This window comes from Spermophilus citellus, assembly GCF_964194105.1.
Source record: "Spermophilus citellus genome assembly, chromosome: 5".
Classification (NCBI taxonomy): Eukaryota; Metazoa; Chordata; class Mammalia; order Rodentia; family Sciuridae; genus Spermophilus; species Spermophilus citellus.
In genome coordinates, this window is record NC_138186.1 from 85821036 (window position 1) to 85878577 (window position 57542).

General features: G+C 35.7%; 2 protein-coding genes across 2 annotated transcripts; both read right to left on the bottom strand.

Annotated features, from left to right (window-relative positions):
• Positions 1-12100: 12100 nt before the first annotated feature.
• COX7A2 (cytochrome c oxidase subunit 7A2) lies at positions 12101-19190 on the bottom strand. The gene is made up of 4 exons (XM_081295838.1): positions 19041-19190; positions 17488-17577; positions 13757-13841; positions 12101-12302 (listed from the first exon to the last, which is right to left on the bottom strand). The coding sequence occupies exons 1-4, from the start codon at positions 19056-19058 to the stop codon at positions 12244-12246; spliced, it is 252 nt and encodes an 83-aa protein (XP_081151964.1). The 5' UTR covers positions 19059-19190; the 3' UTR covers positions 12101-12243.
• Positions 19191-25917: 6727 nt separating this feature from the next.
• TMEM30A (transmembrane protein 30A) lies at positions 25918-56230 on the bottom strand. The gene is made up of 7 exons (XM_081296103.1): positions 55749-56230; positions 43370-43477; positions 39957-40064; positions 36098-36185; positions 34806-34955; positions 31004-31213; positions 25918-28591 (listed from the first exon to the last, which is right to left on the bottom strand). The coding sequence occupies exons 1-7, from the start codon at positions 55983-55985 to the stop codon at positions 28398-28400; spliced, it is 1095 nt and encodes a 364-aa protein (XP_081152229.1). The 5' UTR covers positions 55986-56230; the 3' UTR covers positions 25918-28397.
• Between the last annotated feature and the right edge of the window lie 1312 nt (positions 56231-57542).

Here is a 57542-nt window from a genome sequence, read left to right on the forward strand (position 1 = left end):
CTAAGTAATTTAATGAGATCCTTTTCAAAATAAAACATTAAAAGAGCTAGGGATGTAGTTCAGTAGTACAGCTCTTGCCTAGCATGCATGAAGCCTTGGGTTCCATCTCCGATACCATAAAAAAGTAAAATTAAAATGTGCATATACTCAATAGAATACTAATCAGTTCTTTTTTTAAAAAAAAAAAGAAGGAAATTCTATCATTTTCAACAACATAGATAGATCTGGATGACTTTTATGTAAAATAACAGGCACAGAAATCAAACACCACATGATCTCACATTAAAGTGGAATACGAAAACATTGAACTCATAGAAAATTGATTGGAATGTAAGACTTGCAACTATAAAATTAATAGAAGAAAACATAGAGGGAAAGTTCAGAGGCCGGGCTTGGGGAAATAAAGAGATGTTGATCAAAGGACTCAAAATTTCAGTTATTAAGGAGCAATAAGGTCAAGAGATGTATTATACTCATAGTGACTATAGTCAACATCAACATATTGTCTACTTGAAAATTGCCATGACAGTATATTTCAAATGTTCTTACAACGACAAAAAAATAAGTATGTAAGATAATGCATATGTTAAGTAGATTGATTTAGCCACTCTACAATGTATCTATATATAAAAACAATGTTATATATCATAAATACATGCAATATTAAGTTGTCAAACATTTTTAAACTCCAAAATCATATTCTCATAAAAAACTTTCTCAAACATTAAGAACTCAGCATGTATTCAGAGGATGCTCACAAAATATTCATTCTTTCAACCAATAAATAAAATAGACTAAAGAAGCAGAGGACATACTTTGTTCTCAAGGAGCTTACAGTTGAATGGGTGGGATAAGAAATGCAAAGCATATTTGCTATTACATGTACATGTAAGCAGTGCTAGAGATGTTCACAGAAGTAGATGGCTTCACCAAACAGCATGGTGGCTTTAAAAGACCATCAGAGGGAGGGGGGATAGTAGGGGATAGGAAAGGTAGCAGAATACAACAATTACTAATAGGGCATTATGTAAAATTGTGGATGTGTAACCGACGTGATTTTGCAATCTGCATTTGGGGTAAAATTGGGGGTTCATAACCCACTTCAATCTAATGTATGAAATATGATATGTCAAGAGCTTTGTAATGTTGTGAACAACCAATAAAAAAAAAATTTAAAAAAAGGAAAAAAGTAAAAGACCATCAGATAGCAGCCACTCCAAGGAACAGGAAGATAAAGACAAGAAGAGGAGTAAAGAGTAGATAACCTTTCTTCATGAATGAACTATTACTCATAACCCTAATGATGCAAGTCATCTGGGAACACTTTGTAAATGGTCAGGATTAAAACCCAACCTGGGTGTCAGATCCCAACACTACTTTTTACTACAGGAGATGGGGGAATTGAAAATTCTACTTTGAATTATTTAGCTTTTTAAAACTGTGGATTGTGTTTGTGCTTCTCCCACCCTTCAGCACTTATAGAACATACTGCCCACACAGAATCAAGACCATTTTGTGTGACACTAGTAGTCTGGGGTAATATGTTACATAAGAACAAATGCTTATGAATAAAGGTACCCCAACTATAATGAGGAAGATGTTTATTTAGAACTGTGTCACCAAGTGAATTTTGTCCCTATTGTGCTATTTTACTTTGGCAAGGGGAAAATAAGGTCTTGCTTAATACAACTATTTGTTTCAAATAACAAAATTTATACAAAAAAGAAGTCTATGGCTTCAGACTGTCAAGATTCTGATATTTTATATTTAGATTTATTGAAACATCATTTAAAGATATTCTGTGGTAAGAGGAGAAATGTAGTTTCCTTTTCCTCCATATCCAATACTGCCCCCTTGTGGTAACATGGCTCCTTTGCAGTGCCCCTCCTCCTCCTCCTCCTCCTCCTCCTCCTCCTCCTCCTCCTCCTCCTCCTCCTCCTCCTCCTCCCCCTACTCCTCCTCCTTCTTTTTCTTCATTTCTTTTTCTTCTTCTTTTTTTGTTCTTCTTCTTCTTCAACTGGAAATCTTCTGGCCTCAGCCTCCCCAGTGGCAAGTAGATGGGATTAAAAATATATGCCATCATGTTTTCTGACCTGAGAACTTTCACTATATCATGAAATTGCTATCAAATCCAAATTGATTCGTGAATATTAGTCTTAAGTTGAGATGTTTTAGGTACAGCCCTTCAGGAAAAAAAACCTGATAATTCTGAGTTTTCATCTGATTGAAACAGGGTTCTATCATGTCAAAAGAATAGCTGTTAGCTGGGTGAAGTGATGTACACCTATAATCCCAGCAACTAAGGAGACTGAGGCAGGAGGATCACAAGTTCAAGGGCAGCCTTATCAACTTAGTGAGAACTTTGCAACTTAGCAAAACTCTGTCTCAAAATAAAAAGTCAAAAGGACTGGAGATATAACTCAGTGGTGAATCTCCCCTGGGTTCTGTTGGGTGCAGAGCAGGCTGAACTGTGTTGTCTGCAGGGCAGGCTGAACACATGTTGGCTGCAAGATAGCCCACACACTCAAACCCCCCTCTATCTGGTCCTTTATCACCTGTTTGTGTCAAGTCCCGCTCAAGGCTGAGCACTCAACCCCCCTTGGGCCAACAAGGCAGCTTGCAGACCCAGAGGCCCTATTAGATTTGGGCTATAAAAACTCCCTCCTGCCAGTCCCCTCTCTCTCTTGCTCTTTCTCTCTTGCTCTTTCTCTCTCTCTCTCTCTTGCTCTCTTTATCTTTCTTGTGCGCGCTCTCTGTCTCTCTCTTGCTCTTGCTCTCTCCCTGTTCATCTCTTCTCTTCTTTCTCTCTCTCTCTCTTTCCTTCTTTCTTTTCTCTTTGTTGCACTGCTGCAATAAAGATCTTTTGGTTGCTCCGAGTGTTGTGGTCACTTTCCTTTCAGGTTCTTTCCCCAGTACAAAAATAAAGAGTAACTCTTTTGCAAGAGGTGACAATTTAACTCTTACCTTGTTCTATGAAGATTCCACAATAGCCCAAGTAACCACTGGAGGAAAAATCTGAGGCTCCACACAGATGTGAAAGGTTGTCAACACAGCAGGGAATTACATCTTTTCATGCTTTTGTTCCATCAACTAAACAAAAATGTAGATAGTTATACAAGTATGAATTGAAGCATTGTGTGTTTAAAAATGGTTTATTCTTTCTGTGGCACAAGAGGACTGTATTAGAGAGGTCCTATGGGAACCCAAATTTAGAACAGTGTGCCGCAGTCTGGCTAGGCACAAAATCACGAGCCACTCAAGCAGAAACAAACTTTATTTTTTGAAACTGCCGCCAATGCCCTGTACGCCCCCTGGAAGAATCCCGATCGACCCACTCGGCGTTCTCCCGGAACCCCAGAGGAAATTCCTCCCCCGGAATTCCCTCCTACTGTACTTCCCCAACCAATGGGAACTCTCCAGGAGTCCCGTAGCAGGCCCAGGTGAACAGCAGGAGTCCAATATCCATCCATATGAATGCAAATCTTAACATAATCATATCATCTCAATGGCTAGCTGGCGTCACCTTTCAACCAAAAATGCCATGCATCATATTACTTGGCTGTGGCTCTTAGCAACAGTGATCTTCACCAGAAACCTGGCAACACTCTGGCCTCCAGAGTTGCTGCTTCGGAGACTCACGGAAGAATCATATCTCCAAATTTAACTCCCCGAGAGCAGAAACTTTGTTTTGTTCATTGACCAGCAATCTGATGGCTAGAATCTTGCCAAGATCATAGGAAGGAAGTATTTCAAAGCTTGTTGAATGAACACATGAAGAAAAAGTGTTTCTCCATGCAAGCCAGTTCTTCCTAGGACACAGGGAAGGGAAAGTATGAGAGTGTCTGAATACAGAACCTTGGGCAGAGGAGCCCATGGCCAAGTTGATTTCACAAGGCATTGGTGAAGCAGTTGACAACAGATGAAGAGCAGAGAGATGTGTAAAATCATGCTTCTGGCATATGTGATGTGCCAAGAACGAAAATGAACTGAGAAAGGTAGTTATGTTCCTATACTAGACAGGTGGGGCTCAGAATCATAGTTATTTGGGTATGAACGTAGATATGACTTTGGCTCCCAACCTGGTGAGGCCTTCAGCAGAACCAGCACAACCCAGAATTAACCACCCACATCTCCTGGGCATCTCTTTTCAGTTCTACTATTCTTCTATTCTTGAATTCGAGGACCTTGGATGTTGTGTCCCCTTCTTTAAGGAAAATGTTGCAAATGTAAGTTATAACTATGGGCCCTAAATCATCTCAACTGTCAACTTTCCCTTTTCCTGTGGTTATTAAAGGTAGAAGCATAAGAATAACATCTTCTGCCTATTAATTTATCTCTAAATTAGTTAACTTCTACAATTTACCTATTAATTTCTTTCAGTGGCAGTTATTCTGTTTCTCATGCATGAATAAATTTCAAGACATTAGGTTATTACTAATATTCCTTACTAGAACCTCCTGCCCCCTTACTCTTGTCTAAGATGACAATTCATTCACCTTCCTTAATACTAAAAATCTGCTTAGTCTATTATAGTATTCTCCTCATTAACCATTTTATTTTCATTCCAATCCATCATAAATGCTAAATCTACTGAATTTCTCCAATAATATTTCTTCCTACCACCCATAAATCCCCATCAAAAAAATCAAGAAATGATATAATGGATCTTTGAATGACAGAGTATCATAAATTTCAGATCCTGTTGTCAGAATTTCTTTCTCCTGCCACCCAAACTCTGAACAGAATAATCTGTAGTTCTAGAATAACTTGTTGTTCTCATCTACCAAGATACTTTACATCTTTTTGCTACTCTTAAAAAAGAACCATATTCTTTAATTATATTTAACTTCCACTCACCCTTGATTGGCACATCTGCCACAGTCTGGCTGGGCACAATTCAGGAGCTACTTGTCAAAAGAAACAAACTTTATTTTTAGAACACACACACCACACCACACAGCTCCTCAGGAAAAACCCTCAGAGCCCAACTGCCACCACAGGCTTCCCACAAGCCTCTCAACCTCCCACATTCTTCCTGCTCTTGAGGCCGATTGGCTGGGTCGTGTGGGCGGAGCCAAAAAAGTCCCCCAATGAGCAGCTCCGTAGTCTGAAAGGGCAGGGAAACAGCCCAATGACCATCACGGCAGAGGAGCCAATCAGATAGAAGTTGCTGGGCCCGCTGTGAGCCAATCATCAGCTGGCAGCTGGAAGTTTGCTGGCAGCTGGAAGTTTGCTGGGGCCCCTTCGGCTGTGGCTCTCAACACACATCAAGTGCATATACTATTATAAAGTGGAGGTTTAATCTATAAGAAACTCTTCAGAGCTTTGGCTCTTAATAGAAGAAGCCATCCACTGGTGAGGAGTAGGTCCTGCAAAAACTTGTTCCAATGATGGTTTCCTTCAACTTGTGGATCCTGAGCCAATTAGAGCTTTTTAAAAATTTTTTTTGAACTCAGAATCAGAAATAGCCCTCATTTTCTTTCAGGTATGTTTGTACATATTTTATATATTGAAGTCCACAACATAGATGACCATATTTGGAGATAGGACCTATATGGAGACAATAAAGGTTAAATCACCTCATAAGTATCAGGACCTAATCCAATATTATAGTGTCCTTACAAGAAGAGGAAGACACCTCAGCTTGTTCCCTCTCCATACACCAGTAGAAAAGGCCCTGTGAGGATAAGTGAGGAGGTCACCATCTGCAAACCAGGAAGAGAGCTCTCACCAGGACACAAGTGGTCTTGATCTGGGAATACTAAGCCTCTGGAACTGTGAAGAGATACATTTTGGTTGTTTAAGCCACCCAGTCTATGGTATTTTGTTACAGCAGCCTAGCAGAATAATACATGCTGTGAAGCTACAAAGTCTGAGTTACCAGAAGATACATTTCTGCCATGCTGAAGAAGCAATTTAGAAAGAAGAACTGAGAAATGGAGAGTTCTAAAAACACTTTTGTGCTCCAGTTATTTACACAGAACGAAGAGTGGAATGCTATCAGAATTCTTTTTTCCTTTTTATACCTATGTTATGTATGAATGAATGAGTTTCATAGTCAGGAAATTATTTTTTAAAATATAGGCATACTGGGGCTGGGGCTGTGACTAATGGCAGAGCACTTTCCTAGCATGTGTGAAGCAGGGGACTCAATCCTCAGCATCACATAAAAATAAATGAAATAAAATGATCGTTTTTTAAAAAAATACAGGCATACCTTATTTTACTGCACTTCATAGATACTGCATTTTTACAAATTGAAGTTTTTGTGGCGACCCTGCACCAAGCAAGACTATTAGTGTCATTTTTCCAATAGCATGTGCTTGTTTCCAGTCTCTGTCACATTGTGGTCATTCTCACAATACTTCAAACTTTCTCATTACTATTAAATATATTACGGTGATCTGAAATTAGTGATCTTTGATGTTACTATTTGTAATTGTTTGGGGGGCTTATGAACCTAGCCCATGGGAGATGGAGAACTTAATCTATAAATGTGCATGCTCTTACTGCTATATCACCTTCTTCCCTCTCTGGGGCCTATTTCCTGAAACACAACAATACTGAAGTTAGGCCCATTAATAATCCTACAATGGCTTCTTAAGTGTTCAAGTGAAAGGAAGATTAGCATATATTTCATTCTAAATCAAGAGCTACAAATTATTAAGCTCAGTGAGGAAGGCATGTCAAAAGCCACAACTGGTCAAAAGCTGGGCCTCTTTCCCAAAGTTTAGCCAAGTTGTGAGTGCAAAGGAAAAGTTCTTGAAGGAAATAAAAAGTGCTACTCCAGTGAATTAGAAAGGGAAATGGCCTTACTGCTAATATGGAGAAAGTTTTAGTGACCTGGTTAGAAGATCAAACTAGCCACAACATTTTCTTAAACCAAAACCAAATAAAAAGCAATACCCTCACTCTTTTTATTTTGTGAAGGTGGAGTGAGGGGGAGGAAGCTACAGAAGAAACATTTAAAGCTAGAGGAGGTTGGTTCATGAGGTTTAAGAAAAGTAGCCACCTCCATAACATAAAAGTGCAAGGTGAAGCAGCCAGTGAGAAGAATCCAGAAGTTATAGCTAAGGTCATTGATGACTACGGCTGCAGTACATAACAGGTTTCAGCCCAGGGGGTGGAGTACCCCTGTAATCCCAGCTACTGAGTCGGTTGAGTCAGGAGAATCACAAGTTTGAGGCCAGTCTCAGCAAATTAGCAAGACCCTATGTAGAAACAAACTAACAAACAGAAGAACATAATTTCAATGAAGATGAAACAGCTTTACATTGGAAGACAATGCTATTTAGAACTTTCTTAGCTAGAGAGAAGCCAGTGCTATCTCTTGTTAGGGGTGATTTTAAGCTGATGACTTTTAGCCAAAGCCAATGCTCATTTACCATTCCAAAATTCCTAGGGCTCTTAAGGTTCAAGGCTTCAGTGGAGGAAGTAACTGCAGATGTGGTAAAAACACCAGGAGAACTAGAATTCAAAGTGGAGCCTGAAGGGACGGACTGAATTGCTGCAACATTATGATTATATTTTAGTGGATAAGGCATTGGTTCTTACAAATGAGCAAAGAAATTGGTTACTTGAGATAGAATCTACTTCTAGTAAAGATGCTATGAATGTTGTTGAAATAAGAACAAATGATTTAGAATATTACTTAGTTGAAAATGCAATGGCAGGGTTTACTCAAATTTTGAAAGAAGTTCTATTATGGGTAGGAAACTTTCCAATACCTTCACATGCTACTAAGAGATCTTTCATGAAAAAAAGAGTCAATCACTGCTAAAAACTTCATCACTGTCTAATATTTTTTTTTCTTTTTGGTGCTAGGGATTGAACCCAGGGCCTTGTGCATGCAAGGCAAGCACTCTACCAACTGAGCTATACCCCGAGCCCCATCATTGTCTAATTTTAAGAAATTGCCATAGCCACCCTAGCTTTCAGCAAGTACCAGCCTGATCAGTCAGCAGTCATCAACACTAAGGCAAGATCCAGCAACAAGGTTATGACTCCCTGAAAGCTCAGATGATCATTAGTACTTTTAGCAATGGAGTATTTTTATTCAAGGTATATACATTTTTTAGACATAATGCTACTGTGCACTTAACAGACTACAATATAACACATAACTTCTATATGCACTGGGAAACCAAAACATTCATATGATTTGCTTTCTTGTGATATTCACTTAAATCTGGAAGCCAATCTGATTTAATATTCAGTTAAATCTGGAAGCCAATCTGCAATATCTCTGAGGCATGTCTTTGATAACATGTTTTGTTCTTATTGGTGTTCTGTAGAAGTCAATGTATTTTTCTTTCTCAGCATACTTAATAATCATCTATAGTAGCCCCCCCCAAAAAGTTCTGACCATTAAAAGGCTTGATTTGGAAACCAGTTATCACAAATTTATTATTTCAGCTGAGCTGCATAATGCCTCACTACAATGTAAAATCTGCTAGTTCACTGACACACAGGAACTTAGAACAATGGTACGCTGTAGGGACTCGATATATGCTTACATGAATTACAAATCTTGATATATATAGATACAAGGAAAAGTCCTGGATAGCGGTTTACAAAATGATGCTCTTCACATGGATGCTTAGAAGGGCTCAGAAAGGGAGTTCCAAGCTGAAGCACACGACACTTCCAGCTATGTCATAGCAGGGTTTTGAACTGACAAAACTGTCTATAGCTGTATCCTAATTCTTGTTTCCATAATTTGTATATGTATTCTCTGTTCAATTGCATTTTGTGTTATTTATATATATATATATATATAAATTTATATATATTTATATATATATTTATATATATATATAAATTTATATATATATTTATATATATATTTATATATATATATATTTTTATATATATATATATATATATATATATATATATATATATATATATTCAAACCATTCCTGTTTTGAGAAATCAATGACTACCATTTATTGAGCACTGAACACTATTTAGTGTAACTGGTAGAGTTCCTTTAGATAGAATAGCTTTGTGACTAGAAAAACCTAACTGTAGTAATTTAATGTACAAGGGAAACATTACTGGCCAATGAAATCCAACAAGCCATAAGAGCAGGCATTGGTTCTGGAATCAGAAATGAGTAGAGCTAGGACCCAAAATGCCGCAAGGTCTTGCCTCCTCCACATGTTGACTACATTCTTTTAAAAAACAAAAAAGCTCTACAAAGACTGCTAATTGCCAGCCAAACAACCTCTAGGTCTCATTAAACTAAATTCCAACTTTGCTTAGCATCCTTGAATCCAGGCATGATCATGTTACAAAGCTACAACCCAAGAGATAAAAGCTGAAGTCTGTTGGGCTTTAAAAAAAAAAAAAAGCTCATTTATTTAGCATGCACTCCTCACCCTTCCTTCTTCATGCTAGAACATGAATAAGATAGCTGGAATTAAACATCCATCTCACAACGAGGATGAACACCATAAACTACGAACAGCAGAGCCAAAAGACAAAAGGAATCTAGTACGTGAATGAAACTGTGAACCTGAACTACCAGCCCTTACTATAGTTGAGAGCTCTGCTGTGTCAAGCTGATAGAATAAGATGAAAAGATGTGGTTCCTGCTTTCAGAGTTAATAGGAGTATCAAATGTTTAGCAGGATGCGGTGGCCTACACCTGCAATTCCAGCCACTTAGGAACCTGAGGCAGGTGCACAAGTTTGAGATTGGCGTGGGCAAGTTATTGAGACCTTGTCTCAAAATAAAAAATAACAAGGGTTGGAGATATAGTGTTGTGGTAGAATCATCTCCGGATTTAATCCCCAGTACCATACACACACACATACCATGCACACCTGGGATGTGTCAGGCCTATACTGATGAGGAAAAGACTTACTTAGGGAATTCCAAGGTTTGAAACTAACCTGTTACAATGGTTTCTGGTGTCGATGAAAACTCTTGATGGAAATGAGTACAGGGAACACTTGGTGCATGTTGAAACATGGGAGGAGCCCAAGTTTACAATACAATCTGGGGAGCATCCCCAAGTATGTGAGAAAAAATAAGGATGGCATGCACCAGAAAGAAGTCTCAGTAGTAACAGCACTGAGACTGCATTTCAAATACAAGATGGAAGAAGAGATAAGGCTCTACAGGTAGGGCAGACAGCCAATTAGAGATCAGTGAGAAACTGAATGATGGCACTGAAAACAGTACTAACCACTCTTTTAAAGAGACTGCACAGGGAGACAGGAGTCTCTAGGTTTTCATATTTGCACACATTAACAGTGAACTATCAACACAGCCCAGTCAATATTTAATCAAACTAGTAAGATGATATACTGGAAAGACTTGAGATTTTTATTTTTCTTTTTTTACATCAGACAGGTAAGGTGCTGACATCTTAACAAGATTTGAAGGGAGGCAAATCTCAAAACATACAGTATGAACACCCAATCATCGTGCTTAAGAACCCAAAAGGATCAAGATTTGAGATTGTAACAATGGTCATTGTTTCCTGCATTTTTCTTTTTTTTTTTAGAGAGAGAGAGAGAGAGAGGGAGAGGGAGAGAGAGAGAGAGAGAGAGAGAGAGAGAGAGAGAGAGAGAATTTTTAATATTTATTTTTTTTAGTTCTCGGCAGACACAACATCTTTGTTGGTATGTGGTGCTGAGGATCGAACCCGGGCCGCACACATGCCAGGCGAGCGCGCTACCGCTTGAGCCACATCCCCAGCCCCTGCATTTTTCAATACAACTTATAGACTCCTTTCATGGATTCTGGGCTAATCTCTAAAATATATCAGTAATAGTTCTCTTTCTGAATGCTATGAAGTGAGCAGACATTTACATGGGATTCTGTCCAGCGACCACTTCTGGGATCTTGCCCTTCACCCTTACCTCCAACTCTACCTATGCTTACAATGCAGAATTTTAGGGTGAAGGGCAAGTAGTCAGCCTAAGATTTTTTAAGTCTCTTCAATACTCAAGTTTACCTAATCCTATCAATGTTAACATAGCCCAAAAAGAATATTTTGGCATAAAAAAAAACTTACTAGAAGTATTTTATATATTGTTTTACTGGTTTAAGCCAGATATATAGTAAAGCACCTGTCACATTTTCAAGAGATGAAGGTTATAGAGAATAATCAAGCTGTTTTTCTTTTCCACAAGTGTCCTTCACATTACATCATTAAGAAATTTTAAATCACAATCACAAAAGTTAAATTTTTCTTTATAAAATACTGTAGTTTATTTCAAAATATTACCATTGATTACTTTTTTTGCTCGAGTACTGAATTAGCTCAAATTCCAGTCCAATTTTGCAACTTCTTCAGTTTTTACAAATGTCTAACCATGCTTATTCCACTCCCATCAAAAGTATGCAGGCAGAAAATTGGCCACCCAAATCCTTTCAACCTCAGATGTTTAAGGCTAAAAATCTGTGATTACTCTCTTAAGATCTGTACCATAAGCATCAATGTTTTGATAGCAAAATATGACTCAATTTTTCCAAACATATTTTTCTTAATATAAAGCTCTTCCTCGTAGCTTTCCCCCAGACTCAACTAAATCCCAATTTCAATTAGTACTACAAATCTATACCTTGCAGAGGAGACTATAACAAACTTTGACTCCCTATGTTCCTTCAGAAGATAACTTTTGGAAACAAACTACTTTATATTTAATATCATAGATTAACAGTAAAAGCCAATTCTGAGTATGAGAAAAAAATCCTAAATTCTTTTACAGTCATTCTATTAAAGCCCAAGTCTAAACCATGGAATACATACAATATTTAAACACACTCTGACATAAAACAAACTTAAGATCCTAGGGTCCAAATATAATTTGATTCTACTATGCCCAGGTTCCAGCAGAAAGGGGAAAAAAGAAAGCAATATGCTTGAAAGTGTTAGGCTTAACTGAAATTAAGACCATTCACTGTATAGTTCTCAGGTGCTAAAAGCAAAACTTCACTATAATACCATCAAATGAATGGTGATCTATACAAGCTTAAGGACAAAAGAATCATTTTTTTTGCTTCTTACCTAAGATTTGTAAGTGCTAATCAAAACCTAGATTATTGGTGTAATTTACCCTTAAGTGATAAAAACAAGACAAAGCATGGTAAAGACTGCTTTATTGGTGGCAGTTAGTACAAGTCAATAAATATTGATCCCCAAAGAAGAGCTCTGTTATTTATCAGAGTACTGGTCCATAGAGAGCTGAATTAAACTGAACCAAATGATTGCTGAGAAGACTGAAGTCAATCCTGCTTCTTGGGAAAAGAAGCCTTGGCCAACTCATATATGGCATAAGCTGTTCCTGAAAAACAAACAAAACAACTTACAAGAAATTCTGAATTTAAATGAATGTAAGCTTCACATTCCAGCTCAAAAATTATATGGCAAAGATGGCATTAAGATTACATTAATGTATTTTGATTGATACTGGCAAAATTTTAAAATAAATATGTAAAATACATTTCATTAGTTTTAATATTTATTAACTTCTATACAAAAATATATTCTTGGGCTGAGGTTGTGGCTCAGTGGTGGAGTGCTCACCTAGCATGTGTGAGGAACTGGGTTCAATCCTCGGCACCACATAAAAATAAAATAAAGAGATTGTGTTCACCTCTAACTAAAAAAATGAATATTTAAAAAAAGGTTGGCTGGGGCTGGGGTTGTGGCTCAGTGGTGGAGTGCTCACCTAAGCATGCACGAGGCACTGGGTTCGATCCTCGGCACCACATAAGTGTAAAATAAAGATATTGTGTCCACCTAAAACTAAAAACTAAATTTTTTTAAAAAAAGGTTGGCTGTTTTAAAAATATATATTCTGTCACCTTAATAATAAATGTAATGAGATTAAGAATATACATAAAGGTTATTTCCATATTAACCTAACATTGCCTGAGAAATGCTAAAAATGATTCAAAAGACAAAAAAAAGGAAGGTGTCTGTCAAAATATGCATGTATTCCCTGAAGTGTGTTATCGACATAAAACCAAAGATGAATAATGAGATTTTAAAATAACAAAACAGCTAATATAAGAAGTTATATTTTTTAAAACTTATTACCAGAATGTCTAAGAAATAATTATTTTTGAAAAGAACATAGGACATTATCTTATTAAGAAAATCCAAATGTCACTAACCGGTCTTTGTCTTAATCCATAAATGCCCCACCTACTTTTATATGTATTCAAGTTAAAAGAAGTTACCTTGGCATGAGCATAAGGACTTTGTAATTAAGAGTTCAAATCCCAGCTTTTCCACATAGAAGCAATGTTATCTTGGATGACTAATGTAATTTTCTCATTCTTAAAATAAGGACACATGAAAGACCCCATTCAAGGGTTATAAAAATTCAAGTATGTGGCATTCTGATCAAAATGATGAAGACATGGTAACTACAGAAATATTGTTTCCTTCCTTCCCCAAAGAGCAATCATTCAAATTCCTAACTATGCTCCTACTACACCAACTTGTGACATGCCTGCTCATATTCACTAATGGACCTGCCTAATACGTTGAAAAATTATCATAGGACTCTGTATAAGTAAAAATTAAATATTGTTGTATAATAGTTTTGTTTTCATCATAAATATGTATGCATGAGTTAAGATGTATGATTCATCACAGTAAAAATATTCAAAAGCCCTTGCTATAGAACGTAGAATGAATGTTTTTTGGCCAAAAAAAACAAGCTCCAGAGCCTCCTGATAACATTACTATTATTTATCTATGAACAATCAAATATTCCAAATGTCTTACCACCAACTGTAAGAACCATGGTGGCTCTATACAGCAGGGCATCAGCTACTCCACCCTTTAGATGCACCGGAATTCCATTATCCTCCTAGGTTAAAAGAAAAATGAGATTAATAAATGTGTCTCTTGTTTTCAACTAAGTTTCAAAAGATTAATCATTCATATAAAATGAAACAGCTCCTTAAAACCATGGAATTTAAATATTTAAATATCACAAATCTAAAAGGGCTCCAATTCTGATTATTCTCTGCTACTATTTTTAAAATATGAACTCCTTAAAGTTAACTTTCTTATTTTAATCACCATACTTTAGATTTAGTTGTAGAAAGTTCTTCTTAAAAGTGGAAGCAGGGATCTCTGATAGATAAATAATATCCAACATATAGAACTCAAAAAACTTACCACTAAGAAACCAACCCAATTAACAAATAGGCAAAAGGACTAAACAGACACTTCTCAAAAGAAGAAATACAAATGGCCAACAAATATATAAAAAAATATTCAACATCCCTAGCAATCAGGGAAATGCAAATCTAATCTACACTGAGATTTTATCTTGCTCCAGTTAGGATGGCAATCATAAAGAACACAAATAACAACAAATGTTGGCAAGGATGTAGGGGAAAAAGTTCACTCATATACTCTTGGGACTATAAATCAGCACAGCCACTTTGGAGAACAGAATGGAGATTTCTCAATGGAATTCTACTCAGCCATAAAGAATGAAATTATGTCATTTGCTGGATGGAAATGGATAGAAGCTAGACTCAGAAATTCAAAGGCTGAATGTTTTCTTTCATATGTGGAAGCTAAACCAAATAAGGAAGGGGAGTGGGGAAGATTCCATGAAAATAGAAGGGAGATCAGTGGAGAAGAGGAAGGGAACTGGTGGGGGGTGAGGGTGGGGGGGCTGGAAAAGGGAAGAAGGGCAAAATGAAATTGAGCAAATTAAAGTAGGCTATGTACATATAAGAATATACCTTAGTGAATTTCAACTTTATGTATATCAATAAAGCACCAATTTAAAAATATATACATATGTATAAATAAATGGGAGGAAAACCAGTAGTAATAGGAGAGAAGGGAAAGAGGACATACTGGGGACTAAAGTGGAGCAAATTCCACGCATGTGTGATTATGTCAAAATGAACTCCAATATTATGTAGAACTATAATATACTAATAAAAACTTTTTTAAATCCTAAAAAATGAAGGGGACAGGCATGGGATTTTGGTTTATAATCCTAAATTTTATAAGCCGAGCATCTCTTCCAGCTTCTGGCACAGAATATTCAGTATATCTGTTAAATAGAATATTTTAATTTTATTTGGTATGGCATACACATTTTTTATCACTGCTGGGATTGCAGGCGTGCACCACTGTGCCCAGCTCAGTTCTTCTACAACTTGAGAATTGGCAACTAGTTCTTTAAATGTTGGGTAGAATTCAATAATGAAACCATTAGGGCCCAATTTTTCTTTGATGATGAACTTTTCATTATTGGGTCAATCTCTATACTTATTATTGATCTGTTTATATTTTCTGCATCTTCCTGGTTCAAATGATAGGCTGTGTATCTGGGAATTTATACATTTCTTTTAGGTTATCCAATCTGTGGTCATGTAATTTTTCAAAGTAGTCTCTTAGGGTCCTTTGCATTTATGTGGTCTCGGTTGTCATGTCTTTTTAAAATTTCTGATTGTATTTATTTGTCTTATTTTTCTTCTTAGTTAAAAAAAAAAAAGCAATGAAAGTTTGCTTAATAGCTCAATTTTGTTAATCTTTTCTGTTTTCCTAATCTGTTAAATTGTTCTACTCCCCTAGGCCTTTTCCCAAGAAATAGTCACCATTCACAGTATGATATAGATCTCTTTTAATGCTTACATCATTAATTCTAATATATACACAAACTTAACACACAAAATGAGGTTATGCTATATAATCATCTGCCATACACTATTTCTTTTTGCTCAGTACTTCAAACCTATCTTATTCTTTTCAATGGCTATATGGTATTCCACTATGCCAAAATATCTTAACCTGAATTAGTTACTCTTCTTAATGGATATTTAGGTTGTCAGGTTTTAGGGTTCCCCCCCCCCCTAAATTAAGATCCTCATTCCCATTTTCACATACTTACACAATTATTTCTGAAGAAAATAGTCTTAAAAGTAGGCTTCCTAGGTGACAAGGTATGTAATTTCTTTTTAATAATACTTTCATATACCCTCTAAAACTTTTGTACCAACTTTACTGCTATTATAAAAGTATGGTAGATGAATGCATACATCTCCCATTCCTGGTTAACATAACCTATTTTAAAGCATCCTAAAATCTTGCCAGTCAGATGGGGGCAGTAGCAATTTTTAATTTTTTTAAATTCATGTTTGTTTATTTTAATAAGACTGTGGTCCAAAGGTTCACATTTTTATAGAACCTACTGTTGTTTCAGTTCTAGGAACAGGTTAAACTAGGGCAGTCCCATGAACTACACAAGCTGAGGGGTGAGGGCTCAGGGATACGGCCATTTTTTTTCTTTTTCTTTTTTTGGTACTGAGAATTAAACCCAGGGTCACTCGTCATGGAGGAACATCCCCAGTCCTTTTTATTTTATTCTGCTAAATTGCTGAGGATGGACTCAAACTTACAATCCTTCTGCGTCAGCCTCCTAAATTACTGGGGTTACTGGGATTACAGGCGTGAACCACCACACCAAGCCAAGACAATTTCCTGGTGACACTGAAATGACTGAGCTGATCTACAATAAATCTATGAGAGGAAAAAATTGACTTCGAAGGTCTGAGTCCCATCTACCATAGCATAGTAATACTCCTACTCCATGTTTAGGCAGGGCACACTCAACCAATAGTGATTCTCCAGAGGACAGACCATGTTTTGTTTCCAGGCAGAGGCACAATTCAAGGCCAGCAATGCTTCTACCTATCTAGAATGCAATTACGGCAGAGAGGCAGTAAGGTAAATGGTGCCTAGCACCTATTCCAGTGCTCCAAAGGAGTATGCATCTCTTTCTTGGCTGTGATGAATTAAACCTGTATTTCTTATTGATTCATAGGAGTTCTTTGTATACTAAGGACATTAACCTTTTGCTATATTTTGACATTTTGCTCTCAATTTGTGCCTTGTCTTTGGTTAACTATAAGTAAATTTTAAATCACCAAACCATGCAATTTTTCTTCTTTACTGCTTCTCAGTTTTATAAAGATTAACTTAGAAGACTTCCCTTAAGATTATAAATATAATTTTTTGAGGGAAAATATTTACATATGTAATTTATTTTCTTAGTATACTATGTAGAAGGAATTTAACCTTCCTTTCTTTAAAATAGTTATTTTTGTCAATACTAATTTATTGCATCCTTTCCTGTGGCTATAGCCTTCAACATATATTAAATTTCTATATAATACTTGCTGTGTTTCTGGGTCCTTTCTGTGGTCTCTCTGTATGCTCCTATGCAATTACTCCCTAAAGAATGCTAATGAACTCCTCCAAAACAATTTATCATTGATCTATACCTTTCTTCACTCATTTTTTTCTAATTGCTCAAGGGCCTCTTGGATATAGCAAATGCTCAGTTAGCTACCAACAATTTCTTATCATTCTTTTACTAATACAGGAGGACCTCTTACAGCAGACTCTCCAGATTTACTTCTCATTTCAACTTTTTGGTACTCTAATTACTACAAGTAACAATCTCCTATAAAATATTTCAGTACCTGAAACAGCTTTTGTTTCTCTGGAACTTTATTTTCAAAATGTCTGCGTGAAGCAGTGCTGATGGTCCTTTGGGCAATCTGATGAAAACGCTGAAATGGAAAATCCACAAACATTAAACAGATTTAGAGCCTAAAGAAACCTTGAGAAGAAATCACTTTCAATATTTAATATTATAGAAGGAAATGAGTCTTGAAGCATATCTGATTTATCAACAATAAAGTTTATGGACCAGCATCCATATTTTTCAATTTGTTGTCCATCCTCTGCTCTATTCTTCATATATTACATTCTGCAGTCTCCAAAGATCATATTCATATCTTTGGCTGAATTCAATCAGTAGCTTTTTATAATCCTTAAGGAAAATATTTTAATATATAAATATTACAGAAATAAATGGTTAACTAAAATAGTCTAAACTCAAATGTTTCCATTTAATACCCTTCCATATGAAGAATCGATTACTAGACAGCAAAATAAACCAATAACATTCCTAATTAATCAAACCGTTCCCTTAATTACATTTTTCTTAAGATTTTTAGTGTGGGTGTGTGGTGCTGGGCTCAAACCTGGACCTTATGCATGCCAGCCAAGTGCTCTACCACTCCCAGCCTCCTAAAAAATTCTTAATAGATATTTAAAAAAAAAAAAAAAAAAAACTTGCATTACATGCCGGGCACAGATTTGGCTCACGCCTGTAATCCCAATGGCTCCCGAGGCTAAGCAGGAGGTCCACGAGTTCAAAACCAGCCTCAACAATGGCAAGGCGATAGGTAACTCGGTGAGACCCTGTCTCTAAATAATATATAAAATTGTGCTGGGGATGTGGCTCAGTGATTGAGTGCCCCTGAGTTCAATCCCCGGCACAATCCTTCCACAACCCCGCAAAAAAACTTGCATTACATACTTAGTTTAAATAACGAAATAAACATGTATTCCACTTTCTAAAATAAATGGTATTGAGGAGCTAAGTAAGACACTGTTAAATAACTATAAAAGAAAATGATCATTGCTATTTTTTCAAATTTTTGGAAAACATTTCACATACTCAAAGTCGGAAGATAGAGGCCTGGGGGGCAACGCAGAACCGCGGGAAGGGACTGCTTCCCAAAGTCCTATCCAAAACCGGATGACTTGTTTTTAAAACAGTCTCTGGATCTCGTAAGCTCAGAATCATTGAAATTTATAACCTTTAGCAGCAGAGGAACCCTAGTGTTCCCCGTTGTCAGAAATTTTTCACCAGGAACCCTTGATTTTACTCACATCAGCTACAACCTCTTCAGTGACCCATTAATTAGAAGCAGTGGCTAAGAACCCAAGGTGGTCTAACCCGCAATTCTGTCCAGCTTCTCAGGCTCTTTCCTCCCCACCCAGGAACGGCTAGGGGCTAAGGGAAGGCACGAATGGGGAAAAAGGTCAGGCGAAAAGGACACGGACCAAGGTGACTTCAGAAGACGTCTTTTGCTCCACTTCCAGGAGAGTTTTGGTCACAGCCCCTTGGCCTCCACTCTCGGCTCCCATGCTCATTACTAAAGCAAACCGAGCAGCTACTTACCAGCAGATTCCGCAGCATTTTGCCTCCCTTACTGCCCACCAACCGCGACAACTGAACGCCAAGAACGAAATTAACCACGCCGGAACCGGAACTACCTCCTCCTCTGGCGCAGGCGTCGAAGAACAGAAATCGGTCGGTGCAGAGGCGGGGTTTTACGCCTAACCATAGAGAGCGGAGGAAAGGGATAGGCGTGTTCCGGCTGCCTCCGCCCCAGCTGGCCGGCCGGCCGGCCGGCCGCTTACTTCTCGTGAGTTTTTCTGTGGCAGTTCCAAAAAGAGTCCAAGATGTTTGGGACCGGAATGGCGGTGTGGGATGTTTTAAGTAGTTCAACAAGCGTAGATAAAATTGTGAGATTAGGCTATCAGAGAAAACGAGTGTTTTGAAGGCGATGTACACCTGAGAGGAAAAACCCGGATTGTGTCCGTGTTATCTTGTGTATTTCATCCGATTTCACAACCATTGTTTAGAAACAAAAAGATAGCACGGACACAATCCAGTTTTTTCCACCTAGGAAACTGTCGTGAGGTGTTAACGTTCCTTGTTTTGAGAATACTGCTGGAAAGAGCCGTGTCAGGATTTTTTTCATCTTGCTGCTGAACTCCCCAAGTAGGAAGCTCTTCCGTAGTGTCCCCAAACTGTGGAAGCAGCTCACTCGATTAATTCTGGGGAAATGCTGAAAAGAGGAGTTTAATTGGAGCTGGGTGGAGGTCAGGAAAAGGATGGCAAATCTAGATTCAAGTCTTGCTCTTTCAGATTTAGCAGGGCACTATATTCCATGATTGGAATTGTCAGATGGCGATTATTGTACAGATGGGCTGCCCATATATCTCCCATCAGTCTTGCTTTATTCCTTGTGTTCACACTTAAGTGTGTACAACTGAAAATACCTATCATTCTACAGTAAATATTTCCACCTTTTTAGACTCCTACAAATTATTCCATTGCCATTTCAAGCAGAAACTAATATGGATTTAGCAAAGGTATAATGTGTGGATTAAAGCTGACAAAATTATTTCTTCTAGCCCTTAGGGTTCCCCGCCCCCACAATCCACTATGTTAATTGGTTCACCAGGTTACTTGTCTCAATTCAAATTCTCTTCCTCATCAAGGTTTATAAATACTTGATTCACATCCTTCTCAGAGAACCTGGTAAGAGAACCTGGTATCTACCTCCTTTGCATTATGTACTGTAGTCAAATTTTTGTGCACAGTTATCACACACTGTGAGAACTTTTTACTGCCTATAATTTGAACTTGTTCAAGTTGTTATGTTTTCTCCATTTATCCAACTAGATAAAAACTTCCCAAGAACAGAGATTGTGATACCCATTAACCAACAGATGGATGAATATTTACTGGTTGACAGATCTAGAAAGCTCTAACAAAAAGAACAAAGGATTCACATTAAGCAGATCCTAAAGTAGATACAGATCCCAATATTCCTGTCACTGAGTGCATTGCAATTTTCTTTTTACTGCTTCATTCCATAAACACATTCCTAAATTTAACTACCATCCCATTTCTCTTCTCCTTCAAAATAAGGCACATGCAGATTTCTTTATACTTGTCTCCCTTCCTCTCCTCCCAAATTTTTTTTCTTATCCCATTTAAAGGTTTTTATTGTTGTTAGGGTCCATCAATAGCTTCCATGTTATTAAACTGTCAATTTTAGTTTTCAATTTCTCCATCAGCAACATATAATATAGTTGACCACTCCCCTCAAGATATTTTTTAAATTGAAAATAAGCCATAAATGTGATACAGTGTAACACTGTATGTATAGTTTGAGTTTGGTTTTAACAAGTCTTTCATACTTTTTTAGTCCTTTTATTTCAGTGACTGCTCCTTTTAGTTTTTTCTTGGATCCTCATTCTCTAGACATTTAAAAAAAAAAACCATCTTCCCTTTTTTCTGTATCCATCTCTTTGGTGAACTTATCAATTCCATGGCTTGAAATACCACTCATGTGATGACAATTCCCATGCGTGACAATTTCCAGACTGACATTTACCTTTAACTCAAGACTTCTCCACTTGAATGTCTAGTGAGCATCTTAAACCTGAGGCCAAACCTCTCCACTTGAATGTCTAGTGAGCATCTTAAACCTGAGGCCAATGCTACCATTACTCCATGCCAAGCCATCGGCATGTTCTGCTCAGGTTACTGCAATGGCCCTTTTAACTGGTTTCCATCTTTCCACTCTTCAACTACTCTTCATCTATTCCATGCAGCAATTACCCTTCTAAGAATCTAAGTTAGATAATATGACTATCCTCAAAACTCTGCTTTATTCACTGGTGTATCATCACCAGCCCCAGAATTGTAATTGGTTACATAGAAAATTCTTCATAAATATTAGATGAATGAATGCATACTGCATAAAAGAATGAACTTATTGAGAGTAATTTAAAAAAATATTTCTTAATACTTGGTGGACTCTTCCAAGTAATTCAGTCCCAGGATTCCTGTCCTTGCTCCTGTTCTGTAAATTGTGTCAGAAAACTGGGTGAAATTTGTGTGGGTGCCTACCAAAATTTATTGGATCCTCTTAGGCATACTTGAAATTTACTATCAGATCAATTTATTCTCAGAACCATGTTATTTTCAAAATAAGCTCCTTTCCTAAACATGTTTGGATTTTTCTGTGATATTTCTGTCTGGAATATTATAGAATGGCTCTTTTGAAAACACTGCTTTCAGAAGACTCATAAAAGTATAACAGAATTGGCAATATTCTATGTAGATGTATAGAAAATTAGATATAGTGTTAAGACTGTTTACTAATATCAGATGTGAATATTTCACAATTACAAAGTTAACAAAGCAGCTACCCAATCCTTATTTTCCTTTAAAAAACATAACCACCCTGATTTCATCCTACCTACAGCATCCATAAAGCATAAAAACAGAAAGAAACCAGAATTTTTTTTGTAATCTTGACATATGTGCATATGTTTGTGATTCAAGAACCCAATTAATCTACTTCCAATTTGACAAAATAATATAGAACAGCTTCATACGGATTTTAATGTATAAAAACTACTGGTTAGATAAGAGAGTACTACAATGTAATTCCATATTTTATTTGACCATCACATAATTGCATGGATCACCTTTGGAAATCAGGAAGCATCTGCTGTCTCTTAGTTGACCTAGTATTTTATATATTATTGAGTAAATAATTTTATTCAATTGCAAGCCTCAGTTATTCCTCACTAATATTAAGGGGTTGGGCTAATAATCTTTATCTCTGGCTCTTGAGTCCTTAATGTATGCTATACACCATTTCATAAAAAAACATATGAGTCACTCCCTTTTGAACAAGAATTTACTGACTATCTATTGTGAATGAAACAATTTATAATATGCTGGGAGGTATTTTTTAAAGTCCTGGCTTTCTGGAGCATATAGTCTAATTAGGATTATAAACTCACATAATAGTACATTTGAACTGCAGGCAGAAATGACTCTCCAGGTAGCTGATACAACAAAAGTTGCTATGGGAAATTTAAGGAAGGTAGAATTGGAATAAAGAGAGTAGAGATTAAAAGCATTTTAGAGTAAGAACATGATTTAATAACCCGCATTTGGCATCAAGCATGGCATACTACAAAGAAGTACAAAAACAGAACCTAGCTGGAGTGAAAAGGGAAATCATATTGTTGTAGTTAAAAAATTGAAAGACAGATTCTGAATCTGTCACTTAACAGTGACCTGAATGGGCCTGTAGGTGCAGCTCAGTGGTAGAGCACCTGCCTAAGATGCATGCCTGAGGTCCTAGTTTTGATCCACAGCACTGGGGGGAAAAATAGTAATGTGACTGAAGGCAAGTTATCTAACCTACTTATACCTCAAATTTCTTTATACGTAAAATGAAGATAGTAGAATCCCCCATCATTGAGTGCCTATAAAGAGTTATCACAAACGAGATAACTCAATAAATGTTAGTTATTGTTATGGGAGGAAAGCCTGGATAAGGAGAAACAGATCAACAGAAGAAAAATTCTAGCAAAAGGTATAACATCTACAAGGGCAAAGAAGAAGGTGAACAGATGTCTTTGGAAATTACAAATAGCTTGTTATGTTAGAAGGATAAGTAAAGGGCTGTGGTAACAGTAAAAGACTGATTTCAATGACAAATTTAAATTACACATTGAAAGTGTCTTGGAGCTATCAAAAGTAAATAGCACACTGTTAAAATGAAAACTCAATCTTAAGATCACTCTAGTAACAATGAAAGGCTGAACTGGACATGAAACTACTAGGGCCACAGACTCACTTGGATGGTTCCTATAGTAATCCAAGGAAAAACCTAAAGTCATCAGCAAAAAGATGCTATAAAAGGGGATGGACAAGAAACCAACTAAGAAGTACCTCCCTTTTCACAGTGGTTGTTTAATTTCTCTGGGGAAGAATTCTCTATAGTCTTCTGCAGAAGAAAGCAGGTTGGGAAAGGGTTTTTTTTTTTTTTCCTCCATTCTTCTACTTATAGGAGACAATATGGGCTGTAAAACATCATATCTGTGTGGCCAAGTGGAGTAAAGCAAGGGTCCTGGAGATCTGACCCTTCTGTTGTGTACAATTTTCAACTGGTCATTAACAGGCCTGTCCCTGATTATATTCTGCTATCGCCTTCTTAAAATGTGGTCTACCTATGAATACTGACCCATCAGCTATTTGTTACTTATTTAAGCTTTAAATCATGAATAAGTTAAGAAATATTTTGCCAAATGACCCTGTGCTAGTGAAACCTATCACTTTCATGCCTCACCACAAACAGAGCTTTTAGAGTCTTTTGTGGCCAAATACATAACAGATTGACAAAATACCCAAAATTATGAAGAAAATTGTTTATATGAACAAGAGAAAAAAATTAAAAACAGCAAAAAACAAATAAATTTTGGTGCTAACAAAAAAACATTATATATATATATATATATATATATATATATATATATATATCCATACATGTTCTCAGAAAATATTTTATCTGTGAACTAAAACTAGAATATTTTAAAAACAGAATACAAGTGAAAGAAGTCTTAGAAATTAAAATATTTTTAAAGTATATATTATAAATTCAAAAGAAGGAAGATAATGTTAAAAGTTCAAATCGGACAATTCAAGAAGGAAGAAAGGCAATAGTTTCCAAACCAGAGAGAAAAAAAGAAAATTAAGCATCAGAACCTAGCTGGAGTTCAAAATCTAACTAAAATAAGATTAGATTTCCCAAAAGCAAAAATGAAGGCTAAAGGGCTGAGGATATAGCTTAGTTGGTAGAGTGCCTGCCTTGTATACACAAGACCCTGGGTTCAATCCCCAGCATCACAGATAAATAAATAAATACTTTTTAAAAAATGAACAGAGCATTGTCTTCCAACATCTGGAACAAATTACTTTTAACCTAAAATTATAGATATAGTCAAACTATCAATGAAATAAGGGGTAGATTTAGGGCATTTTAGATAAATAAAGACTCAGAAAATTTACCTTTAATATCCCACTTCTAAGGGTATGCATGCTTTAGGAAATGCTGAGTAGACAAGAAAGTAAATGAGGAAACAAGAGACACTAGACCCAAGGGTGATCATGGGATAACAGCTGTACAGCAGGTCAGAGAGCCCTGTAAAGACTGACACAGAAGGATAACTGCAGAATAGACCTCAAGTAAAAAACAGGACATTATCGTTTTGTGGGTACAAAAACCCTTCAAAATTATTGATAAGAACACAGTATACTTGACAAAGAATTTGGAAAATTTTTAAGACAGGTATACAGAAAGTTTTATGTTCAAAATGAGGCAAATATTAATTTCAGGAAAAAGAAAATTACATAAAGGAAAATGCAATCATGATACATGCTTTGCTCTATAGTATACATTATTTTTATAGTCACAGCAAATGCATTTACTCAATATTAAGATGCAACTATATAAGAGGAGAAGGTAAGATAGTGTGTTAAAGAACTAAGTCATATAACATCAAGAAGATAATATTATCTAAAACAAAATCAAATAATAGTCAATAGGCATATTATTTAAATAAATTGAGGTAAATAAAAGAAACAATCACAAAGTAATTGTCTTTGTAGAGGAAAGTTAAGTTCAGACAGGAATTACTGCTTTCACCATAAAGCCTTTAGAACTTATTATTTAATTTTTGTTAAATGTATACATTACTTTAATAAATTTTATACATCAAAGCTAATAAGATCATCTTAGTCTGATTTACTTTTAGACAATACATTTATCTTGAAAGTTCAAGTGACATCACAAGAAATGTGATTTTTGTTTACCAAATGATGCAAAAGCTAAGAATGGGTTTTAAATACTTTACCAGATTATCAAATTCTACAATAGACATTTATGCATTGAAACTCTTTAATAGTAGCATGTCTTTACTCCCTTCAACTTCCTCTTAATATTGCCATGTTCACAAAGAACATACTATAACTTCATCAAACAAGAAGTGCCATTTAATAATTCTAAGTCCGGAAGCAACAGGCTGAACAGAATTCATTAACTCTCTCTCCCAGTTACTGCCCTTGCCAGTCAGGCTTTTCATTTCTTGGGTGCCCTACTTCATTATTTTAATGATCCTTGTCTCTCTGTTTACCAGATATTACTCTTGATGTAAAACCAAAATTAGCCAGTCTACAAATCAGGTAACAATCTGACCTCTTCCCAGTAAGGACAAATGTTCCACAAGATAAATCTTGCAATTTATGTTATCAGAATGATTAATAAACACAAACATAATAACTTAACAATAGACATTTTGTGAAATCTAGGTACTGAGAAGTTAAAATCTGGACTCACTAACTAAACATTAGAAACCACAATGGGGCAATTTATTTTAGCAAGACACTTACACATAGCAAAGTTAATTTTGTTCATTTTTATTAACACAGAACATAGTAACAGAATATTATTTTTAAACATAATCAAGGTTACAAATAAACTGTAACTATCCAATAAACAATATTCACTTGACTCTTCTCCTGGATGAATAAATCTCTGATTTTCTATTAGGTAGTATATAGGGGTTTTTTTTCCAGTTTTTTCTTAAACTGCCTTATGATTTCAATGAAGTTTCTTTGCTTTTTCTTACTAAATAATTTCTCCAATTGGGAAACTTTTCATGTCAAAATGCTTCCTGCAAATTAATGCATTTTCCCAAGACTTCTACTTAACCTAGTTGCCTTAAAATGTAATAAGAGTCTGAAATTTGAGTAGAACATCAATGTTTCCAAAATATAAGTATAAAGCCTTTAAGAAAGAAATGTTTTCCCTCCCCTCATGCTTTGCAGATGCCATGTGAATGTTCCATATTCTTCATATTTAGTAATAGGAATCCTTAGAGCTCAAAGGGCAAGAGACAATAAGAACTTAAGATCACCAATGCACTTGTCAGATGAATAAAACTCCAATTGTATTTTAAGATTCCATCTTCTCCACAGTTATGAAAGTGTTGGAAGGGTTCTTCAACTTTTCTTTAGCAGCCTGTTTGGTCCCCCAGTCAGAACAAAAGACACAGGATAGTAGTCTTCCTTAAACAGCACAGACTTAATCTAAAAAGACTGAAGAAACCTCCCTCCACCCATGATGTAACCCAGAAAATTAACTGCCACGTGCAAGAGAGACAATTTTCAGAATAAAGAACATTCTGAAGGACTGACAAAATAAAGAGTATTTTAAAATAAAGAATACCCTATGCACTAAGAAATTTTAGGATAATCATACATCAAATAACTCATGCAAGTAATATTTTTATAATTTAAAAAAGTCACTATGAATTACAAGTTCTTTTAACTGAATTTCACGTTATACAAAAACTTAAAGAAGTGTGGCAAATTTCTTCTACTAACCATCACATTATTTGTTTTCTTTAAAAAAGCATATAAATCAAAATTGATACATTACTCAGACCTTTTGATTTAAATATAACTGAAGGAAATCATGGCAAATTCTGAATAAACAGGCATTTTCTACATAAGCATGAGTTATTCTAGTAAAATTAAAAAAGCAATTTAAATGCAATTAATTCATCTCTGATTAATACATAGTTTTTCATGCATGTGGAAAAATAAGTTTACATTCACTTCAAGAATAAATTCCATACCAAAAAAATTACAGCATTTATTCAGTGAGGAATATTAAAATAATTCCAGTTAGTAGAAAATAAAATAACTTCAATCATATATTATATTATAATTTGCCATGTATATGCTCCAAAATCTCTAGAATTTAAGTAGGAATCTTTCTAAAGTAATGTATTAGGAAAACCAACCAACCAATTGGTGTCTTAACTAAAGAGAAGGTGTACACACATTCACGTTTGACCTGTATGCAAAACTGAATGAAATACAGAGGAAATTAAGGTTTAAAAATTTTCTGTAGTATTAGTACTCAAGTCAAAACACTTACCTGCCAAATCAGAACAACGTGAGGTATTTTCAATCATGAAGTAATTTTCTGAATGTTTACTATCACAAGAATAAAAACACTCTCCTTTGAACATTTTCATCTGATTTACAATTAAGGCAGAAGATGATCATCTGCCAAGCAGTTTTTCAATTTTACCTATATTCTTTCTTCTCATTCAAGGGAAATGATCTCATGTTTAAACATTTCAAGTGAATTGGGGTTCTAACTGCAACATTTTAACTAAATGAAAAGAGGAATTTTAAATTCTCCTATCCAGGAGCTACCTGACCTCTTTAGAACTGAGCATCAATTTCTATGCCAGGCAAGGTAATAAGCATGTCCTCTGAAATGAAAGCTAAGCTTAACAAAGAACTGTAATAGATAAACTGAATACATGAACCACCTCAACAAAGATGGTACTTTAAGCCTTTACACACAACACATGAAAATGATGAAGTGTTTTATTTAGATTTTTTCTTCATCTTTCTGTAACTCTGAATCCTGAAAAGTTAGCAAGTCATTACACTCATACATCTTGTAATTCCTTTCTTCACACCATAGGTACACATATACAGCATCATATGTCAATATAATATTATCAACATAGCATAAACAATTAAGCAGTAGATGCATTTCACATGAAAGAGGCTCTATGCATCATGTAGCCTGTCGCAATAAAAAACAAACATTAGAATGTCATTTTAGCAGCTACAGTGCTGATATGATCAATGTAGTTAATTTTTTATACCCGTCATATATTTTCATAAGTCAATCATAGGGAAGAAGCAAAGGACAAAGAATGTTTTGAAAAAAAAAACAGTTATGTGCCAACTTCAAAATGACATACTAACCAGACATCAGCGTTCCAAAGCTTAGGTTGAATAGGCCTGGCCTTGATACACATGCAGTAGATTTGTTTTCAGAATATAAAATTAAATGGTAATGTCAGCAGTATTACTACTGTTTCTATATTTATGATTAATTACTAGCAGTACAACTCCTAGAAGGAAAGAGATGGATCCAATAGTGATGTACGCAATCCCCAAAAATGGATTCTTGCCTCCCATCCATGAAACAGTGCTCAAGATCATCCGTTTTCGTCCATCAAAAGAATGTACAGGGTAATCTGAAGAGGGTATAGGAAGATTTTTCCATCTCTAGTTACTTGATATTTAAAATACAATTTTTAAAGTTGACATTTAATTGCTTGTAATTCATTTGTATAATTATGATACACAGGTATATTACTCATATGTTCTGAATCACAAAAAATTATTATCTTGAAAGGTAGATGAAGCAAATTAAATATTAGCAGTAAAAGCCAAAATATTTTACTAAATCAAACTTAAGGGTTATGTAGTTTCTCAGGTGGTTTTGAACTCATTACAAAGGAAGGGTATAATATGAAATAATATTTCAGATAAACAGCAATGAAGCCCACAAAAGAAGAGGAGATTGATGGACTAGGAGAAAATGAAACAATCAAGGAACTAGAAGTCTCTGTATACTCAAGCATATATAGCAAAAGTGTAGTTAGGAGTCTAAAAGAGCTCTGAACACAAGGTCAAAAAAAGCAAAATACTGAAGTTTTAACTTGCTGATTTGGGACAATAACATAACTCATGCTATGACACAGAGTATATGACTGACAGTACAAGTGAAAACTGACTGCTAAGAAGATTTAAGAAAGGGTGTCCCCTTTTCCATAAATTATCTACATGGAACAGTTCTAAGATTCTGACAAGAGTTAGGGTAGAGAAGAAGAGACAATTAAGTCCTATGAACAAGGGTACAACTTTTTCAAAAGCATCTTTTCAATCAAGTGTCAGGCCCCAACAATTTCTATAGTTTCTGCAACATCCTTGGGCTCCAAATGGCAGGCTCAGATCTACTAATTTCTTAAAGTGATCCTAAACTGAGGCAGGAATGATTTTAAATGCTGTTCCTAAACCAATGACCTAGGAACTGGATACAATATCAAATCACCCATGACAATTTCGCTTTCTCTGTGTATCCCAACTCTAAAAAAATGGGTTTCTGCCGTAATTCTAATATCCAGTTCCCACCTTATTCCCTCATTTTGATAACGAACCTTTGATGTTTGGAAGGTTCAAATTCCTGTCTTTGTCAACTTACAAGAACCCTGCATTTTTCCTGACAGTTCTTTCAGTGTTTGGGACCCTGCTGCTGACTTCCTGAATGCAAATTTAATGTCAGCTAATAATTTCCATTACGTGCTCTGCATCAGGCTAACACTGGTATCTGCCCATACTCTTTTACTAGATCTTTGCGATACTAGTTGTGACAGAGCTATCTATTGGCTATCTTTTCTGAATAACATTCTTCCTACCAGCACCTGAAGTGGGTCTGTGTATTCAAAACTGCTCCTGTGAAAGCCTGGTTTCAAAAAATTGGTCACTTTCTGTCCCATGTCCTATCAGGGTTATATTCAGTTGTGTATTCAGGTTTAACAGAGTCTAGGATCCAAATCAATCCTTATTTTGAAATTGGTATAGTTCAATTATTTACTAATCCGTTCTAAACCAAAACTATATACTTATGGCTCACTTAGATTATGAAAATTAAAAATGCAAAAATCAGCAAATATTTAAAACATTAATATCTAGGAAACTTTTCATTCACAGTATATATAAACAATGGGCTATAGAGTAAACAATGTAAGGGCTTTGTTTAGAATAAAAGAAACTGCCCGATATAGCCCCCCTAAAAAAGACTTTGCATCTCCGTAGACATGGCTGGTCTGACTACCTGGGTGAACTAGCTAGGGAATGCAGCTTATCATGGTGGCTAATGGTAAAGTCATGTCCTTTGAGGATAACACACTGGTTCTGAACCCCAACTTTTCTAAGTACTACAGGTGTAACCTCAAGCCAACTATTTAAATACTCTAGGTTCCCATATTCTTGTCTACAACAATCATTCTTGAGATGATACCTAAAACTCTGTTACTGCTTGAATTAAACAAAACAACTCATGGAAAGTACTGAGCATAGTGATGACATATAGTGAGAATGGAATAAATATCAGTACTGAAAGTGAACCTAAGTTATTAATATGGAACAACAGAGTTAATGATAAAAACTATAATACTATGTGTGAACACATCAATAATTATGAATAATTATTTGATACGAACTAATACATCTGCTGACTTTTAATATCTAAAAATATATATTAAAAGAACCATCAGTACCATCAACACCTATTTAATAGGTACACTTTACCTTTTATGTTAAGCTCAGTTATAAGATTTCCCTTGTAAAAATACCTAGCTTATTGAATCAAGAACCTATATTTTAAGTAATTTTACCAAGTGGTACATTTGAAAACCTAGTACATACAAATTTAAGACATTTCTAGAAGATATAAATTAAAAGATACATTCACATGCTCACATACCCATACAAATGGAGAGACCAAAACTAACCACAAAGTAACAAGATACATAACTGAGATTAGGCTGCACTAGATTCCTTTCAAGTTCTATTAATCTTTATACATAACCAAAAAAGGATACTGTACGTGATATTCAAATAGTATCGTCCAGCTGGTAATGTTGGATGTAAATCATTTTTCCTTTCGATAAGACGATACAACTTACGAAAAGTAGGTAATGCAGCAGTACGCATCCAAACAATAAAATCCTCATTTATGAATCCATTATTATCCTCATCTTCGAGATCAAGCTCGTACACTGGTTTAAGCCAGTTTACTGGATGTGTTGTATCTTAAAGAGTGGGGAGAGAAATGGAAAAAAACATATTCTAGCTTATTAAGAGTTTTAATGAAAACTCACACTCCACTAAAATAAAGATGTGCAATACATAATCTGAGTATTTTTCTTCTTTTCAAAGGTATAAATGTATGCTTTTTCTAAGGAAGTCTTTAAAATCTAAAAAGAAACCAATTTGTCCTGTAACAACAAAAAATTACAAAGACTTGATTGATATCTTAATTAATAAGACAATGCAAAAAAGGATATTGAGTATATACCAAAAGGCAGATTACTTAGTGAAAAATATGTTATGAAATATTGCAGTGTGAATAAGGAGGCATAAAAACAAAAAAATAAATTTGAATTATAAAAACTGGGGGCTTGTTCAAAACAAACTTTGCCACAGTTTTAAAAGATAACTGAAGTGCTTATAAGAAAACACCAGAGAAATGACTAAAAGTATACATTTCCTTTAGAATTTTAGTACACAAGAACTGGTATCCAACTTGGTATGAAGTTGAGGAAAAATATATTGTTTTGAAAGCGTACACTTATAAAAAATTCTGAAGATAGAAAATTTAAGGGACTTAAATTAAAACTCCAGAGTTTATTTTTTCTTACATTTTCTATTTGAAAAAAATGTATTTAAAAGTCCAACAATTTTTTAATATAAATTATGACTCTCAAATCTATTCCTATCACTTTATTATTAAAGTGATGGTAGCATACACTTAGAGAAGGAAGGCAGCTCAAGGCAAGAGAGCACCAAAGAGAAGATGTGTCCAAAGGATATATAGGATGTGTCGAGAGGTCAGGAGTCTGCCCCCCTTCCTACCTTATCCTGCTAACCCTTTAGATCTCTAGTCTTAACTCTCAGGCTATTGAGTTCCTTTAGGGCAACAAGGTGGGCTGTTTTCAGAACAACTAACTTGACTAGAACAGAGTAAACTGGGAATGTATCTCTATGACTAATCTTAGACCCAGAAAAACTGCAGGAAGTACAATGAAATTTGAAAAAATTAAAACATCAATCCACTGTAGATAGGGCAAACTGGATGGATGGTGGAATCAGTAGAGTGGATACCAGTTTCTACAGTCCTGACCCACTACCATATAATAAGCGTCCTATTACAGAGCTAATGCAAGACTCTAGCCTTATTGTCTTAGAACAGGCAGGAACTAAATAATCTTGTTCAGCCTTCCTAATTACCCTACAAGGAAAGGGTCAGAACATAAAAACACCTGAGAAAACAAAGTGCCTAAAGACTCTGCTGCTCCTGCATTGTTTTACCATTTAAAGCAGACTTGAACAGGTGAGGGATGGGTCCTGGTCTTCAGACAAAACTCCCTAAGTCTTGTGTCTGGTTTTAGGACTAGGGCATAGAAAAAAACTTAGAACTTGGGGAAGATAACTAGGGTATATCTGCTGTTTTTATCCCCTCCCTCTCCAATCCCAACATATCCTGTTCCTATTTCCATACTGCAGTAACCCCTCTTCCAAAGAGCAAGAATGAGAAGCATAATACATGTCCTTCATAGACATGATCCCACACAAGCACAATCAATACATTGAGTAAAAAAAAAAAAAAAAATTATGTGCAGCTCTACTGAGCCTACTTTATAAGGGGTTCTCATTCCTTCAAGGCTCAGGCTTAAGATGAACAACCAGATTAGGGAAGGGTGGAAAGTGGAAATAACTCAAGAGAAAACCATCCTGACTCCAGAACTGATTCTCAGGTGGGTAATTTTGCCACTAGTAGACATCTGGTAGTTTCTAGAGACAATAAAATGTAGGAGTTGTCATAATTAGAGTAAGCAAGGAATGCTGATAACTATAATGCACAGAACAGCTCTCCAAAGAAATGACCCAGTTCCAATTGTGGTCTGTGTCTTAGTTGAACCTTGTTCTAGAGCCTCTCCTGCTCCCATGCTGAAGAACAACTCTGCACAAAGACAATTGCTCTCTCTCACCACTCTCCTATCCTTAGTGGTCAGGAAGTCCACCTTGAGATATAACTCCTAGTTTTGCTGCATTTTTGGCTTTCTCTCCAGCCCCCCTCTTCTTCCTCTTACCTGGGCTAGCAGGGAGGCTGGCAGAGGGCAGGCCAGATTCCCCCAAAACTTAAATGGAAGTTGTCAACATCCACCTCATAACCCTTGTTCAATGGGAAACAATAAGCTTCATAAAAGGGATGAAGTTAAGAGCGAAAGTAGGAGTAGGAGGATGCGGATAATTAAAATAATTCATCTTAAATTTTTAATAATAATAATGATAATAATAACAATAATAATAGAATGGTGCTGGGAAGCTAGTAATGCTACAGAAACATAGAATTTAGAGCCCTAACTAGGAAAAGACCTTGGTATTGGTAGAGATTGAGGGACTACAGCTTAAGGTCTAAAATCTGAAGAGAAAGAATGGACTTGATCAGGCAGTGATCACCACCCAGCCCATGCTTGAAATCTACTTTAGTTAATTCCAGAAGGAAACAGAAGGCATGAAGGTAGGGAGCTTCTCAGCAAAGCTGGCTTCAGCTTGCATAATCTCACCTATCTACCCCACCTAAGGAGTTCCAGATTAGGAGTTTAAAAACAGGTGGCACCTAGAATGTCATTCAGGAGAAGGGAACTCATTCCAGATTCCCAGAGAACTCCTAGCTCAGATCTAGAGTACCCAGGGCTTCAGCTGAGCTTCTCTGGTCAACCAGTAGTCACATGGTCAGTCCTGCTACCTTGACCCCATCTCTAAGAAGGGCTATAGCCAGAGGGAGTACAGGCAGCCCAGCCCTCATGTCTTTTGAGGCACTGTTCAGCAGATAGGGAAAAGAGGGCTCTTGTGTTCTAGGAGGGATCTGGTGGGGACAGCATTTCTACTGGGCTGGACACAAAGCAGGGGCTTCAAGACAGCAGAACCATTCCTATGGGAGCTGTAAGCCCCTAGAATTGCTCCACAGCCTGTCTTGGTTTCCCTTGGATCTCATCTGCTCCTGAACTGCACCTGTTGGCTGGGGTTTCTCTACCACGCAGCAGTTTGTGCCAAAATTCACTCATATTCATATTCAAATGAAATAAGTTAATTTAATTTTAATAATACATTTTATTTAACCCTATATGCCCATATTATCAATTTAGCACGTAAAAATAATGTAAAAGTCTGCCAAAATTCACACTCATACTCCCTGGTGGTTCCAGCTTCACTCCTCTTCTTGAGGTCCCAAGACAGCTCTTGCTTTGGTGATTTGATCCCCCCATTTCTTACTCTCCCCAGGTGAAATAACACCCTGGGTTCACTCAGCTGGATGTGTTTAGAGAAGGTAGAATTCTCAGGATCCTTAGCTGAGCAGTGAAGGTCAGCATCTCAAAGCTGGAGAGTCTAACAGGGGCAGAGAGAGGAGTAGGCAGGCAGGTACAAAGTAAATGTCTTCCTCAAATCTGGAACCTTCTCCAGCATCTAGGCACTCAGCCGAAGCTGGAAGGGGCCTCTCACCCGGTGCCTGCTAGCATGGGCTTCCCGGGCTCGTTCCTCAAGTGGTGGGGGAGTCAAGGGCAGGCCAGCAGAGTGAGTTGTTTTTTTTTTTTTAAGAGAATATTAGTAATGTTTTACCTTTAAATCGTTCTTTCAGGCTTTCCGTTCCAGGAGGATTTCTGAATTTCACATTTTTATCCGTCCACCAAGCAATACCTCTCCTTTTCAAAGGAATGAGCATAAGTGTAGGATCAGATTCATTGGCGACCAGAAACAATTCTAATGTATCTACATAAGAAAAGGAAAATATTACTAATATCTACTAAAAATTCATACCACTAAAAATCTATAGCCCTTGCTTTATTTCACAAGAAATGAGGATCTGGTATTTGCTTCCAAATGTGAGTGTGACAGAGAAGACATAGGATTCACATTTACTCTATTTCAGATGTGAGTTAACTATAGCAATTTAAAGTCCAAAGGGACTTCTTTCCTCAATGCAAATACACTTTCCTATATGACAGGCTGCCTAGCTCACATAAGATCAAGTGTTTTAATATTAACCCAAATAAAACTGCAAGGTAAATTTGCCTCTCTTCCTTTCAATAACACATTCTTAATACTCCAGGCTTAACTATTACATTATCTGTACATGGTAACCACTAGGCACAAATTGCCACTGAGCCCTTGAAATATGGTTAGTACATATATGTTCAGTAAGTATATAATGTATGTCAGATATCAAGGACTTACTAAAAATATATACATAAAATATCTCAAACACTTTTACATATTATTACATGCTAAAATGATAACATGGGCATATAGGGTTAAATAAAATGTATTATTAAAATTAAATTCACTTATTTCACTTAAGGATTTTCAATGTGACTGCTAAAAAACTTAAAATTACCTACATGGCCCACATTTAAGGTTCACATTACATTTCTATCAGACAGGACTGCTCTAAATGATCAACTGTATCCCCCGACTTTTTTTTTTTTAGTTGTTGATGAACCTTTATTTTATTCATTTATTATATGTGGTGCTGAAACTCAAACCCACTGCTTCACACATCCTAGGCAAGTGCTGTACCACTGAGCCAAAACCCCAGCACTCTATCTCCCTTTTAATGGAACAAATAAAGTCAGTGCGAATGGCAGTTTGACTTTTGTAGTATACGAAATAGGAAGATTAGAAAAATATCTCTGCTTCTTTCTTCTCAGAAAAAAATCTAGTCTTACATAAGAATGCTCAAAAGGAAGTCACAAAGCATTATAAACTCCATTTATGACCTGAGTATTTATCTTAAAGCTAAATTTCTCAATTTCATTCACATTTACTACACTAACAAATTGGTAATAAGGTTATACAAACTGTCCTAATTATATATGCCTCTATCTATATCTATGTTTGTATCTATATCATACCATTAAACATGCTGTTAGCAATAGCTCCACAAGGAGCAATTGGTTTGTCTTCATTTCTTCGATAAGGCTCACATTCCTTACTGGGATTCTGGTTTTTAGGAGGAAAAAAAGAGAGAAATTATCACCTATGCCTCTGGAAGAACTATGAGCTATCCCCGGTTACTGATTAAAAATTCAATCCATGCATGTTTCTTACTTGTAACACATATAAAATCAATCTGAAATGAATCAAAGCTATAAATAACACCACACGTAAAGACTCAAACTATTCTACCACCTTTTTAATGAAACATTTACTTGCATATATTGTTATATATACTTATCAAATCAGCATATTTTCAAAGCAACATAGAAACCATAAGCATAAAGATTTTTCTGCCTAAGGAAAAAAATTAAGAAATCATCCATTGTCAATCCAAGTTGTGATATAAAATTATGAGAATCTTAAACTGGAAGCAAAAGGAACAGACATTCTAGTTTCTTAGACAAGTTCCTTGATTAAACTAAGCTTCACTTATAAAATGAACATGTCCAATTATTTCAAATCTTATAATTTGGGATTGAATACAACGTCTAATGAAAGAAGGAAGGAAGAAGTGAGTTTAATGCAGATTCCCAGAATACAATGATCTTTAATTTGTGTATCCAGGTATAAGAAAAATGAAAATGCTGGCAGGCAGAACATTTGCCCGTCTTCCAGACTAGATTTTGACTTAGTTCTTAATGAACATCTCAAGGAGATGAGGCTATTACAGAGTTAAACTAAGTCTATGGTTAGACAAATGCCTGAGTTGTTCTGGGACTCTCAGGCAACATTAATCCATGTCTCAAACATGTAACAAACCAAAATAATCCCAACTTGAAACTAATGAGACCCGAGTTAGACCTCTTCCATTACCTACTAAGCTTGACTTATATCTGCATTCTCTATGTCTAGACTAGTAAAAGCACTAGGTGAGAAGGAAACATGTGATTGGGATCTCATAAGGTTTCAATATTTGACTTCTCAGTTCTTTGGTCCCTGAGCCATCTATATTGAGAAAGTTTGTAGTCCAAGACCATGAAGACTGATAACATTTATAACTGGCCTATTTCTTTCTGAACATTTTAATGAAAACTATGATTTTTAATAGGTTATTAAACATAAATAAACTCATAATAGGACAAATGTATTCTAGCTGCTAAATTCTTAGAATATTTTAAAAGAAAAAAAATATTATTTACTGCCTGTGTGTCAGACACTGAGCTAAGCAATGTTAGGTATACGGCAGTAACTGGCTTAGAAAAACAATTTAATGAGTCCCTAATATACACCATATACAGGCTGGGTTATCAGAAAAAAAAAAAAAATCCCTGCTTTTAAACAGTTCAGAATGTAACAGAGAGAAAACATACTCAGACACAACCGAGTATAATATAAAATGAAAGCCACAATAAAGATGTCTATTTTCATCCAATATTTATTAAATGCTTTCCATGCACTAGGCCAGCTGTTTGGAACATGGTGATTATAGAAAGTCATGTTCCCTACTCTCATGAGTTTACAGTATAGTTAGGAAAACAGGTAATAAATTTATTAAGTAAACAAATTCATAATTACAAATTATAATAAATGTTATGAAGAGACTATGTGAGTGAATAACGAAGATAAAGTAGGAGGGGGGAAAAACTTATTTCTGGAGGAAGTAACATATAAGATAAACCTAAAATAATAGGCTCCAACTATATGAAGAGCAGGCAGAAGACAGTTTAAGCCCAGAAAATAAAATGTTCTTAAGAAAAAACCGATAGCAGATAAAGGTGAATATAGCTAGTTAGCAGAGAGAAAATACTATATGATAAAAATGGAAGATTACGCATAGCTCAGATCATCCTGAAATTTTACTTCAAGTGCTAATAAACCCTTACAAGATTTTAAGTAGGGAAGTGATATCTACATTTTTAAAAAATCACTATAGCTGCTTTGTGGGGAATGGCCTGGAAAGGACGGGCAAGACTGGACGATGGGAAACATCTAACCAAAGCAAAAAAGTGACGATGTTTTGGACCAAGATATGAATAAGGTAAATATCTAAAGAAGATATTTTGAATCAAAAGGCACTTAGGAAAAATATAGGTCATGAAATGAGCAGTCCTTCAAAGGTAGTGTAAAAACATCATTCTAGGCAAATGAAATGATAAATTATGAGAGGCAGATTACTCATGTCACAGGCACAGTTAGGGAATGGCAAACAAGGCCCAGGCCAGTCAGGCCAAAGATGTATTAAAGATAATTAGTAAAACTGATGTGGTAGACTATGTCAGATTGTGAAAAGCCTTACATGCAACATCAAGTAACTTGGACTTCAATGTGCTATTCTTAATATTCATAAGATTTCTGAAAGTTTTCTGGTCTTAGAATAATATTTTTTGTTCTAGTCCAAGGATTAAAAAATGACAGCCCACGGGCTAAAACCATCCCACCATTCATTTTTATAAATAACATTTTATTAGAACACAACTATATCCACTCATTTAGGAACTGTCTATGGCTGTTTCATTCTACATTGGTAGAGTTGAATAGATGCAACAGAGACAATATGACCTACTAAGCCAAAAATATTTATTATATTGCCCTCCACAGAAAAAGTTCATCAATCCCTATTCTAAAATCTTTCTTGAGATTTGTAAGAAAAGAATAAAGTTTCAGCTTCCTTTTCTCTCAATGAGGATCATGTGTATCTAAATAAAATAATTACAAAAAAGAAAAATTATCAAGTAAATTTTAAATCAACCATCATTTCTGATTCTTTGAATATAATACCAAATGACAAATTTGGAAAGGTCTAGGAATTTGATATGTCTGAAAGTACATCATCTGCTCTGGATTTGAGACCTAAAAATTGGATTCCATGGAGTAAATAGAATACAATGAATTGCAAAATATTATAGTTAACCAGAATGCTTTGCATACCAGGGAATCTCTAGATAGACTTTTATTTCTTAAATCCCACAGAGAAACCAGCAATAAAACCAGATAGGATAAGGCAGCTATAAATCTGCCAGGCCCATTCTGCTAACAACATAGTCCTAGACTGAACTCTAAAAGATTTACCAACTCTAAGAGAACCTAAAACGCTTTGAGCTTCTGAATGTTTGCTGCATTGACAACAATAACATAAAATACTGAGGCACAAACCACTACTATGCAAAAGTTGAGCAGTCAAGAAACTACAATCCTCTAGTCCAGTTTCCTAAATAAGCCAAGGCATCAGAAGGGGAGCTTACTAAAAAATAGATATTCTAGAGCTCTACCCCTGAAGACACTGATATATTTTCTGGAAAATTCTGAAATCTGTATTTTCAAAAAGCTCCATAGAGCTTTTCAGTACTCAAAAACTCCACAGTTTTTCAGTAGCCTACCTTCTGGATTTTACTGCTCAGGCTTCCAACAAATTAAAAAATGGAGAGTACCTATATTTAACTTTAAAACACAATCTCAGAAATTAAAAGCCCTTTTCTGCACATCCCCTACTTAGCATAATAATTAATAATGACCAAACCCAAACAGAACACATTTATACATCCAGAATGCTAGGTTCATCAAAATTCTATTACAAACAGTTTAATAAAGCCAAACTCCCAATGATTACTAGAAACGGGCAGGTAGTAGTGTGTCCTCTGGCTGTAAGAAGTCATGAAGCTATACAAATTCCAGGAAAAAAAGTATTGTAACTACAAACCCTCACTATATAAAGCAGAAATGACAAATAACACTTTAAATTTCATCCTAACATTAAATACTTAATATTTCTAACTGAATGATTACCGTATGCTATTCTGCAGATACCACATTTTCATATTTCACCATTTTACTTACAAGCAAAGCACTACGATCTCCATTTAGTTGACTATCATCTCGAGATTTCACATAACGACGATGATTTTGATAGAAATTAGACAGTCCATAATACATGAACACATTGCCCTAGAGAAAGGAGAGGGGAAAAGGTTTTCAAAAGTTAAGTAATTTGAACTTTACTAGTTTACAATTTGTGATAATGGGTCTGGGGTAAATTCTACAAGTACTTAGCAATTTAAAATGGTTGAACAAGGTATAATACAAAAACCCCAAAGTAAACTTTCAAACTATCCTTAAATACTTCAAAAAAGTACCATTTACATTTAAAAATAACACTATAGGACTCTATTAGCCTATCCTGGGCAACTTTGTATCTAAAATTTTCTAATTTGTATTTGTACAGTTACAAAATGACCAAGAATGGCATATCAGAATGTAAAAGACAGACACACACAGACAGAGAGAGACACACACACACACACACACACACACATCCAGACTGGTCTTCACCCAATTGGCATCAATTTTTCTGAGAAATAATGGTCAAACTTTCATTTATTATCTAAGCAAATAAATTCTGAACTGAATAAAGCTATAAAATTTCTCAATAGGACAGTATAAAATATTAAAAATTAGTAATTAGAGTATTTTAGACAAGGAGTCACTTGACAATAATCAAGAGGGAACTATAATACATTTAGTGGAGCCAACTTCAAAATAACTTGGGAAAGAATTTTCTATCAAAATTACATCATAGAAACAGGAACAGGATATATGTGCCTTTTGTGGGGGAAAAAAAAGTATCATTCTCAATTAAGAATCAGTACAGTAATTTCAATTTATAAATTAAAAAGGAGAGCATTTCAATGAATACAAAGACAAAGTAACCTATTTTAAGTTTCCTAAAAAGGATTTTAGTCCAATTCAAATTTTATGAAGAAACAAAGAACCTACGAAAGACTGAATCTGAGGCTGATCATGTTTGCAGAAGAGAAATTCTGAAATAGGTTTTTATAAATGAGGGAGCTTCTAAATCATTTCAAGTTTCATTTCTTCAATTCTGCCTATTCTGACAAAAGCAAATATACTGTGTCTTTATAGTTTGCCAATCTAGTTGAAAGACTAGACTTTTAAAGATACATTAAATTTATATGTTATTTCTGTTGAAATAAAATTAAATTAAGTTTTCATGGTTTTTTCAAAGGCAGCATTTATCCTGTGCTCCATCTCAGCACAAGAGCAACTATAACCACTAGGTGGCAACAATCTTTTTTTTTATTAGTTGCTCAAAACATTACAATGATCTTGATATATCATATATCATACATTTGATTCAAATGGGGTAAGAATTCTTGTTTTTCCCACGTGAACAGACTGCAGGATCACATTGGTTATACAGTTACGTTTATACATACTGCCATACTACTGTCTGTTGTAGTCTGCTGCCCTTCCTATCCCCTTCCTATCCCTCCTCCCCTCCCCTCCCCTCCCATCATCTCTCTCTACCCTATCTACTGTAACTCATTTCTCTCTTTTTTTTCCCTTCCCCCTCACATCCTCTTATATGTAATTTTGTATAACAATGAGGGTCTCCTTCCATCTTCCGTGCAATTCCCCTTCTCTCTCCCATTCCCTCCCACCTCTCGTCCCTGTTTAATGGTAATCTTCTGATGTGTAACCTATGTGATTCTGAAATCTGTATACGGAGTAAAAATGGGAGTTCATAATCCGCTTGAATCAAATATATGAAATATGATATGTCAAGAGCTTTGTAATGTTTTGAACAACTAATAATAAAAAAATGGTAATCTTCTTCTTATGCTCTTCCTCCCTGCTCAGTTTTGAGATATCAAAAAAGACATTAGGGATTGGCTAACTTCACTTAGCATAATCTGCTCTAATGCCATCCATTTCCCTGCAAGTGCCATGATTTTGTTATTTTTTAGTGCTGAGTAATATTCCATTGTGTATAAATGCCAGATTTTTTTTATCCATTCATCTATTGAAGAGCATCTAGCTTGGTTCCACAGTCTAGCTATTGTGAATTGGGTGGCAACAATCTTATAAAGTTATCATGACCTTTAGAAAATCTGAAATACAGTATATCTAAAATGTTGGCATGTATTAAAGCAGTTTTGCACCCTGAATGATAATTTTATAAAGCTCAATTTTCAGACAGATTATAGTACAAATTGTTCTTTCCATGCCCATTCTGAATTTTTAGTTCCCTTAGAATATGCTTAGTGACCAAGAATGGCATGTCAGAATGCAAAAGACAGACAGACAGACAGACAGACACACACACACACACACACACACACACACACACACACACACACAGTTCCAAGCACTTATCAAAATATAAAAGATCAATAAAGTGTTAAGTGTTTGCATTTTTGGTAATGTTTCATATCTCACAGAAAAATTATCTAATTAAATAATGAGAATTAGTATTTTCTTTTTTTTTTTGTTTTTTTGGTTTTTTTTTATTGATTGTTCAAAACATTACAGAGCTCATGATATATCATCTTTCATACATTAGACTCAATTGGGTTTTGAACTCCCATTTTTACCCCAAATACAGATTGCAGAATCACATCTGTTACATACTCACATTATTACATAATGGCATATTAGTGACTGTTGTATTCTGCTACCTTTCCTATCCCCTACTATCTCCCCTCCCCTCCCCTCCCCTCCCATCTTCCCTCTCTACCTCCTCTGCTGTTGTTCAATTCTCTCCCCTTTATCCCCCCTCCCCCTTGCCCCTCATAACCTCTTATAATTTTGTGTATCATTGAAGGTCTCCTACCATTTCCATATGCTTTCCCTTCTCTCTCCCTTTCTCTCCCGCTATTCGTCTTTGTTTACTGTTAGTCTTTTCCTCATGCTCTTCCTTCCTGTTCTGTTCTTAGTTGCTCTCTTTATATCAAAGAAGACATTTGGCATTTGTTTTTTAGGGCTTGGCTAGCTTCACTGAGCATAATCTGCTCTAATGCCATCCATTTCCCTGCAAATTCTATGATTTTGTCATTTCTTAGTGCTGTATAATACTCCATTGTGTATAGATGCCACATTTTTTTCCTAATAAAATGTTTTATAATTAAAAAGCAATTTGAGCAATAATTTTAAAATACAATGCACATATAAACATAAAACTGATTTGTACAGTTACAAAATTTTGAAGTGAAAGGATAAAGTGATTCCATATAATTTTATCTGAAAGTACTAAAGTTAACCATTCAAATAATTTCTTAATCATACAGCAAAATGCAATGGTCAAACACATAAAACAATCTTTCTCAAAGGTATATTCCAATAAATTAAACTGAGTTCTCTCTATAAGAAGAAAGTACCTAGAAAAAAGGTTAATAGACTATCAATATTTTTAAAAACATTGGTTTTCTAACACTTTACTTGGAAACACAGACCTCAAATGACTTTTCCAGTGTGAAGTTAATGGTACAAATACAAGGTGTTTCAACTGGAGACAAACATTTATTGCAGGGACTGGAAGGCTCTATTCCGGTATAATCAATCTGCAAGAGAAAAACATAACTAAGCACTTCCACAGAGAAAAAAAAGTGGATACCTAATCACTCTGAAATAACTTGCTCTTAAAAGGAAAAATAAATTCAATGAAGCAACTTAAAAGCAACCTTAAAAGCAGATTTTAAAAACTGTTTTAAGGTCATCTGTTCTAAACTTAATATTCACCCCCCCCAAAAAAAAATTAGTCTCAAGAAATTCTATGGCTCACTTGAAATTTATTATTTTGTGTAAATTAGAGAATTGAAGAGGGAACTATAAGGGAAGACTTTAATTCTAACCCAATTAGTAAATTAAAATCTATTATTTGGAAATGATTAATGAATTAGGTAATACATAAGTATAAATTGTCTTTGAAGAAAGGAAAGCAGTAACAAATCCAGCTATTATATTCAAAAATCTACCCCAAGCCAGAATTGTTCTTAGTCTTTTATGAATGAGAAAAGTGAGAATCAGTGATAAAATGTGACTGCCCAAGATCATACAACAGTTAAGTGTCTGCATTAGTTTCCTAATTCTGCTGTAACAAAATTACCACAAACATGATGCTTTGGAACAGGAGAAATATATTCTCTCATAATTGTGGAGACAAAAAGCCCAAATTCAAGATGTTAAATGAGCCATACTCTTTCCGGGACTTCCTTGCTTCTTCCTAGTTTCTGGAAGTGCAATCCTTGGACATCTTTGGCTTACAGCTGTAGCACCCCATCTCTGATTCTTATTATATGGTGTCTGATGTTTCTACCTTCACATCATCTTCACTGTGTGTCTATTTTTTTCTTATAAACTTACCAATTTTATCAATTAGGGGCCCACCCTAATGACTTGATTAGTCATTAACTCAATTACAGCTGCAAGGGCTCTAGTCCCAAATAAAATCACATTCACAGGTAACCATATCTTTTGGGGGAACACAATTCAATCCATTCAGAATTTGATTTGTCTGCCTCCAAAGTTGCTGTTCCTTCCATTTGACTACACTGGTTCTTCCATGTATTAAAAAACAAGCATGCACCCTACAATAATTCAAATATGGAATTCAATTTTTAAAATACTACGTTTTAAAATAAAGTTGGTACCAATTATTAATACTAACATTTTAAACAGTATAATTAACTCTTCATATTTTTAATCTGGAATGCAGATAAAAGATAAATTATATATATATATATTATATATATATAACTATATTATATATATAACTTTTATAGTTAGTAATTTATCTTTTATATATATAACTATATATAATAAGTTACAAGAATGTGGTCTCTCAAAATATCTTATAATATAGACATTAGCAACCTCAGTACACAATGTTTTCTTTCTTTCTTGAGAACTTTCTCCTTTTCACTTAAAGAGAGCACTTTATGGCTTCCTTATGGCATAATGGAATTAACAGCATCACTACTTTTATGCTTTGGGGCCACAGTAAAATAAGAGTTACTTGAACATAATCATTGCAGCACCAGGACAGTCAATCTGATAACTCAGGTAGCTACTAAGTGCTAACTGGCAGGTAGCATATACAGTGTGGATACTCTGGACAAAAGGATGATTCATATACCAAGCAGGATGAACAGGAGGGCACAAGACTTCACTGTGCTACTCAAAATGACATGTAATTTAAAACTCATGCATTGTTTATTTCTGGATTTTTCAATTTACTATTTTCAGACCACAACTGATCATGGGTAGCCAAAAGTGTGGAAAGTTAAACTGCAGGTAATTGCGGGGTAGGGGAAAAGATAGGATGACAAATGTACAAATTTCCTCACAAATTTTTTATGTATGGCATTTAACTCATTTCTACAAACAAAAAATAATAAATTCCACCATGAAGTTTCAGATAATTAAAGCCTTACTAAGATATCAAGTTATAAAAACTTCTTAGGATATAACTGATGAAAGGACTTTGTTAGTTATGCTGCAGTCTATACACAAGGTAGATCAAAGAAATAGATAATTAACATGAATAAAGCAGGGCATTGTATTTCCTAAAACACTTGGGATCTCAAGAGTGGTAAGCCAATGAATGACTGGTGGCTATGGGCCCCTTGGTAGCTTAAGGTTAGAGGCTGGTCACCCCATCCTTAAAAGACCAAGGCCTAATTAAAGGGTTAGAGCTTTTAGTTCCCTCTCAACATCTGGGGAAAAGAAAAAAACTGAGCCTTGAGTTGATCACCAATGGCCAGTAATTTCATCATCATTCTAACGTAATGAAACCTCCATAAAACTCACCTGGAGAGTGGTGCACCCAGAAGACCATGGAAGCTCCTTACCCCTTCCCCTATAACTCCTACCCTATGCATCTCTTCCACTTGGCTGTTCATTTGTATCCTTTGTTATATCCTTTAGTAAGAGTTCCCTTGGATTCTGTGAGCCACTCTAGCAAATAAGACAAACCCAGAGAAGGGGCATGGAAATCCTCATTTGTAGCTAGTTGATCAGACAACCTGGGACTTGTAATTGGCAACTGAAATGGGGGCTGAAGGGTAGTATTGGTACTGAGTTCTTAACCTGTGGGGCTTGATGCTATTCTATGATAGTGTCAGAACCAAATTAAGTCACAGGACACCCAGTTGGTATGTACAAAAGCATCTGATGTTAGGATCTCTTGGGGAGAGGCAGGTAACCATACCTGATGTCAGAAGTGTGATGATGAATGGTGTATGAAAAGAAGAAAAATTTTTGTTTGTTTTTCCTATCAGAACACTCTACCTTCTATTCTTATTCCCCAAGCAATACTCTCCATTTCATGACCAGAGTCACTCTTTTAATAATAAGCAATTATGTCACCTATCTGTGCAAAACTGTTCTAATAGTTTCCCATGACATAGAGTATGAAAAGTCAAGGTCTTTATAGTGGCCTACATGATATAGACCCCAATGCTTTACCACTTCAACCTAATCTTTTACTATTCTCCTGGACCTCTTACCCTGCTTCAGCCATATTGGCCTCTTTGATATTCCTCTTCCTACTAAGCATGTTCCTCAAGACCTTTGCTCTTACTATTTCTTTGGCATAGGATATTCTTCCCTCAGACATCAGCATGATTTATTCCCTTACCTTGTTTTTATATCTTCACTAAATACCAATTTTCTGGAGCCCTTCCTGGTTATTCTATTTAAAATTGTGAACTATCTCTCAACCCTTCATTTTTCTTCAGAGCACTTTTTTATCTTCCAACAGCAAATTAAGAAATGAATAGGAGATATAAGAAAGATATTATGGACGAGTGTGGACCCTTCTTTTTATACAGATGGTGCTATAAAAGAGAATATTGACCAACACCCAGAAGAAACAAAACAAGAGGTCAGAGTGCAAGGTTTGAATACCAGCTGCTCAACTGTAAGCAAAAGACTTACAGATTCAATGTCCTCATCAAAAAAAAAAAAAAAAAAAAAAGAGAAAGAGAATAATAACAATAACAGTAACTGATATAAAGTATATAAAATTATTAGCAGTGAACTCTGAAAAAAAATGTTTGTCATTTTGAACTGTTTTCAGTATTTAATAGAATTTAAAAAGCATGTTTTCATTTTTGAGAAATTAGAACACATTCATATATTGAATGGATAAAAAAAGAGGTTGAAGAAAACAAAAGGAAGGTAATGATATTCAACTTTCCTTCTGTAACTTATTTAACTTATCAGTAATATCATATATCTAATTTGCTTTTCACATTAAAAAACACAATGCCCTTTATATGAAATCAAGTTCAACAAATTACCATAATCAATTTTAAAATGTAATCATTATAAACTCATTTTCTAAATCACTAGACTCTCATACCTAGATGAGCTAGCTCTCAACTGACATATCATTTTACCACCAGATAAATCTTCCTATAACTTTGTGATACACAGACTGCTAACAACCTACTACCTCAACTTCTGTTTTACCTTTCTTCTTTAGTATAAAATTCTCACTACCAGAAAATCTTGTTATTAGAATAAAAACTATATTTTCCATCCTTCCTTGCAGCTAGCATGGCCTTGTTAGTGGAACATGGCAGCTTCCAAGAAACTTTTGAAAAAGTGCTTTATCCTTTGTTCTTCATCCTTTCTTCTATACTACTGCCCAAAGAAGGCAATCCGAACTCTAGCCTCCATCTTGAACCTAGGCATGAGAACCAATTTCTAAGAATGTTAGAAGTAAATGGTAGAGTGAGGACTCAGTAAAACAGCCTTCTATCAGCTTCATATTAGGTTCCTAAGTCATTTAAGATCTTCATTCTCAATTACTCACTGCTAACCCAACACTAACCAATATACACTTTCCTGATTTAATACATTCACTACAAAATACCGAAGACGATCCACCAGGTAATTTGCCCTTCCTCTTATTTTCTCTATACACATTTTGATTTTCTGCCACTAGATCACTGCTCATATTAATCTCTTTTATTGGAATGCATCCAAACTTCTCCTTTATAAGCACCATTTGTCCTTCAAGTTCCAGCTCAAAGTCTTCTTCCTACATAAAGCTTTCCCTGATATAGACTGATGTCATCTTGTCTTTCTTTGAACTACTAAGATATATTCTGTGTGTACCACTCACCCAGCGATGCTTAATCTTCCTGCTAAATGTGTGTTTCATCTTCCCCAAAAGATTCCAGGCTTTTTAAGATATACCTCCACTGAAAAAAAGAAAAAAAGAAGAAGAAGAAGCCCTGTCTCCCTGTCCCCAAACATTTTCTATCATCCGCTATGGCCAAAGAGGCACTTTGTATACAGAAAAATGTACTATGTTTATTAAAATAATTGATTAAAATTACCACTATATATCAAGCTAAAATTCAAGGGTAGTCTGACCTAATGTTCAGACTGTAATAAAATCTGTTGAATATAACAATCCATAAGATTTCAAAAGACACAATTATACTAAACTAATAATTTCAACCTTAGAAAGAAAGGAGGCTACTAAGTGGAAAATGGGAACATAGTTCCCTTATTTTGAAAAAGTAAAGCTTCTCAGCTGGGTGTGGTGTCACATACCTGTAATTCCCAGGACTCCAGGGGCTGAGGCAGGAGGATTGCAATTTAGCAAGGCCATAAGCAACTTTGAGAGACACTGTCTCATAAGACTTTTTTAAAAGGATGGGAATGTGGCTCAGTGGTTAAGCACCCCCAGGTTCAATCCATTGTTTAAAAATAAAAAAGTAATGTTTTTCAAATGTCAAAAGCATACAAGGCATAGTTCAAAATAATGATTGTCTGGAGACTTCCCATTAATTTAAATCCAAATTTTGAAAGAACCAGAAGCAAAATAGGACAGATATTTATAAATGAGTAGATTAGTTGAAAAAGTTACTGTCTTTTTCAGCTTTGTTTTCCTACCACTGTAATCCTAAATCAAACTGGCACTTCTTAATAATTTTAAAATTTAGTAATTAGAGTACTTCTAAAAATATGCTCTATTCCTAAGAAAAAGACTCTGAATTTAAAGTGATAGGAAAGAATAAATTTGAAGGACATGCATTTTTTACACTGTATAGGACTGGAAAAGTTCCATTTTGAATGTAAATTTATTTAAAAGGAAATCAATATAAGACCCAAACAGGTCACTCCACAAAATGCTGAGTAATAAAGATAAATCATTTCAAGTATTAACTGGATTAAATTTAAAATGGTATTTTAAGTTCCTCTCTTGAAGTGACTATTGCATACCAAAGAATTTTTCAAGAGTCCTTTTCTAGAGGTTCCAATGTAGACAAAAGATAATGAAAGTAAAATTTGAAAAGCAACTCTCTTCAGGCTGACTGAATTTTATCTGTGACAAAGAAATTAAGAAAGATCTACCTAAACCAAGATTAATGGTAATCTTAGCTAATGTATTTTATATCTACTAAATCCACAGAGGTGGTTGAACAAAAGCAATTACCAGGAATAATTACACCTACCTCAAATGATTACTAAGGATCAGAACAAACGATTATTAAGGATTAGAAAATGTAAACTTAAACATAGTTATTTTTGTAGCAAATGCTAAATTTGATTTAAAACTCTAAGTCAAAGGCAGGCATTTCCTTCTCTAAAGAGCCAGAAAATACCCCAAGCTTTGGAGACCCTTCAAGGAACAAGGTCAAGGATTTTATGTAAACACTTAAGTAACAAGAAAGAAAAATTTACAATTGTTATTAATGAAATTCAAAATATAATATTTGTGTTCAAATTTTTGTTAGCATAGGGTCTACTCATGAGAAGAACAGAATTCTTTTGGGGGGGCATAATATTCCACATAATTGAAATTCAAAGTTAGCATTCCCAATCAGCAAATAGATTGCAAATGCGCATCTGTAAAATCATTTTCAGTTCCTGGGGCCACAAAACACAGTCAAGTAGGCCATATTTACTTTACCATTCTTTGATTTAAGCACTAATGTTACTTGAGAAACAAAAACATTAATACCACAAGCCTGTTAATTTCTAAGGGCTTAATGTCTTCTTTGATATAAGGAGAACAACTAAGAACAGAGCAAGGAGGAAGAGCATGAGAAAAAGATTAACATTAAACTGGGACGGGTGGGAGGGAAAGGGAGAGAGAAGGGAAATTGCATGGAAATGGAAGGAGACACTCATTGTTATACAAAATTACATATAAGAGGATGTGAGGGGAAAGGGAAAAAAATTAAAAAACAAGGGAGAGAAATGAATTACAGTAGATGGGGTAGAGAGAGAAGATGGGAGGGGAGGGGAGGGGAGGGGGAATAGTAGAGGATAGGAAAGGTAGCAGAATACAACAGTCACTAGTATGGCAATATGTAAAAACGTGGATGTGTAACCGATGTGATTCTGCAATCTGTATACAGGGTAAAAATGGGAGTTCATAACCCACTTGAATCAAATGTATGAAAAATGATACGTCAAGAGCTTTGTAATATTTTGAACAACCAATAATTTAAAAAAAAATTCTAAGGGCTTGTGGGTTTTTAGCAACTTCAATCAATTTGAGTATTAAAATTGTCAAATGCCCCCCCCCTTTTTTTTGGAGAGAAAAAGAGTAGGATTTATTCAAGTGAGGGGAAAAAAAAGAGACAGAAATCCCACGGGGATCCAACAGGGGTTATCCAAAATGCTTAATCTTTAACAATCATTTATAAAAAGCAATTTATCCTTCCTTGACTCTTAGCTAAAGAATAAGTATAAACAAAGATCACTAATGCAGGTGGAAAAATCTTATCTTAAAAATTTTACAACCTAAGAATTCAAGTTACACAGGAGTAAAAACATAGATAAAAATATGTTTTTATCAGAAAACAGAAGTTAATTAGGATAAAATAACTGAGTGGACTAAATGAAATAATAATAAAATGGGAATTTATCATATAGGAGAGTAAAGCTAATCCATTAAAATTTCATGAAAATTTACCGTGAACACTTTTGACAATATTAATTGGAAGTAAATGTTCAGTTTCTAAATTAATTCTGAATATTATTCTGAATAACACCCTCATTTGATTCTAAACATTAATTAATTTTTTGACTTTTTTGAGACAGGCTCTTACTATGCAGCTCAGCTGGCCTTGAATTCCTAAACTCACCCTCCCTCAGCCTCTCTAAGTAGCTAGGACTACAGGCCAACCATTAATTTAAAACTATGTAACTTTATACGGTTAAAAGTTTTTTCAAAAGTTAAGATAACCCCATGTTATGGTTTGGATATGAGGTGTCCTCCCAAAAGCTCACTGTGAAGCAACACAAAAAGGTTCAGAGGAGAAATGATTGGGTTGTAAGAGTCTTAACCCAATTAGTGAATTAATTCCCTGATAGGGATTAACTGAATGGCAACAGAAGCGGTAGGGTATGGCTGGAGGAGGTGGGACTTGGGGCATGGCTATGAGGTATATATTTTGTATCTGAAGCAGGCTGACTCTCTCTCTCTGCTTCCAGATAACTACATGAGCTGCTTTCCTTCACCACAATCTTCCACCATAATGTTCAGCCTCACCTAAAGCCCCAGGGAATGCAACCGGTTCTACGGACTGAGATCATTGAAACCATGAGTCCCTAAATAAAACTTTCCCCCTCTACAATCATTCTGGTCAGATCTTTTAGTCACAGCAGCAAAAAAAGCTGACTAAAACACCCTACTCTCTTTTTCAAGTTAGCTCCATAACTCAGCTTCACCAAGAACCCTAAACTAGAAAAGCATGACCTTTGCTGTGGAAGTATGTGCCTGACTCTTGCAGTTGCCAAATTAAAGGAAATACTCATTCCTTACTCCCAATAAAAAATGAGATAGAAAATCCTAGTGTTAAGATAATATGTAAAATATTTTCTTAACAATAAAATTAAAAACTGAGTTTTCTAAAAGCCTCATTTTATTTAACTTATAAAATATAAAAACCAACAAAATACATAAACCTGACAAGGGGAGAAAGGAAATAAGCTGCCAAATATAGACATTAAAATGCCAAGCTATTTTTTTTTTAAACACTCTTTTCAGGTTAGTTCAGATTTATAAGAGCAGTAAGTTTTTAGTAAAACAATTCTGGAAAAATGAAATATTCACTGATTTTGCCTTAAAATTTTGGGTTTTTTGACCATAGCACGTTAAGCTAAGTACTTTGATTTAAAAAGTCTCCTTTGCCCTAGTAATCTCAATTAAAACAGCAATGAGGTTTTCAAACTTTAAAAAATAAAGAAACTGAAGATGCAAACAACTTACAGTAACAAGTGAATGCTGGCCAGAATGTCTCATTAACCATTTATTTTTTTCTTTTTGTACTGGGGATTGAACCCATGGGCACTTTATCACTAGTCCTCAGCCCTTTTTATTTTTTAAAATCTTCTGTTGTTATTTTTTATGTGGTGATGGGGATTGAACCCAGGGCCACATGCATGCTGGGCAAGTGCTTTACCACTGAGCTATCTCCCTAGCCCCCTCTTTCTATTTTTTTTTTATTTTGAGACAAGGTCTCACTAAATTGCTAAGGCTGGCCTCAAACTTATGAGCCTCCTGCCTCAGACTCTTGAATCAACTGGGATTAGAGGGATGTGCCACAGCACCCAGCAAACCATTTACTTTCAATAACCCTCAACATACTTTAAACTAATGGTTCCAAAAAGTAGAGGGGTTGGAGATGTAGCCTACTGCATGCTTGATGTCCTGAGTTCAATTCCCAGCACAAAAACAAAAAAGTGCAGACAGACAAATGTGTGTTTTGGGAAAGCTTCCAAGGTTTTTCTAATAATTCCAGATCCAATTCAGAAACACTTCACTACATACTTAATGCTAACACTTTTAAGTATATATGGATTATCTCTGCATAACTATATGTCAATATTAGTACAAAATTCCAAGTTATTACTAATTTTTATTTCCTCTAGTACCAAAGGTGATACAATGTGAATACACAGCACTTTTTAAATCACATTAAAGTTGGAAGTCACAGAATTTTAAAGTTGAAAAAAATCTTAGAGATAATCTAAACTGATTATTTTGATTCATCAAGAAACTAGACTCAAAAAACATGGTTAGGATCTCAAACTTGAGAGTGAGACTGGAACTTCAACTGTAATACCCTGACCCAACTTCAGTGCTCTTTTGACCAGACCAAGCTGCAGCATTTATCTCAGGCAACTTTAAATTGGAACTGCACATGAGAACAATCTAAGAAATTTCCATTTTGCCAGTATTTACTGTTAAAAAAAATTTAGAAGCCAAAAGTTATAAAGAGGGCCGGGGCTATAGCTTAGTGGAAGAATGCTTGCCTAGCACATAAGGCACTAAGTTTGATCCTAAGCACCACATAAAAATAAATAAATAGATAGATAGATAGATAAATGTATTGTGTCCACCTACAACTTAAAAAAATATTTTTAAAGTTTAAAAAAAGTTAAATATTTAATTTCATATAATTTGTAAATAATCATTCATATAAAATTCCACATTATTGCTACTTTCTCCTTAATATCAAGAAATTTAAATAAGATGATTCAAATTTTTAATGTTAAATTATTTTCAACTTCTTCTACTATCATTTAGCACTGCAGGAGGATCTTAGTATAGTGTGAAAGCTTTAAATTGGGAAACAAGATAGTGGATTTCTGTCTCAATTTTATAATTTATCTAGTTTACAGTCAAATTTCAACCTCTCTGACTCCATTTCTCATCTCATGGTTAAGGATCATCATTACTTAGTGCCAGACTAGTATCTATGTTGCTTCTAATACTGATCTTAAGAGAAATTAAGTAAATTTTCCAAAAATCTCAGCTACTTAATTTGCTGAGCTGGAATTTAACCCAACTCTGCCTGACTCTAGCTACTAGAATCATGGTCTTCACATTTCACCATGTTACTCAAATCTTGATATAATGTGTGATCATAGTGTGGTTGTGAAAAATGCTTGGGTTGAGAAGTGCTTCAGATTTCAATTTTTTGGATTTTGGAATATTCGCATAGACTTCACCAGTTGAGCATCCCTACTCAGGATGAAATCCAACACTTCAAAATTCCAAAGTTTTTGAGTACACCACATAACATACCTAAAAAGTTTCAGATTTTGGAGCATTTTAAACTACATGTACAAAACTATTAGGGAGATACAGACATAAAAATGCATACTGAAAAAATATACTGCAACATGTTATTAAACTGAAAATGATTTTTAGTAAAGGATTTAAAAACTAGTTATGCTATACATACTATTCTTATTACTGTTATTAACAGTGAAGTAAGCACTGTAAAGTTAAAAATAGATCGCTCTTGCTTTTAGAGGTAACACTTTAAATTAAACTGGAAACAAAGAATCCCTACTTCCTAGTTAAAAATAAAATTATCGGGCTGGGGATGTGGCTCAAGCGGTAGCGCGCTCGCTTGGCATGCGTGAGGCCCGGGTTCGATTCTCAGCACCACATACAAACAAAGATGTTGTGCCCACCGATAACTAAAAAATAAATATTAAAAAAATCCTCTCTCTCTCTCTCTCTCTCTCTCTCTCTCTCTCTTTAAAAAAAATAAATAAAATAAAATAAAATTATCCTGAAAGCCCCATTAAATCACATACAACATTTATTTTAAAAAAGCTTGTGGGGCCAAGAACAGTGGTGCACACCTGTAATCCCAGTGACTCCAGAGGCTGAGGCAAGAGGATGGCAAGTTTGAGACCAAACCCTGCAACTTAAAGAGGACTTAAGCAATTTAACCATGTCTCAAAATTTTAAATAAATAAACAAATAAATAAAAAGTAAAAAGGGCCAGGGATGTAGCTCAGTAATAAAGTGTCCCTTGGTTCAACCCAAAAAAAATTTTTTTAAAAAAAGTGTGCAAGTATATATACATATGTACAGAAATGAAAAAAAAAAGTTAAGATTACTTGTTATCAGGTTTTGCCTTTTCAAACATATAAAACACGCTAGGATATGAAAGAAGAGAGAATAGAACAAATGTTTAATGAATGTACAGTATTTACATCTATCAACAATTCTTCACCACTGCAGATGGATACAGATACTGTTATTGCTGCAGACAGAAACCAAAATGCTTCCCCAATAAAGTTTTTCTGTCGTGTCTTATATAAGAAAAATGTTCATTAAAAACAAAACCAGTAAAATGTTTAATAATGCACAGCTTATTCAGTATACTGTCACTAACTTTATTATAAAGTTTTAAAAAGTCATGGGAGAATGTACAGCATAATTACAAACACTGCCTCAACGCAAAACCAGAATTGAAGTTTCAGGCTATGTTTTACTTATATCATGCCCTACATGTAATAACACTGAATTAGCTCAAAATGAAAGGTACTGTGCATATTTGGAACTACTCAAATGTCCTAATGTGTGACCTGGTAACATACGACTTGACTTCACATAAGAAGCATCAAAACTCTATGACTCTGGGTCCTTTTCTCAACAATGGCCACGGTGTAATCTCTGTGTCCCGGGATAATGCCCACACAAGTAATGACACTCTCACCCGTTAACTCCCTCGGGTTACAGCTAGACATAACTTTTCCTCCCACTTCTCTTTTCACCTCGCTGAAAAACACCCTAACTCCTAAGCGTTCTTCACCTGACTCACTTCCTACTTTAAACATTCACTCCGTTTCTAACCGTGTAAATCACGGGTGGGAAGCCGCTAAGATAAAACTGCGAATTCTGAACACCCGCCAATACAGAAAGAAACCAAACAGGACGGAGGGGAGGGGGAGGACGGGACCTGCCAGTCCCCCTCGGGAGAGCTAAGGTAGGAGGGGGCAGGCGCTGAAGACCCGGCCTCCGGTGACGCCAACTCTCCCGCTCCCTCCACTCACCTCGATCTCGCGGATGTTGTTGGAGGTGACGAAGATGCCGATGCCAATGGGGATGAAGATGAGGCCGATGATGAAGAAGGTAGGTAGCACCGTGCCCGCAGTAAGGAAGGGCTGCCAAGCGGGCAGCCTTTGCTGTTTGAAGGCCGTGTTATCCGGCCTCCGAGTTTTCGTGGTGCCCCCAGGAGCAGACGGGGGTCCACCGTCCACTTCATCCTTCGCATTATAGTTCATTGCCATCGACCCCCGGGATGCGGCGCCGCGACGTGCAGGTGGACTACCCAGGGGACCCGGCTGCTGACCCTGACAGGAGACGCGCAGGCGCCGCTGCCGCCGCCGGCACTGACACCAGAGAAGCGGAAGAGGCGGGACACTCTTTCGCAGACGACTGCCGACCGGAAGCGGGAGTCGGCTGGAGACGCCGGAGTAGGGGAGAGAGGAAGAAGGGAGAAGGCTGAGGGACAAGGGGAGGGGAAAGGGGTGGAGGATAGAAGAGGGAGGGAAACGCCGGACGCACCCTGATCATCTGATCAGCTGCCCTGTGACGACAAATTGTGGGCCTCTGGCCCTGGAGCGTGTGGTTACGTTGGCGCATGCGCGGCGCTGGGGGGCACTGGGGTCTCTGCGCTTGCGCTATAGACGCGTCTTCGCTCTTGGGGCTGCTGGCTCTGTTGGCGCACAACTGCCTGTTCCTATGGTTAACATAGCGACATCTAGCCTAGGTGGCAGGCTCTACCATCTAGCTGAGCCATCCTTGTCAGCGACTGAGAGGTCTCTGGTGGCTTCGGCTCTAGACAGCTTTTAAAAGATGCTGAGCCTTGTGTAATTGGCAGTATTTGCTTGGGATGCAGGTATCAATTTAAACTAAGGTGTGTGAAATTTAACCCTTTATTCTAAAGTCAAGAATTGATACTGAGATTCGGTTAACCCTATGATTTTGATTCACATTTTTCTCCTCACATTTTTCCTCCATTGATGGTCTTCGCTTGGCCCCTTCTCTGTCTGCCATTCCCTTGCACATTAGTGTAGGAAGTCTTTTGAAATAAGTTATGGCTTTTTTGTTGTTGATTATAAAAAGCTGAACATACATCATTATATAAAATGAGATCCTACATACTTAAAAACTGCCAAGGAAATATGATATCAAAAGGAACTAAATCAGAAGACCAAAAGTAGTATACAGACTAAAAATGTACAGCTCAACAAACTATATAATGGTAACCTCCAATGGATGGATGATTTTTTTTTCTGTTTATTTGCGTTTTTCTGTATTTTCCAAAATTTATTCAGTAAGCATTTATTATTTGTAAAATTTAAAAAATTATTACGTGGGCTGGGGATGTGGCTCAAGCGGTAGCGCATGCGTGCAGACCCGGTTCGAGCCTCAGCACCACATACAAAGATGTTGTGTCTGCCGAAAGCTAAAAAATAAATATTAAAATTTTCTCTCTCTCTCTCTCTTTAAAAAAAAAAAAAATTATTACGTGCAGCCCACATTATTACTGTCTTTGGAATCTAAACCAGTCAATAAATCACACCATATCAAAATGAATACCCAAACTTTATTTTTTCAAGGCTTTGTCTACAGTTAGGCTGTTGGAAGGTAAACCTAGAAAGGGAAACTAAAGAGTATTTGATATTCATAATTTATAATTAAATGCTTTTCTCAAAATGTCCACGAGTCTCAAGCATGTGATCCAATCAAAAAATTTTTGGCTCTTCATAACGTTTGTTATCTCTCAAATTCTTAGCACCACTAAAATTCAAATTTAGGCTCAAATGGAAAACAGTCTGTCA

Excerpts from the sequence above, each read along its gene's own strand:
- COX7A2 (XM_081295838.1), bottom strand. Across the intron at positions 13,842-17,487 it reads AGAAACAAAAGCTGTTTCAG|GAGGATAATGGAATTCCGGT; the intron begins GTACTGAAATAT and ends CTTTTAACCTAG. Across the intron at positions 12,303-13,756 it reads CATGGTTCTTACAGTTGGTG|GAACAGCTTATGCCATATAT; the intron begins GTAAGACATTTG and ends TTTGTTTTTCAG.
- TMEM30A (XM_081296103.1), bottom strand. The coding sequence starts at position 55,985 with ATGGCAATGAACTATAATGCGAAGGATGAAGTGGACGGTGGACCCCCG. Across the intron at positions 40,065-43,369 it reads CACTGGAAAAGTCATTTGAG|GGCAATGTGTTCATGTATTA; the intron begins GTCTGTGTTTCC and ends TCCTTTCTCTAG. Across the intron at positions 31,214-34,805 it reads CCTGAAAGAACGATTTAAAG|ATACAACACATCCAGTAAAC; the intron begins GTAAAACATTAC and ends CCACTCTTTAAG.